This window comes from Homalodisca vitripennis, chromosome 3, assembly GCF_021130785.1.
Source record: "Homalodisca vitripennis isolate AUS2020 chromosome 3, UT_GWSS_2.1, whole genome shotgun sequence".
Taxonomy (NCBI): Eukaryota; Metazoa; Arthropoda; class Insecta; order Hemiptera; family Cicadellidae; genus Homalodisca; species Homalodisca vitripennis.
In genome coordinates this window covers 166,581,737-166,653,825 of record NC_060209.1, presented here as the reverse complement: position 1 = coordinate 166,653,825, position 72,089 = coordinate 166,581,737, and the positions used below count along the sequence as shown (strand labels likewise).

Genomic DNA, 72,089 nt, shown 5'->3' with positions numbered 1-72,089 from the left:
AATACCTGCTCTTAAATAATTACTCGTAACCATCTGCAGTAAGAAACTAGATTATAATTTTTTATCTTATGCACTATTAGGCGTACCGTGAATCATCTGCACAATGGAACAGCTCCATAGACTTAACACTACACAAAAGTCCGTATAATGGTACTCACAAAAATATCTCAATGTTACGCCCATAAGTATAACTATTGCTTACGTGTAAAATATGCTCTATAGAATCATGCCTAACTATTTTTCATAATTAAAGGAATATATAGAAATATCAAATACACAATATCCCTTCCGGCTGAGTCGGAAGAAAGGTATATTTCACATGAGGCTACAACTTTAAGATACATTATTAGTTTAAGAACTTAACACCGTGATAAAAAAACTTATGGATGAGGCATTGGTAGCTAAGGATGAAGTATATTAATCCGCAAAGGTTTCTTCCTAACTAGTTAATGTAAAAAAATGTTTGGTCGACTTCTCTCCATCTTACCTCTAGCAGATATATTCCTCTGCTAAAGGATTATACCCTCGATTATATTACTTTTTCTAACGGTATCGATGATAATTAGTGCCATATTACGAGAATGAATAATAGAATTCATATTGGGACTTTCATATTAAGTGATATCAACTATTACATGTAAAAATATTCTCACATATATGTTTTGTTGGTCCTTTTCTGAGTAACCCTATTTTCAAATGTGGATGATCATAAGTCTTTGATTACCTACAGTACTATAGGAAAGGAGGGATCGTGATTTGTAATTACTTTAGAACATCAGTTCAAAAAATCATGGAATGTCGCATTGAAATTAAAATTGGAATATTTTCCAATGACCATAATTTATTTCATCAGTAGTATGCCATATTTTAAAGACATGAAGGAGATGTCTATGACGTACCAGTTATTCTACAATAATTCCGTACGAAGGGGCGGGTATCAGGTAGTAAACATATAAAAAACTTGAAACTCCTTATTTTTGCCTTAACATCGTTGCTATTTATATATCGGCCGTCTACCAAATATGAAATATACAGAGTGAAATCAACCTGCAAATATCCATTGTAGGACTGTAGGTCCACATATACGAGTAAATTTAACGAAGCTGATGAAACCCATCCGTGCACTACCGACCCTACTGTTCAGAACTGATGTGGCCGTATCGAGTGGTCGAGTAATAATATCGATGTTATTCTCAGTTGTTATTCCTATATCAATACAGAACTTACTATGTATAGTGAATTTGTTTGATGAAATTTCGTAAAAAGTAGAAGAAGAAATCAAACAATGATTGAGTGTATATGCCCAAGGTGTGGCATATTATACTCTCTAGGTAACGGATACTTTTACACGAGTAAAGAGAAAAGATAAACTAGAACACGGTAATGATGTATGGATTAAAACTGAAAATCATCGCCTTTTTGTATGCAGTTAAAGAATATTTAACTATTGTGGTTACATTAGTCAGACGTGCACTTCTAACCCCATGTATCTGGAAGTGTCAAACTTAAGGATGAACATTCTTACAATATTGTAAAAAGAAGAGTGAAATCTCAGTGAAGTCTTTAATAAAGCGTCTATAAAAAGGTAAAATTTAAAATTACACTTCAGCTTAGCTGTACTTATATTTTAAGGCTATTTACATCGGAAAGTGTAATGAATTTTGTTACACTCTAATTTTCAATTCGTTGTAGTTTTTATAACTGAATTGTAAACTAGGTAGTAAACAGATGTATAGAAGCAAAAATATTACTTCATTAATAATAAAAAAAATACTATACAAATATACATAATATTTCATTTTGTATACAGTAAACTTTTATGTTTTTTAATGTTTTATTTTCCGGGTAGAACAAAATCTTCAAACCTCGGTTAGAACAAACTTAACAACGCAACAAATAGCAATCTTTACTGGTACATTTAAGCATTTACGTTTACCACCGTAATTAATAGCATATCTACAAACTCCGTATAAATGTACAAGCCAGAAGTAGGTCTGAGGTCTTCCATTTAAAAACAAAATATTAAATAGACATATAATAACTATAAAGACATTTTTAATTTTTGGTCTAGGTAATCAACATGTATTAGAGTGTTTTTTCTGACGTCTCAATCAAAAGAAACTTTGTTTAGAAATAATTAAGGATATTATGACCACAGTTCAGCAATGTAATGTTAAAATCACCTGATTAGAGCAGCTAAAATCAAAACAGCTGATTGTTGCAGCCTACATTCAGTGCTGTCATATAATAAAGGCGGATATTATTTGGTATTGGTTTTAAAAAAACAGTAATTGGTTTAAAAAAAAAAACAAACTATCTCCCTTATTTCACAACCAATTTTTAAAACTTAGTATCGTTGGTTTTTTTATTAAATTGTGTAATAATTGAGACCTTTTTTACCATATATCGCTTTTAAGATATTTACGCTTAAAGATCTTTTAGAAATCACTATTTTGAAAATAAAGCTCGTAAGAAATTTAAATTTTTTTATGTAATTATTCCCTAAGGTTATAAAGATATATACAAAATTTTAACCTAAACAATCCATCAAATATAAATAGTAAAGTACAAAAGACAAAAACAAAACAAAATTGTAGCTATTTGAGTAATTCTTGAGTTTTAGAAAGGTGAGTATGATTGTTTTTGCCTTTAGTCCATGAATAATGTCTGAAAATATTGGTAGAGGTTGTGGAACACTCTGTATAATAATTGTATACACAGAGTGTCCTGTAATTCTTAGGACAAGTCTATATACCGCAACTGCTCAGGTCATGGCAAACGCATTTCAGAATATGGAAATAGATCTTTGGTGCTTAGTTTCCTATCCGTCAGTCTGTATGTGTTTTTTATATACAAATTCGCTTTAATATCTTAAAACGAATGAACAAATCCTACCTAATTTGGAACAAATATTTGTGGTAATAAGGCCAGTTATAAAAAATATTCATTAATACTTTCGAAATGGCGGCCATTAAATCTGATTAACTTTGAATGTCTTCAAATCCAGCAGGTAAACAAGAATAAATCTGATCGTGGATTGTATCACAAATCTAATTACTCAAATACTATTTCAAACTAATAATAAATCACTCATTAAGAGCATCTTTACTGTAAAAAAACATGGTTCGTGAAAATAAATTAACATCAGCTTTAAAGTACCCTATCCCTATTTTTTTTTTTTTTTTTTTTTGTAATTTATTATGCAAAACATTTGAAATACATGTTTCAGGCCTATCTAAGGATAGAAGGGAATCATATATTTGATGTTTATTGAATTTATTTAAATACCTGTTGTTTTAGGACATATTTATTTACGAAAATTTAGTCAAGCGACAATCAGATGTATTTCCAATAAAACCGCTTATCTTTGATTTTGTCATCTATAAAAGCATTATTGTCTGAATATTACTGTACGATTTTTCTTGTTGTTTATTATTCTTAATATACAGGGTGTCAATTAAGTCTGGAACCTCTTTTTTAATTTTTAAACCACAATATAAAAAAATACCAAAGTTCACACGTTTGCTTACTGGTGATAGTAACGCACATATCTGCCCAATTACCGACCAGATAATCCCTTTGGGGGACGGTCTACAAGGAGTCGGACAAAATTCTTAAATAGCAGCATAGGTCAAGTTTTGGTATCAAATTAAAGGTCTTACTTAGCAGAGTACAATGCCGCAAACCGGACTTCAAAAGGTGGATTCATTCAGTAGTTATAGCTATGTGAATTTTTAAAACAATTGAACAATGTAAATTATTAAGTATTACAAGTAAACACCAATTTTTAAGTAGCCCTACCTGTGATCAAAGTAAGTGTTCAAAATGTTCCCCTACCATCGTCTGGAATGTCCTAGGCGGTTGTAAAAGCCATCCACTGCATTTTGAAGGTAGTCACGAGGAATATCTTGAGCTTCTTGGACTATGAGATTTCTTAGGTGCGCCAAATCTCAAGGCTTAGTACGATAAACTTTATCTTTGAGGAATCCCCAAAGAAAAAAATCCAGCGGAGATAAATCAGGGGAACGAGCAGGCCACTCTACTGCACCACGTCTTCCAATCCATCTGTGAAGGAATATTGTATCCAAGTATTCTCTAACAAGGAGAGCAAAGTGTGGTGGCGCGCCATCTTGTTGGAAATAAATTCTTTGAAATTGTCGACCAAGAGCAGCTTGTAGTGCAGGAATTATCTCATTTTGGAGCATTGCTAGATACGAGTCACCATTTAAAATACCATTGATAAATAATGGGCCCATAATTTGATTTCCTATAATACCTGCCCAAACGTTAAGTTTCTGTGGATGCTGTGTATGACTCAATCTGCCACTTTTCACATTCTAACAGTAGTTGTGTTATTGGTAATAATTATTGATTCCTGGGCTTCGATTACTACATTGTCAGATGATGGGAGGAGAACATTTTGAACACTTACTTTGATCACAGGTACTTAAAAATTGGTGTTTACTTGTAATACTTAATAATTTACATTGTTCAATTGTTTTAAAAATTCACATAGCTATAAACTACTGAATGAATCCACCTTTTGAAGTCCGGTTTTTGCGGCATTGTACTCTGCTAAGTAAGACCTTTAATTTGATACCAAATTTGACCTATGCTGCTATTTAAGAATTTTGTCCGAACTCCTTGTGGACCATCCCCCAAAGGGATTATCCGGTCGGTAATTGGGCAGATGTGTGCGTTACTATCACCAGTAAGCACGTGTGAACTTTGGTATTTCTTTCTATTATGGTTCAAAAATTAAAAAAGAGGTTCCATACTTAATTGACACCCTGTATAACAGATAACCTAGTCACTTTATTTAGTTTGTTTCACATATATTGTGAATAAATTTAAGCTTTATGATAAATACAACAGTTTATTATTGTTAATTAAGACATTTGTTTTTGTCCTTCATTGTTCGTAAAGGCGTTCATTGTTGATACATTTGCAATATCTCTAGTAGTTTTTAATTTATTAGAAAAAAAGTTTGCTTGGCAACAGATATTAATGTATTTCCTGTACTTTAAATGAAGGGACTAAGATGTGAGCACGATTGGCATAAGATATTCTGGAGCTGCCGTTTAGTCGATTTTTGTATTGTGACCTACTCGTTGAGAACCTCGTAGGTTTTCCTTTTAGATTTTCCAAGATATTCCATTTTTAACAACAACAAAAACGCACACTAACCGACAGAGGGGAAATTAAGCAATATTTAAATAGTATAATTCAGTTTATGATGCGTCCTTAACAATAATTGGCTATTAGCCGTCGCAAAATTACAATTTCACGGTTCTAAATTTTCTCGCTTTTGATTGGTATTCGAAAAATTAAAATAAATAAATAATTGTTTTTAAAGTGGTTAATAGGTTGATATAATCTCTGACCATGTATATTTATTACACATGCCGGATTTACGCAATATCAGTTCCTCTGCGTTGTTCGTACCATGATTTCAAATTAATTTTACTTTAAAATAAACATGTATTTGAATGCCTAGAACCTAGTTTTTTACTTAAGTATATTTGATGCATAGTATTTTTACAATTGGTAATGAACTGTTTGTTTTTGAAATATTAAGTAAACCACAGCAATGCAGTAAATATACTCATTGCAATATATATATATATATATATATATATATATATATATATATAAAATAATATATAATTATATATTATTTTATATGATTTTATTTTATTGAAAAATAAATCGCAATATGGTTAAACGTTTATTATTATATTCCGTTGGGGTAATTATTCATCTCATCAATAAGGCGCTGATTTAGCAGCCCCCAGATTCGAAGGGGGTGCTAAATCAGCACATGAAAACGGTCGAGGCGCTGAATTAGGACCCACTTATTCGAAAGGGGTGCTTATTCAGGGCCTGGACACGGCCACTGTGCTGATTTAGCACCCCCTTTCGTGACGTAAAAAATGACGTCAGTAGCGAGGGGGTGCTATGTCCAGGGGGTGCTAAATTCAGGCGCACCGGCAGCTGACCCGCATGCACGTATAAAGGTAATCGCAGCAGGCACAACTTGGGGGCACACTAGTTACCTGTTGGCCGTGGATCTGATTCCTTATCTGATTGAGGCTATAGCTATAATTTAAAGCTATGTTACAAAAATGAATTCGTCTTACATCCATATAGAGTTTACTATACAAAATAGTGTCACTAGTCATAGCCAAATCAAATCATTTTTATTTTGCCAGAACATTACAAAAAATGTATAGCAATAGTCATTTTTCTATAATTTGGAACAATCACTCCACATTGAGACCAGTCAAACATACAGAAATTTCAGTCGCTCCACATTCACTCATGCCAATTTTCCCATTTTCCAACGCCGCGGCGCCGGCTGTCAGTGTTCCAATTGTGCGGTCACCCAGTCGAATGCCATAAACTCGTCAGCACTATAACATGCTTGAGACGCTAAAAAGCGTTTTAAACGAGCTTTTAACGTCTTGGGCGTTGGGGCAATTCTGATTGAATTTTTCAACTTGTTGAGAAAACGAACACCTGCCTGCGAAGGCAAGTGTTCGTAAACCCTCGTCCTGTGAGTTCCAGTTCGGTAGGTATCTCTGCCTCTTGTCCCATACGAATGTATGTCTCGACCACGTGTCATGGCACATTTAGACATACAAAAAAAGATTGTCTCTAGGATGTAGAGACACGGCAGAGTCAACAGTTGCAGTTTTTTAAAAGCTTCCTTGCATGTTTCTCTGAACCTTAACTGTGCGATTATGCGAATCGCTTGCTTCTGCAATTTGAATGCTCTGAATGCAGTGCTGCAATGCTGTCAAATTTTAAAAAATACTATTATTCATTATTACTTATGGCTTTTTATTTTATTCTCTAAAAACTTTTCGACAATTGTTGGATACCTACACACTACTATCAGGCGTGCAAATATGTTAAATAAATGTTAATTAAAAATATAAATATCAAGTTATTGTCAAATTTCTGTCGCTGTACTTGTTGTCTGGTGGTTATATAATTATTGTTTACGTATTTCACGGTTGTTTGTAAGTAATTGAAAGAATATTATAAATATATTATCTGAGACCAAATTATCGTTTAGTATATTTAAAACGTTCGATACCATCATATTTTGAACTTCACCAAAATTAGAGCGGCAGACAATTTATTTGTTTCTTAGGAATACTCCCCAGTGAATTTCAAGGAAAACCAGGTAGTGTGCTTATAGAGTGAATACACAACATTTCATGTCTGTTACCTTTCATGGGTTTTTGCTGAGCATTGGCAAAAGTTTACGGAAGGGAAATTCGGTAAGCAAGCAAGCTTCAATAATACTGGTTTGTTTTAAAAATTAGTTCACATAAGAAACAGGCGTTTATTTCTTAATAAACATATAATGGGAATAAATAGAATTTGTTGTACTTAGTTCATAAGATAAAACAGATAGAATGCTATTTAATTTTTTAGACTGATAAAGGTTGTAATAGTTGCATGGCAGAGAAAACTATTATATATATATATATATATATATATATATATATATATATATATATCTTATATATATAAAAATCTTGAGTCACGATGTATGTTGCCAATAAACTCCAAAACGAGCTGAACCAATTTCAATCAAATTTCACATGTATCCGTAATTTAGTCTAACTTAGAAGATAGGATAGTTATTATCTGAATTATTCGCTTATGTCGTGAATATAAAACGAATAAAATGAAGAAAAGTTTTCAAAGCGCCTGCACATTATAACCTGCAATTACGAGATAGATACGTATATTTATACAGTGAAACACTATTTGAAGGCGCTAAGTTATGATGTATAATTGTCTAAACTAAATTTTTGGTTGAACTTAAAGGTTTGAGTGGTAGACCACTTTGTAATAAAATACATTATGCATGTACAATACATTTTTGACATATTTTCTTGATCGTGACATCAAGGTAAAATCTACATCGGGGTTGGAAATATAATTTACTTCAACCAGAAATGCTCATACGCGGGCAAAAACTTACGGAAAAGCGTGCGAAGCCGCGGGAAAACAGGCTAGTATATTATATAATTGAAGATATATTAACAGTATTATGCATCACTAGACCAAGTGCCATTTCTTAAAATTTGAGGTAGAGGCGCATTCTGGTGGGGGAAAATTTACTCTACTGTACAAAAAATACTCACTCATTTCCTAGCAACAGTGTTCATAATAAATAAAAATAGACCACGAGCCAAACCTTAAATACAGCATTACGCATTTTGCATTACTAGACCAAAAGTAAAAACTCAATAGATAATTTGCATCAGTAGACCAAGCGCCAGGTGAGTTTGGTCTTGTTATGCAAAACTCACCTGAGTCATTGTTGTCGCTTGGTCAGTTAGATGCTTGTGATTGTTGGTAACAAAAACATACGGCTGTTTTTCCTTAAGGTAGTTATTTCTCCTATTATTTGTAATTATAGAGTTTCTAAGTGAAATTATGCCATTCCTTTTGCAATCTTTTAGAATTTCAAGCTGTAAAATAAAACACATTTTTAAAGGCACTTAAACGACCGAGGGGGTACGAGATTTGCGTTTGTTATTACAGGAGGACACAAGAAAATTGAAGAATGTCCAGTTCAGGAAGTCATTGAACATATAACGAAATTTCCCAAGTACAAATCTCCACTACAGTAGAAGTTGTACAGAGCGTGAGTTTTTCAATCCAGACAAGCCGCTTGTAAAAATGTATGAGCTTTATAAGGCAGAAGAGGTAGAAAATCCAATATCACTTTCTTTTTACAGACATATTTTTTCTTACTAAATTTAATTTAAAGCGTAAAAACGCTGAAAAAGGACACTTCCAGTACATTGTGACCGCGCCTGGATGTTTTTTTAAAACAACTGCGTTGTTGATGAGAATAACCGTAATCATAAAAAAAAGAAAAAGATGTTCATTGAGAATCGTCAGAAGGTGTCCCAACAGCAAAGGAAAACAGATATGATTTAAAAATCCTTAATGAAGTTCATTCCTAATGATGCAAGACCTGTTTACAGAATTCTCTTTGCAAACACTGCAGTTGAAGATGACACCGAAGGCTTCAACGGTCCTTTAGACTTAGAAATCGAAGAATAAGAATATAAATTTTTGGTGGTTACTGTTACATTGTTCTACTATTTTCTATTTAAATTATTAGAAACTGAACATAATTTTTCAGGGTGATTTCATTTACACTACAAACATACAGCATTTGTTATTTTGGTGTAAAATATATTATATAAAGCTAAAAATCTTATTTTATTTGCCTTTCCATAAAGGAAACGTTAGTTGGTTTAGATTTGTAAAACTGCATTAAGACAGAAATCGGTTAAGCAAAACTAGACCAAGCGCCATTTTTATTTATTTACTTGATTATTAATATAATAAACAGATAATAATAATAATATAATAAAACCTGTACCTAATAAAACCTAATGTCTATTTACTGAAAAAATTACAAATCATGTAAGTGGCATCCTTGATTTATGAGAATAGTTTAATACTTAAGCATTGATTTCTGAAATGTTGGGTTTTGGCGCTTGGTCTAGTGATGCATAATTCAACGTTTATTGAAATTAAATAAGGCTATTGCCATTTATACAATTTGATGTAAATAAAAAAAAGTCGTTTGACAGGTGTTTAGTCTTCCGGTCATATGTTAGTTTGCTTATTTAAACGCATATGTGACAGATACGGCCAAATAACAAAATAATTGAATCGGAAAAAGTAAGCGCTCTGTGGTGTAATGGTAGCACATTCACCCGGCAAGTGAGAGATCCGGGTTCGACTCCCGCCGGAGCAAGTACTTTTTTCGATTCAATGTTTATTGAAATTATATATATATATATATAATTTCAATAAATTAATAAATTTATATATATATATAGGCTATATATATATAAAATTTATTTTAAGGAAGAAGATGAATCACAAATTAGTTACTAAAAAAAGTACTATGCGATTAGTATATGAAATCTTTCAGTAAGTCAAACACACATGTCTATTTAAGTTATATTGATGGATTGGTTGGTTTTACATCGTAACTTGGAAACATTTCATATCTTAATCGGACCCCAATCTGCGATATTCGTTATACTTTTGCGATTAGTAATTTCCATTGACTTTGTATGTATATATATATATGACGTGTCGATATTTTAAACTTACTGTAACTTTGTGAACAATATTATAGACTTGAATTTTGAACAGGATGATGTGTAATGACTAGTATAAAATGGGGGTGGGGGGGGGGGGGGGTGGGGGGGGGGGGGGGTGGGGGGGGGGGGGGGTGGGGGGGGGGGGGGGTGGGGGGGGGGGGGGGTGGGGGGGGGGGGGAAGGGTTGTAGAAAATCGGTCGCCTGCGAAGACAACCAGTCTTTAACCCCATTGCGGATCACTGACGAGCTGGGCTCGTCACGCAGCGGCCGGGCCCTGGATGACGAGCTCAGGTCGCAAAAGCAGTCTGCTTTTAAATTTCCCTCCAAATATTTCTTTTAATGTCTGATAGATCAGGCGATCATCTTCACTTGTCAACTAAGGGTATTTGAACACTTGAATACACTTGCTGCCGTGGTTGCCTTTACCAGGGAGGCGACAGATGGAGGGCATTGGTCCTTTTCTATTTAAAGGCTCACCCGTTGAGCTGAAGCCTGAGGTCAAGTACCTGGGCGTGATCCTAGATAGGGTTCTAAACTGGGACCTCATCTAGAAAGGGTCATTGGCCAGGGGTAAGTGGTCTCTAATGCAATGCAGACGTGTGATAGGTGGGCCCTGGGGACTGAAGCCGAGGCTCTTGTACTGGCTTTATGTTTCCGTGGTCAGACACCTGCACTAATGTACGGAGCTGTCGTCGTATGGTGGCCAAAAAATGGAAGCCAAAACGGTCGGTAGCACGTTTGGCAGGTATCCAAAAGGATGGCCTGCCTCGCTATCACAGGGGCCTTTCCTAGTGCGCCAGGCGCGGCTCTGGACTGTTGTCTTAATCTCGCCCCCCTGGACATTGTCATTCGAGCTATGGCCAGGAAGAGTGCCTACTGTCTGCAGCAGACGGGATTCTGGTCGTGGGCTGCAGCGGTGGGCACTGCAGAATTAGCACTCTGATACAGGAGGATGTTTTGCATATGATCTCTGATCAGATGCCACAAAAGTTTTCCTTTGACAAACCCTTTAGGATTATTTTGCCCTCAAGGGATGATTGGTCAGAGGGGAAGCAACCTCTTCCACCAGCGGAGCTCGAATGGTACACAGACGGCTCTAAAACAAAAAAAGCGGCATAGGTGCTGGAATTCTGGGAGTGAGACCATGTAGGGAGCTGGTGGTTCCTATGGGTCCGTATCCGACAGTCTTTTCAAGCGGAGGTCGCAGCCATTATGGAATGTGCTCGTGAGAATCTTCGTCTGCGATATAGGGGCAAGACGATTAACATTTTCACGGACAGTCAGGCAGCGCTGATGGCGCTGGATTCTTGCGCAATCAAATCCAAACTGGTTTGGGATTGCTATCAGACCCGTTTCCTCCCTTGCCAGAATCAACAATGTAACCGTTTGTTGGGTTCCTGGTCATAAGGGGATTTCTGGGAACGAAAGAGCTGATGCCCTGGCCAACCAGGGCTCAGCAACAATTATGACGGGCCCTCAACCATTCTGCGGAGTTCCAAGGTGTGAATCCTCTAAGGGTTGTCTCGAAATGGATTCGCGCGGAGAGCATGGGAGAAGGTGGAGGTTGCAATCCGGGTTTGAGAGTGAGTAGAATGGTATTACAGTCACCTTCCTCCAAGGTGGCCTCGGACCTTCTCTCATTAAACAGATCAATGTCTTCCAAGGTCATTGGTCTCATTACGGGGCATGGTCACCTGAAGAAGCATTCTACACAGAGTTGGTATCCTTCAGGAGGATCCGCTCTGTGGAAGGTGTACAATGAGCAGGAGGAGACTGCTTGAGCACCTGCTCTTTGATTGCCCAGCAATAGCAAGAGAGCGGTAATTGCCATCTTTGGTAGCTTGAACAGGGGTGGCGAGTTTTTCCCAGGAGGACTTGATAGGTTGTTTTCGGCGGTTTGTTGAACTGCTGAAGTTGTAGATTGGTAGTCCTCATGGTGTTTTCGGGGCTGTGCGCAAAAGGCCCTTGAGGCTTAAGTGCATGGCAGTAGGCCGCCCCAAGGAAGAAAAAAAAAAAAAAAAAAAAAAAAAAAAAGGGTATTTAACAACGGTCTACGTTTAGAGTTTTAAAAAGTTTTATAAATATCCTACAGATCGCAGTTGTATGTCGAAGTTGAAAAATCATTCATATGAGTTTTACTCTCTGCTTTTTAGCGCTTCTGATTGGGTGTTTTCTTCAGTTGTTATTATAATACTTTTGAGGTTAGTGACACAACGAAAAGACGCAGACGTATATGTTGGCGGGTTTAGTTTAGACAATGGCCCGGATGTTGTAATCGCTTCGCCCGAGCCGCTTTAGACTATGATTCAGACATCATCCCTGTCACCCCCGAACCTTGCTCGCGTGTTATCGTTACTACATCACGGATACCCCAGCAGGCCCATGTTCCATCTGAACGAATACCTTCACAGCCGAATTTTCTAGTGTACGATAGCGAGCGATACTGTGGCGCACCATTGCAGGTCGTGCGGCCGCTGACTGTAAATTAATTCGTGCCCGCGCGCCAAAACAATACGATCCCCAATGGGTTAACTGCTTCTTTCACTTCATCATCATCTGTGTTGAAGCGCTTGCTGCCAAGAAACTCCTTTAGGTAGTGGTACAAATGGAAATCACTTGGCGCTAAGTCCGGATTATACGGTGGAGGGTCCATCTATTCCCATCCAAATTTCTTGATTAGATTTTGGGCTTCTTTCGCAATATGGGGTTCGACATTGTCGTGCAACAGCACCACTCCAGACGACAAAAGACCACGTTGCTTATTCTGGATTGCACGTTGAAGTTTAGTCAGGGTATCGTAGTAGGCGGCTTTATTGATTGTTGTCCCTCTTTCCATAAAGTCAACTAACAATACTCCATGACTATCCGAAAACACGGTCGCCATAACCTTGCGTATTGACATTGTCTGCTTTGCCTTAACCTTGACTGGTGATGCCATTTCATTGACTGACATTTAGACTCAGGGGTTATGTAAGATATCCATGCCTCGTCCCCTGCAACAGTATAGTTTAACCCTTTCCACTCAGATTTTTTTCACTAGTCTGCCCCCTCAGCTCGTATTTATTTTAGCATATTTTCAGTAAAAAACCCATTTTTAGCAAACTGGAAGTCAATAAAGTATATACATTATTATATTGTATAATAATTTTATTTTATTTCTAATTTATATTATAGAGATATAAAATTTGATACTTACACTAATAAGTTTTATATTTTAGCATGGTATGGTATCGTTCAAAACACTCTGCAGGATGAAGACCAGGATTTTTTGAACAGGTTTTACAATAGTAAAGTGTTTCCTTTCTTCCTCCTGGCACCTTTCTATTGCTACAAACAGCACAGTCTTTAGTTTTTTTTTGTTGGATGAGCTGCAAGAAAGTGAGGTTGTTTGTTTAGCCTTTCTTCTTTTTCTACTGATGAAGGACGACCCCGCTTCAAACTCATAGGGTTACGGACATGGCCTACAAGTTCAGTGATAAGGATTTCTCTGAAATTCCTGTGTTGAATTGTTTTTTCTCCATGGTTTTGTTTATTCGTGTTGAACAAGAGAAAGCTATTGCCACTTCCAACATCCAGAAAAAATAGCTTTCTCCACTACTTCAGAGATTTACGGGAAAATTTTTAGGAAGCAATATAGTGGTCTGCTTGGTCCACGCCACCCATATATTTGTTATACTGACAGATAACTGTTGGCTTTTTTATGTTTATTTGATTATCCTTGCCTTAATTAAGTAATTCAGCAATAACTTCTGAATCAGAAAGAAAAGATGTACTTGGTAACGACATATCGAGTCACTAATGCGAACGCGTCTGAAAATTGGTTAGGAAACGTGACTACAATGACAAAGCAAAATAAATCAGCAGCCGACCAATCGTAGTTCAGCTGTAATTTATTAGTTCCTGAGAATGATGTGCGATCGCAGCACCAATCGGAAACATCGTAGGCCGGCTAAAAATAAAGTAAAGCTGACGTCACTGCAATGTCGGATGGCGTCCGACATACGAGCGGAACGGCAAAATAGCAATGTCGGACGATGTCCGACATACGAGTGGAAAGGGTTAAAAGACTCACTATGTCATTTATCACCTTCCTTATGATATCGCTCCAAAAAAAGAAAGAGCAGAAGCCATTCATTTCATACGTTGGGACTCATTAAGCAGCCTGGGAATCCAACGGGCATTAAATTTTCAAAAATTCAAGTGTTCAGACACTATTTTGTACAAAGTTGTTCTACCCACATTTGGAAATTACATTTCTAAATTTAAAATAGTGAATAGTCGATCTTCACAAATTTATCGTCAACCGCATTGACTAAATCATCTGAGATTACTGATGTTCGGCCAGAGCGTGGTTCATCATGGACATTTTCCCGTCCTTCATTAAAAGCTCACACCACTTATGCAAACTTCAGTAATCTGTTGATGAATTTCTGCTGCTGAAATGTTTCTTGCCGACAAAAACCGTATCACTACCCTTACTTCACTATCGGCAGACTGATCAATTATCTTAAGCATTGTGAACTGACGCTATAAACAGCACACAGCAACAGTAACAACGCCCATAGCGCTTGCCAGGAGTCAGCGCACATGAAGTGTTTTGTCCTTGGCAAGAAATTCAAATACTTACAGCGAAAAAAAATCTTTACTTTTGGAATAACCCTTGTAGATGAAGAAATCTCAGAAATACTGCAATGCTTATTATAGTTCTTCACGTCTTGTAAAATAAGTAAATTAACTATTAGTATTACTGGACTGCCGTTGACCATAAAACTATTGATTTTTAACATCAACATAGACTTACTTACTGCAATGAGGTAACATTAGACTTGTATCATCCCAATCGAAACATATATCTGTTGAATCTTCCTTCTGTTATCTATTGTTTGTTTTGTAAAAGGAGTTAGTGGTGGAAAACTCATCTGTGTTTATATGGAACATTAGATAAGTCTTTTATATTGGTAATTATTTTATAGTTGTTTCACACAAACTGTAAATAACTAATTTTATTCTTAAGCATCCTTGTTGACTTGTAATACCATGGAACAATGTTGGCCATCCTGCACTAAAATTGTTTTTTGAAGAAATCTTAAAGGGCTCAGGTAGACACATCCCCCAGGTGAAGAGATTAACAATTTAAACTCCTTTGATTCGATATCTGTACAGTAGTCAGTTGTTTGAAATAAAAATGTTTGGTTACAAATCTATAGATGTTTTTAAACTCTGTTTAAGTTAAAGCCACCTTTATTAGGGATAGTTTATACTCCAAACATTATCTAATTATAAAATAAAACCTTCCTAACTTAAAGGGTAAATATACTAAATGATTTTTAAATATACAAAATTATTTTCAGCCAGAGTACGTCTGTTGTTTAAAATTTCTACGAAGATAACTATACATTATTAGTTCTCTCTGGTAGGAGATAGTTACAGAATAGAAAGTATTTTGTTTATAGACATTACAAGTATTGGCCTTACTTTACGTATGAAAGTTTCCGCAATGTAGGATCTTTTGTATTTTAGTCCCTAGTAATCTTGATTAAATTTGTTAAGTGCCAGGGAAAATATGGTATTACAAATTCTTTTTTAAATTTTATTTAATTTGTTTCTGTGTAATTTTGTACTGTAGTATAATATGGTGAATAAAGAGTTATGTGCTTTAGCCTGAAAATTTAAATATTTAAGAGACTGTTGGATTAATACTTAAAATACACACAAGCAGAGTGCTGAAGTTATTTTTAATTTTTTAATTAAAGATTTGTTCTCATCTTTCATAAACTGAAGAATTTATTTTGAAAATTCTCGTGGTTTCATCAATTTATTCAGCTGATATTTCTTTAAGCAAAAATATTGTCATCTATAATTTTATTTCAAAGGCTTACACATATATTACAACTCACCTAACAATTTCCCCTGCATGTACAATCTCAACTGATTGCAATTTTGTTATTATAGTCTAATTTATAAAATTGAACTAAAAAAATTTAATTGGAGTGTATCATCAGAACTTAACCCCAACATGTGTATTACAAATTCACCCATACAGTATTTTTGTCGAACTTTGCGTAGAAAGCCTTGATACATGTTCAAGGAAGAATAATTTAAATCATGTCTCCACGATTCTTTTCTTTGTATTGGTTGTGTCTTTTAGATATGACATTCTGAAATTTTTGTTACATGAAAAGAAACATAATGTTTCTCTGAATCCATGTTCTATTCACATTGGTTAGTGTTTGACTTTTAAGTTAAAACACAGAATTGTAATTTGGCGTGGTCGTTTTACTTGTTAATTCTAATCCAGCACATATTTTCACTTATTTCAGGATAAACAGGTATAAAAATGTAACAAATTCTTCCAAAAGATTAATTTTCACTGTTTTAATATACATATATAACCCGTATAAATTCCTTCAAATTTGGTGGTTTCATACAATAATAAAAATGCATTTTCTTAGTAGTTTTCATCTGATCTAAAAGGAATCAAATTAAGAAGAGTAGCAAATCTTAAGTTATTTTGCATTTTGTTGTTTTCTTGTGAAATTGTTTAGCCTCTCAAAGTTCGAAGCATGATAGTAGCCTATTATTGCCCTGTCTAGTAGAAGTAGATGTTGTAACAGGCTCTTGGCATACTGATACAATAAGAAATTGGTATTTTAACAAGGAAATATTCCATATTTTGAAACTGTACTATGTTTTTGTTTATCCCTCTCAAATTTTTATAAAATAAACTCCATGCTGCTGTAACTTATAATAAGAGTTACATATTAATAATTACAAATCAAGCAATGTAACCAACTAATTGGGCCAGAAAAACTTCTTCCTCTTGTGTTTAGGCCTGGAGTAGAGTTATGAAACTTCTCGGTATAATTCAGTAATATAATACTCTATACTGTAATGTAAACACAGGGTGAAACTTTAAAATAACTTAAAATTCCAGCTTAAAATGAATTAAAATGCAAACGTCAACAAATTTTAAATTGTAGTAGTTATTATCTAAAACTTGAGTCTCCTTTAAAAAAAGTACTGATTTTAATAAATACCGAAATCCTTATATAATAAGGTATATGTTTGCAAATTGTTGTATGTATTGCTGTTGTTTTATATAAAAATTTCTCTTTACTTTGCATCTTTTAAAATTTATGTGATGTTTTCATTATGAAATAGAAAAATGAAACTTTTATTTTAACGTATATACATTTTTCCCTGTTCATTGTAATTTAAACAATATTGCTTTTAAATGTAGCTCAAATCATTAAGTGTGCTCAGAAAATAGAAAACATACTTTGGAAAATCCCACCATAATGGCTTTATGCATTATTTTGTTGTAGATTTTGCTGTATTATCTCACATTGGTTCAATTAGAATTTTAAAAATATTTATCAGACAACTTAAATGCTATGTAAGTTTTTTTGGCTTAAGTGTCTATCTAGAGACCAATAAGAGATTAATTAAAAAAATTCAAGTTTTAAGATAAGCCATTGTAAAATTGCTATTTGTAAATAGTATTGAATAAAAATAATACAGAAGTACAATATTAATAAAAATAAATATTTCCAGTCAGCACAATTCAATCAATAAAGTTTCAAACAATAGTAAAATTATAAATGGCCTCATGTAATTTGCTAGAGTTCTAACAAAAAAACTTCACTACAATTTCATTAAATCTCAGGTGTTTTCACTAAAATAAATCCAAACTTGACATTAGTTGTGAATAGGTTATAACTATGAGAGAAAAGTACAGATGTAATTGTTTCTGGAATTTAATTTATCTGTCTAACAAGGTTTTTTTTTTCAAAACGAATAGGTAACTGACTCAGACCGAGACAAGTACAAATTTGAAGATATACAGTCACTTTGGTGGGATATGTAATTTGTTGGTTTTTATACATCATATCATTCAGTCTTTACAAATTCCCTTGTGAGAAAACAGCAGATTTAAAACTAAATGAGGGTGAAGTGTAACCGAAGAAACTATTGCAGTGTGCTTGACGATATCGGACGATGAAGAGCTGCTCGGCCTCGCTCACGCTCACGCTCAACCACTGGAGGAAAACTTCCACTCCGATTCCAACAGTCAACTATCCTCTTGCGACAAAGAGCCGGTCATCACAGATGAGATGATTACAGAGCAGAAACAGTCTGTCAGTGGTGAGATCATAGTTACATCCCCTCAGAACAAAACGTAGTTTTGCCGGAAGTTTGGTTATAAACCAAAAATAGACATCTCCACAAGTTTTAAAAACCAAATCATTCACTTTTGAAGTTAAAAAAAGTGTTTCCAATCAAATTTTACAGGAAGAGCACTGAGGTTCTTTATGACGTCATTAATGAAAATTTATTTTGTAATAGCCTTTTCTTTTAATCTTTGAGTTCATCAGTCAATAGAAAGGGTGGTAGCCTTGAGCATGACTTTCATAAATTTTCCACAGTTAAATGTTTCACCATTTTTAACTGAAACTTCTTCATATTATGTAAATTTGGTATGCTTTTGTTTTACATATCTTTCAATCTTCCTGTCATTTTTATAGCCTTATTCTGTCTGTCTCCACGGTGATTGTTTATTTTGGTTAGGTAAATCCACATTAGTATAGTCCCATTTCTAAAATGAAGCTGGTGTCAACTTATTGATCTGCCAGCAGTGGAGGCATAACATATTTCATGATGTTGTTTACTTTCCAAATGAGTACTCATTGTTATGCATTATCAAATAATTGTGTTTTATTCTAATTCTTTCTGGTGTCCTTTTTTCCTTTGTGTTTTTTGTTTCATTAAATTTGTATAACGTCTGGACATTTTTGCTATAACATTATTGATAAACTGGATATTTTTCCTGATACTTTACACGCGGTAGCTTCCCTCTCAACCGACTATGGTAGGGACTGGTAAGTAAGATAACCTATAAGTCAGTGGAACCAAAAAAGCCTATAACACAAATTCAGAAAGGTAAAAACTACTGCAGTAATTTATTTGATCATGTAGAAATACATTATTAATTAATTGATAAAAAAATACAGTATAGTAATAGTAATTTTCTCACCCACTCTAGTTGTCACTCACTTTTAAAAGTACTGAAACTCGTAAAAGGTAGTAACAAAATACTAATTTGTTTCAAAACAAGAGGCGTGTGGTGTTTTCTGTTCTTATCAACAGTCCATCATCGTTGATGCTGCAGAAGTCAAGTCTGGTGAAATCTTCCTGGAAGTGGCCGGTTAATCAAACAGGTGGTTGATCCAAGGGGATTAAGAGGGAGCTTACTGTAGTTTTATGTCTTTGTTTTACTTTCTTTGATATTATAATTGATTATCAAGATTGTCTCGTTTTTTGCATTTTAAAAATATGACCCTTTAGGCATTTTTGTTTTATTACAATTTATAATTTCTGTATACATTTTCTTAAGAAACTTAATAGTTTTACATCTTACTTTTTTGTGAATATGCCAGTTTGTGAATATCAACGTCACTATGTTGTAAACTATAAATACATTTAGTATAAAAATCAATTATTCTCCCTCCTGAAATGGTTAACTAATTCCATAAATGAGTTGCCTATATTTCATCCACTAAACTATTGAAACACATAGTTAGTCTGAAAAACCCCACTTGTTCAAATAGGATTTGAGTTGTTACAGGCATTCCAACATTAACAATACATGATATAAAATGAGTCTGTTTAAGACATACCAGCCATGTAAGATTAGGTAAAACTCTCTCAACTCATGTACTCTCTCCCTTTAACCTTACTTTAAATGTGTTAACAGATTCTAAATGCTCCTGTTGAGAAAATTCTGCAAATATTAAAAAAGTGTAATACAATCTTTAACTTTACTTCTACATATCATATTTAAAAACATTGTACATTAACATACTCAGAAGAATGCAAAACCACATTATATAAATAACATTTTGGAGTTTGTTTGATTTTGGCCTTGGTTCATTTTCAGTATATTGATGATGTGTGTAGAAAAACATGAACCTATATATGTGAGCTTTTTATGAAATGTTATTTTACAGACTGAACATGTTATAAATGTAGAATTATCAGAGTTACCTACGCTTTTTTAGGATTCCACTACAAGTCATGGATGTAATTTATGTCTGTTTTGTTCTGTACAGAAAGATATACAATTTGGTCAACCATATTAAGAAATAAATTGATTACCTATAAAAATGTATATAATGTTCGTTGATATAAAAGAAGTAACTTTTATTTAATTTGTGGGTTTTCCAGATGTTTTAAGATTGGAATCATCAGCATATAAGCACAGTTTACCTTGTTCAGATCATCTACGTACTGTGGCATTTCTTTTATATCATATAGGAAAAGCAGAGGACCCAATATAGAACCTAGAACTTTGATTTATATATGTGCATTTCTATTAGCAAAAGTGAGCCATTGCAGTCTCATTACTGGTCACATATTACTCTTTCCATTTTCAGTGTTTTTTTTTAGCACATATCTATTAATTGAACGAGCTATTGGAGTTATTTATCAAACCATATATGCAATTTCACATTTTTTATGTGTTTTAAGTAAATTTTCATTGATAAGGGATGCAATCTGTCACCCTTATAATGTTACCCAAGCTTTAGTACCCTTACAATGTATTTTGAGTGTTTTTAAACTTCGTGATATGTGCATAGCTGTACTGTCAATACTTTTATCTAATTTTCTTTAGATTTTGTTTTTAAATTGACCGGTCAAAATGTACAAGGGAAATTTCAGTTAATTTTGTTCACAAAATATCATGTTTGGTTTTTGAATGAACAAACAAGCATGGTCAAAATAGAAAGTGCATGAAACTATTTAAGTCTAAACGTTAATGGCATGATCGCTGGATTTATGAAAAAGGAAGATTGTCTTATTGTGAATTTAAGGGAATACGTATAAAAGAAAAATCTTAAATGAGGTTTAATTTATAAAAGCCCATGACTATTACATGACGGGTTTTTAGCAACATTAACATCTATTTTTGAGTGTAGTGAACTACTTCTTGAAACCTGTGTCCAGAGCTTTGCAAGAGAGGTCTTAATAGCCTTAAAAAGTTTGCTTTTAGTCGTGTATATTGAAGCCCTGCTATGCAAACAATAATTATTAGTCCGTAAAAGTACAATGAGAGATTTTTGTACATTCTAAATATGAAATGTTTTAGGAGGTGGCGGTGATATGGAATTGGCACTAGACAATGCCAGTGCTGATGAGAAGACGTTCTTGCAGTGCCGTACAGTCAGGATAGGCTCCTACAAGGTTGTTCCCAAAGATAAGGTTCTTATTACTCCTCATGGCCTTAAAGTTACTGTACCAGTTTTAAATTCTGGTGAGTACATATTGATTAATATTTATTAATACAAGCATTATTTAATGTTTATATTCATATATAATAACTAATAAGTCTAAAATAAACATTTTCCTGACCCTGCATGGACTTCATGAGAAAGCCATTAATTGCACGTGCATTCTCATTAAAGACGAATTGAAACGTGTATGGATAAAGTAATTGTTTATGATAACAAGTTTATGTTCTTGTAACAAACACATTTGAGCTACTACTAATAATTGTTGTAACCAATAACCGTAATGTACACTGGCAACAAAAGTATATGCTAACTTAACAAGGAGATATTCATGAGTACACGTCTCCTGCTGTGTGGTGTCACCTAACTTTTTCTAAGTTCAGTACAGTACAACCCCGATAAGTCGGCCCCCGTTAATCCGGAAGTCCGGCTAACCCAGACCGATTTTCAATTAAAAAATAAAAAATCAGACAAACATTTCAATAATAAAAACGTAATATTTTTTAGTGGTATAGTATTCGTGAATCGATGTTGCATCAGTATTTGATGGGACTGTACAACAGTGAGTGTGTGACTCATGGCACACGGCGGCCGAGTGGCGGTCATTGTCTCGGATTCTCGGAAACAATGACAGACGCGTATTTCCCCAAATCCTCTCCCACGCTACTGCCACGCCTGGCCCCTCAGTACCATTCCTACCACCTCGCTCCGCTCGCTTGTGCCCGTGTTGTGTGTGTAGTGTACTGTATTGTTTGCTTCTGTTCTACAATCGTGCTTCAGATAGTGTGCTTCATTTGTGTTGTGCGTTTGTTTTTATCTACGCGATGGCAACAAAGCGTAAAAATGTTGTAGTGACAATGGAAAAGAGACTAGAGGCATTAGGTAGGATTGATAAAGGTGAATTGGAGCGTCTTATGGTGTCGGTACATCTACAGTATCGGATTGGAAAAAAATAGGACAAAAATCGAAGAATTTTGTTTCAAGATGATAACAAAAGACAGTTTGGGTAATCGGTGCAAAGCTAAGAAAGCTAAAAACGAGACTCTTGACAACACTTTATATGTTTGGTTTTGTGCGGAAAGGGAACGTGGTTTGCCAGTGTCTGGGCCTATCATTCAAGAAAAGGCAATCAAGCTAAATAAAGAGTTGCCTGATTGTGAACCAAATTTTACTGCGAGTCAAGGATGGTTGGATAGGTGAAAAAAGCGGCATGGTATTTGCCAACTATCTATCACAGGAGAAAGTCTATTTGGGAACAACAGCACTGCTGATGACTATAAAAACAAGTTTTTGGATTTTGTTAAAGAAGAAAATTTAACGGCAGATCAAATATATAACGCCGATGAGACGGGTCTGTTTTACAGAGTGTTGCCGAGCAAAACTTTGGCCTCAAAAACTGAAAAAGACTCAAAGGGATACAAAAAAAGCAAAGACCGATTGACAATAATGGCCTGTAGCAATGCTTCAGGGAAGCATAAATTTCCTCTACTCTTAATAGGAAAAGCAAAAAATCCGCGAGCACTGAAAAAACGTAAATCAGGATTCTCTACCAGTTGTCTACAAGTCTCAAAGAAGTGCATGGATGGACAGCAACACTTTTAAAAACTGGTTTTTTGATTGTTTTGTGCCAGATGTGACGAAATATTTAAAAGATTGTGGGTTGCCAATTAAAGCTGTCCTACTAATTGATAATGCTCCTTCACATCCGTCTGCAGATGTGCTGGTCAGTGGGGACATTACCGTCAAGTTTTTGCCGCCTAATGTAACAGCGCTATTACAGCCCATGGACCAGGGGGTTCTCGAGAAAATCAAGCACAATCATTGACAATGAAGGAGAACACGGTGTAGTTGAAATTCTCAAAACATTTAATGTACATGATTGCAGAATCTTGGGAATAAGTGACTAGAATCAGCTTAATTAAATCTTGGAAAAGACTGTGGAAGGGTGTATGCGACTTGCCCTAAAATATAATTCAACCAGTGGGGAACTGTAATATGGAAAATGACTCTCCAGACGATGTCCAGCCCCAAGAACTTTTGGATATGTTCCAAAGTATTGATGGCTGCTCTGAAGTCGATGAAAATGACATTGTGGTTAGGGGCAGACAGTAACGGAGGCTATGAGCCACTTACTGACGAGGAAGTGATCGCGTCGTTTTTACCTGATACTAATGAATCAGACGCTGAGGAGGCAGACGGGAACATTGAAGATCCAGTGATGAGTCATGGAGATGCAGTGACCAAACTAAACGAATTAATGATTTATTTCGAGCGGCAGGCAGAAACATCGCCGGCTGAATTGCTCATGTTGAAGAGACTGCGGGATCGCACAGCACGCAAGCGGCAGACGACATTGGCACAACCAAAGCTGACTGAGTTTTTTACCAGGAAATGAACAGTTATAAATGTACTGTAAGGATTAATAATAATTAAAAGTGCATATGTTTGATGTTTTTACAATTATAATGGAGTTTTTCTGTAAGTATACCGTATTTTATTAATTTTTACCTAATTCTCCAGCTAACCCAGATTTTCATTAACCCGGATCGGCCGCGGCCCCGATTAATCCGACTTATCGAGGTTCCACTGTAGTATTGTCTGGGTAAGTCGATTTTAATTAGAACAAGTTGTCTTGTCGTAGCTACTTTGCTTAGTCCCTATTTTTATTGCAAATTAAAATTAACAGCTCGTTGATATAAAATTTGTCTCTCGTTTGGAATTGACAGAAATAGAATCGACCATTAAATAACCAGAAGCAGTGAAATTACTTTCGAGAAATACTTTCTGTGATCAACATAACATTCTCAAGCAACTACATTGGACTGGAAAAAGTAGTTTGACACTTGTAAAATATTAACCGATAAGCTTAGTTTATTCAGCTTTAGAATATTTTTGTTATTTCTATATCAATTGTAACCTACTACTGGTATATGATTAATCACAAATTAAATTCACTGAAATCAATATAAAATAATAACTTAAAAACACAAGTAAATAAATGTGCAACAAATATAAAATATCTGTAAAAATTTTGAATTTGATCCAATAAATGATTGCGGAGGAAAGCAAAAAAATAAAAGAACCCTTAACTAAACATCATTTTAATGAGAAGTTTGATTTTTTCTTCCATGTGATTCTTTTTACAATCACACAATATTTATTTACTTTTTCTACAAGTATGGAATATGAAAATTCATTAAACTATCATCTGCAAGTCTGAGGGCCAAAAATAGAGTAAGAAACATACCGTTTTTGGATGGTCACCCTGAATATAAAATACGTATTTTGCAGAATACAAATATTGTCTTTTACTTATCATTTCTGGATGTAGATAAGCACATTATACTAATGGACTAATAGGAATGGCATAATGAGATTGAAATAAAGATAGAATAACAATGAATTGAAATGGAGCATGGATGAATCAATGCAGCATACCAAATGCCAGATTAACACGTTAGCTGCCACGTCGGGCCAAATGGACCGACGCTCTACATCTTTAAGAGATTGCACGTCGGGTAAAGTGGCCCGACAGCATAACAATGACGGTACCCGCCATTTTGATTACCTTCGTGCCTGTGCTGCACCTTGACGACTCAAACTGAAACTGATTGAACTATGAAGAGTTCTGCTACTAACAGAACGTTTGTTGTGTTTATTTTTGTTATTAGTGATATGAATGAGATTGCTACATTGGACATTTTTGTCGGGCCACATTGCCCGACGGGTATTTTTATCGGTGTTAGAATATAAAATAATAAGGTTTTAGCCTGATTATTGCTACCAGGAAGAATAAAATATATGATTTGTTATTTTACAGTAAAAAGAGATTTATTTCATAAGTTTCACAAAAAGTAAATGTAGTAAATAAAAAGTTGTATCTTATTTATTTTCATATTTTTTACTTTCCTTACTATTCAAATAATTCAATCTTATAAGTAAAGAAAAATAAGTAAATACAAAATTACCCTATAGAAAAGATGAATGAAGATATACTATTTGTGTATAATTTTGAAGCATGTTTCACACAAAAATGGTTTTTCTGGACATTCACTGCAAAACGTAGTTACTTGTGTCAAATTTTTTGCTACCTTACGTCCTTTTTCCTCTGATACATTTTTGTAGCACAACTTGCACACCTTTCTTTGTCGGCGTTTTTGTACTCCTCCACCAACAAAAGCAGATGACGTCAGGTAGTGGTGCCCTGTAGTGGTCACATTTGGAATGCGTGGCTCTTCCTGCACGTTCATCAAGGAATAGGCCAATTCCTCTCTAAACTTAGTGATAGAGACTAAGTTTTGTTTTTTTTTATTATGAGATGTAGTGTGGTTAAGAAAATTATTGTAGGCCAACCATCTATTTACCACTGCAGTTCCAAGAAGAAGTTCTTCAGCTAGTTTGTGGAACCAACGCATTGTCTTCCGTACTGCAGTGTTATATGATGACATTTGATCGGATACGTCTATCCCAACCTTCGCCTTATTGTAGTCAACGATGACTAATGGCTTCATTACATTTGGCCCTCCAACTTCTTTTGGTCAAGGACGACGTACTCCGGCCTATGGAATGTGGAAAGCATGTGTACCTCCCTTTTGTCTTTCCACTTGGTAACAACTACACCATCTTTATTTTCGGAGCAAACCATTTCACCTTTCCTAAGTTTTTGTTTTAAAAGGTTTTTTGGTAGGCCTTTACGACTTTTTCTCACCGTACCAGCAAGATGTGTTTTGTTTGACAACAAAGCATCAGCCAATTCTACTGATGTATAGTAGTTGTCCATATATAAATTGTGGCCTTTATTTAAAAAGTTTGTCATGAGTTCCAGTACCACTTTAGTCGCAACAGATCTGTCTTTTGTCACTTCTACAGTACCTTTCCCCATGTATACTTTTACTGCATAAGTATAACCCGTTTTATCACACAGCTTGAATATTTTTATCCCATACTTGTGGGCCTTTCCGGGAATATACTGCCGGAAACCTAGTCTACCACGAAACGGCACCATAGTTTCATCAATAACTAAATCTTGCTCTGCTACTTTCAAAGTGAAGAATAAATTGTTTAGTGCTAGAAGCAGAGGTTTTATTTTACCAATTCGCCCATCTCTTTTGAGGTTTTCATTACCGTTAAAATGCCAGAAACGTAAGAGTAACTGAAACCTGTTTCTACTCATTATTTTTCGGGCAACTGAGAATTTATACAAAGGATTTTTTGACCAATAATCACTGATTCTTGGAAGTCCTACTAAACCCATATATAAAAGAAGGCCAATAAATTGTTTCATTTCCCCATGATTGGTATTTTTCCAGTCTTTTAGCCTACTCTTACGACTTAGTCGCAGCTTTAAAATTACTTCATTTGCATTATGATTAGTTTCTACAACCATAAGTTCAACTACTTCATCTGTCAAGTAATGACGAAAAAAATCTATTGGTTTTCTGTTGTTCGGTAAACAAAAATTAAATTTTGTTGTCTGAGTGAACTGAAACGTTTTCTGCTTACCCTCAAACATTTCCCAGCCCAAATCATTGTCCTTGGCGTTTGTAGAAATCAAAGAAGTACCTGTGATATCTGTAACTGTTCCATTAGCATCAGTAGAATTAAGTTCCACGTTTGATTCTTGATTGTCATCAGAGTAATATTCTTAATCAGTACCAGGAATAAAGTCTAGGTCGCTATCAGTGTCATCCAGTATATCACTAACCACCATTGACTCCACACTGTCATCATCACTTATTTCTGCAAACAAATCACCTGGGGAAGACGGATTCTCAATCATACGTTCGATTTCATCCGTAAGAAGATTATCGCCACTCATTTTTACCGATCAATAGTATACACGCACACAACTATCGAAACATTACTTATAAAAAAACACAATGTAGGATTCCAGTAACAAAACACGTCAATTGGCACTCAGCTATGTGGAAAAGGCGGGTTAGAAATAAGCTGATGCAATTGCAGACAGAGAACTAAAGCGCGGGAATTATTCAGGCTGCACATCAACAAAACGGAATATCCCTGAATCAGGCGTCGGGCGTATAGGCCAGACGGCAAATGATTTATGTGATATATCGCCTTGTAAAAAGCTCTGTCGGGCCAATGTGCACGACGCTTTATAAACGTAATAAATATACATAAATCATAAAATCATGTTTATTAGTAACCAAAGAAGAGAAAAATAACAAAAGGTTACAACAATTTATCTTTTAAAAATTTGGCGCTTTAGCGCTAAAACGTATTTTTCGGGGTTGGCAGCTAACGTGTTAATTCTAGGTACATGGTTAATTATGATACTCATTATATAAATGGATATATGTAGATGAAACCCTTTCCAACAACAATCTTTACTATTCTTAACTTAGGGTCTCATGAACCTTAAGTATACAATTTTTGTTAATGAACAGTGGCCAGGTTGCAACATCATTTGAAGGTTTCTTTTAAGTACATGTTATGAAGACCATTACCATATAAACAGTGATATTTGTTTTGTTTTGATTACAGACCAGTCTGTAGAATTGAAGATTTTGTACAATGAAATAATCAAAGTGCTTATTCATTTTGGAAGACAAATGCCAGTACTGTTCTTCTACACCAGGCCTGCTGCTGCTGCCAAGATTAGAAAAGCTTTGAAAATGGATGATAAAAATGGTTTCTATTATGACAGTATGAGCTCAAGTAAGTTTTTATGCATGAATATACCTTTTGATACAACAAAAGATCAATTATCATTTTTCTAATTTTTACTTGGATATTATTACATTTATTTTAAATTCGAAGAATTCTCATTCTCTTTTTGATTAATCACTGTTGGTGTTTTGATTGTTTTTAGGGCCAGAATCAGAACCAGTAAGAAATGTTATTATTGTAATAAATACAAATAAATTAGTTAAGGGTGTATTTACAAGGACTTACTGCAAAGTAAATTAAAAATTAAATGTCATATCAAATCTTCAATTAAAACCACATATGTTTGTAATGCAGTAGACACTTTGGGATTAATGTATTAGCAATTATATTTAGAAATAATATATCATCACATCAGTTTTGTTTAGTTTTCTTACGGATAAAATGTTTCTTACAGATGAAACACATAGGAGAATCACATTCCTGCCAGACAAGATTGACGAGGATTGCAAACAAACTTTAAAAACTATTTTTAGTAATCCTGAAAATAATGTGTTTGCTGAATTATCTGGGAAAGAGGCTAATGACATTCTTGTGAAAGCTTCTCCCAAAGAGGTTAGTATGTACAAACGTCTTCCATAGCAAAAACAAACAGCAGTATTTATTATCTTGATTGTACTGGTTTATATGACTTAGTTTGTTATTTTGGGTAGTCTTTAAATGATATCATAAGGTTTATATTAAAAATTTGTTTGTATTTTCTATTATTTTGATTTATTTAAATGTAGTGCTTTAATTATGTGATTACTTTTTAGACTACATTTATTTTTGATAAACATATGATGTGAGATAACAAGTACTTTGTGTATCCAAAGACATTGCACTTTGTTGGTATGTTTAAACAACAATAATTATAATAAAATGTAAGAGGACAAGTTTTGCCACATCTTATTTGTAAAAAATGCATTTATTCTTTAGTAAGTGTGTTAAAAGTACAGTTCTTTATATCTAATAAAAAAGTTAAAACATTATAGACACTGAATCTTTAGCACCATAAATATTTCAAAGTCAACAAAATTTAAAAAATATATGAGCTTAGAACTACTCAAAAATTTGTGTATTTCATTCTTTAAATAATACATTTTTCCTTCAAGGTTCAAGCATTTATCTTAAAGAAACAACCCAACCAGCAGCAGCAACAACAGCAGCAGCAGCCCCAACCCTTTAATGGACAAAATATTCAAACGTAAGTTATCAAATCAAGTATTAAAATTCCCTCGCATTTTAATTCTTATTATTTGAAACACATCAGAAAAGTTGTATCCTTTAAAATGTATTTATGGTACATTAATGTTATTTCAATGTTTTCAGTTTGTGTCATGAAATATTTGATTTCATATAAGGTAAAAAATACTTAAATTTAAGATGAAGATAAAATATTAAAGGGTGAGAATAAACTATGCATACTATTTGTATAGTTTTAACACAATCACTGCGGCAAAAAGCATAATTAGGGTTACTAGATGCTGAACAATTTTTATGTAGAAAAAACTTACCTTGTACGGTGGAAAGGCAAGATTAAAGGTTTAACCCTTTCAGGGCCAGGACCAAATATGAGAAGCTGCAAAATTTTTTCACATCTCATATCCCCTTGTGACTAGTCAAAAGTGCCAGGCTAAAATTGGCGATTTTGCAGTATCTTAGATTAAAATTTATAATTTTTCATAAAAATTAGAGAATGACCTGAAAGTTGCACCAAATTACTTGTATAGATATATACTATCAACAAAAAAATATGTAGATGTAGTTTTAAGTAATTTAAAATTTAGAAAAATAATGTTTTAATAGATTACATAAAATATTTTTTTTTTTTTTGCAAATAACTATAAAAGGAAAAATAATTTTACTGTTGGAAGCTATTTTATTATATTGTACATTTAGAAAGGAACAACCATACACAATTTTGTGTTATTTCTCTCATAAATAAATGTTTTATGACACATTTTGTATAAATACGCATAACTGTACTTCGCAACATTTTATAAGTGTTAAAGCAACTGACTTTTACATTGCAAGAAACTTAAAATAAATATTCACATTATGGCTGTACCGGTAAACAGATGATTGTAGGATTCATAAGCATTTTCAATACAGTTAAAAAACACTATTTACCAAGAAATATTTACACAATTTTATTTTAAATTTATTTACACTTTTTCTATTTACAAATGTGCTATTTATAATTTCACTCCCATGAGATCGCAAATTGTCAGTCATTGTAACTACTACACACAATAGCTAAGCACGTAACAACTAACACTACTAATATTTACAACCACAAAATAAAATAATGAAGAAGAATCCAGCATACAATAGTACAATTACACTAAAGCATAAAGAATTAACAACAAAAGATCGAGTCAGCTGATAATGTCACGTGACAATTACGAAATAAAAATCCATAGACCTCCAAAATGAAAATGATATTCATATTAATTATCTACAAATATACCAGGGAATTAAAAAACATTAAACTTTAATCATTTGACGTCGTATTTATTTAAGAAAACTACGAATATCAAGGAGACTATATATTGCCGCCTGGCGCTTTTCAGACGCAATCTATGGCGGCAATATATTGCCGTCTGGCCCGGAAAGGGTTAAATGACGTTTCCGGTTGAGTTTCTTGGAACTGTGACGTCACAAGTTTCGGTCCCTACTGGGGTCGGGCGCATATTGTGCTGGTCCCATAGTGTCGAAAGCTGTTGTTACGAGTGCTCTGCTGCTGATATCACTTACTTGTTTCATTGAAAGTCCAGGATGATTGTCCAAATGATATTTCCGTTTGTTTTTCTTTGACCATTGACGTTACAAGCTCGGCCCCAATTTTGGCCTGCCGCAAATTATAGCCTTATCACAATTCTTATTAGTTATAAATATTATATACACCACCTCCACCTATCCAGTCTTTTACTGCAGAGTCATGGTAAGATTCAAAGCACTGACCCATGCACAGGCCAGGCTTTTCAGGGCATGTTACACAATGGAAAGCAATTTTCACATTTGGTTTGCCATTTTTCGTGCACTGCCTGCACTTGTTTCTTTTGGTACGGCTGCCTCTTGGCCTTGAATTTTGTCTAACTTGTCTCTTTTCTCATTCTTCTTTGACCTGGAGTTTCAACATTTACAGTAAGGGGAGCGGTAAAAGTCCTTTGATCACTTCCAATAAAAAATTATGTAGCGTCATTTTTTGGTTGTGCATGTTATGCAGTTGATGTGCATTCATCAAAATCATTTGTATTGTATGTACAAAGATTTTTTTTATACCACCTGATGGTTTTTCTTTCAAATGGGTGGTATGCCATCAACTGATCGGCACGATCAACACCACTCATATGAGCATTGTATTTTACTATTGGAAGGAGTTTAGGCTTAGTACGACCTCTTTTGTCCACAAAATCCACCATTTCATTTTCGTGTTCAGTTGAGATGTATAATACTGACCTTTTGTCTTTCCATTTCCCAATCATTACACTATTTGCACAGCGTGCAATTGTCTCACCCTGCTTCAGGGATTGATTGGTTACTTCTTGGGGTGTAAATTTTCGACCAATACGTAATGTCCCGTGCAATATGTTTTTACAGCTAATAAATTTCGAAGCAAGGGTGTAGCTGTTATAAAAATTGTCCATATACACTGAATGACCTTGCTCCAAATAATCCTTCAAAAGGTGTAGGACAACCTTCTCCGTATGCCCTAAACCACCTACGGTAGTATATGATTTGCCCGTGTACGTGAGGAATCTCAGAATAAATCCCTGATGCTCTGTCAAAGTGTACAATTTGACACCAAACTTGTGCCTTTTGCTCTTGATGTACTGATGGAAGTGTAATCTTCCTCTCCACAGTACCATAGCCTCATAGAGAGATAACTCTTTTTGAGGGTAATAAACACTTCTTATTTTGTCGTTGAAGTAACCTACAACAAACTGAATTTTTTCTATGAAATTTGCAGTACCGGGGTCAAGAGCATTGTCGTTTGTTTTGCAAAAATGCAAACAACGCAAAATGGACAAGAACCTGTCCCTCGACATAAAATTACTAAAACGCTTGAAATTGAATAAATAATCTGTTTTCCAATAGTCTTGGATTCAATTCATTTTTATTGTGCCTGTGTGCAATAAAACGCCTAAAAATGTCTTCAGCTCGGGTACAGTGATGTCTTTCCACGCATTGATTCTTGATTTCGGTTTCAAGGTTGATTTACTGTATACACAATTAAATGCATAAGCATTTGTAAATTTGAAAATATTTTCTAGGAAAACATTGTCAAGTAGGAGTGTGAAAAAATCTATTGGGGAACCAACCCCCGGGACTGATACTAACAAAGATTCGGTTCTGACGAATTCAATAGGTCTCATACCTGTTGTTGTAATACTCCAAGTTGAAACCTCAATAACAGTAGCCTCGTCGTCACTTTCAGAACAAGCAGATGAATTGTCTGAGGAAGAGTCGTCAACAACTCTTTGTATGAAATCCACAGAAACATCACTGTCGTAGTTTTGTTCATTGCTGGTGTGAAAGTTAGTCTGACCAGAGGTACCTGGCACTGCAGGATCCATTTTTATAAAAAAAAAACACTCAAATACTGTAGAGAAAGAATTACACAGTTGATATACACAAAAATAACACACTAAACACTCAAAGATTACAACGGGCTCCTATTGAAAAAGAACTGTAATGTGTAAACGCGAACGAAACCGATCACAATAAAGCGTTGGTCATAACCTAAAATACGACAGAGATCCAACGGTCTACAACGAATAACTGAATCACACTGAGGCTTTATGTGTAGAGCGGCAAGGCGGCCCCTTCTGAAAACGTCCGTACTGCGCGCGCAGGTCTGCCATCCTGTAGTGAGGCCGGCCGCACTGAATGGGTTATGCTAATCTTTTATGCAAATGAGTCTTACTTTGTCAATTTATTTGAGTAATCTATAAATATTGTTGCAGTATTATGGTTTACCCTCCTCCACCAGAAAAAGGTGGAATTCCTATCAACACTGAAGATTATGCCTGCCTCGGAGAAGATCAGTTCCTAAATGATGTCATTATTGACTTTTATCTCAAGTGAGTGATCAAGTTGTTAAATTCTATCTCAAGTTAGTTAGCTAGTTCTTAAGTTCTTTGACACGTTCCCTGCTGTGACTACTAATTGGCATCTGGTGCATAGGGTTTTCGTGCATAACGGGACACATATTAGTGTGCTTTATGGAAAGTTGTTTTATGATTTAACATGTAAACAAATTTATAGTCTTTGGTGGGGTCCACATTTCAGTTTTGTTATAGATTTTTATATACTGTAGTTCTAAAACTTTTAATGTAATAGGAAAGATTTATAAAATTTAAATTTTTATATATTGACATATTTTATGTATAAAATGTTTCAAAAATGTAAAAAAAAAAAAAAAAAAAAAAAAAACATTCACATGGAAATACTTGAGCGCGTCAGACATTCATAATGTATATGCGCTATGTCTTTCTGATAACCGAGCGATATTAATTTGACGAGTAATTAGTGGACGGTGGCCATAAAAAGGGATAGAAAAAAAGAAGAAAAGCAGTTATTCGAGCGTGTCAGATATTCAGAGGGAATGTTAAGTAAACTCAAAAAAGTATCCTATTTAAGTGACTGACGATTTGGACGTGATCGAAAGTCATGACAGATTTGTGAAAATGTAAAAAAAAAAAATCGTTAGATTATTGAAATCTACACTGTTTTACATGTACTTAATTTACCTTGTATTTATCTGACGCGTACGAGTTTTTCTGAGGATCGATTTTTTTACTAGTCTGACGGTCTGCCCTCAACGCAGACCCCTATATTAAAGGTTCATATGTGCTAGGGGTACATTACAGGGTATGACATTTCTCCCCATATAAGTTTCTGACGCGCTCTAGTAACGCGAAAAATCCCCGCTTGGGTTCCCCTAATATTAGGTTTTGTTACTTTAACACGTTCGCTACCAGGCGGCGCATATTTGCGCCCCCCGGGTCACCGTAACAGACCAACGTTACAAAATGTGGTTGTTCTTCACAGACAGAGAATAATTGGTGTGAGACTAACCACAGACCAAGTATAAAATATTGTTGAATTGAGCTATAATTCAACAAAATAACCTAAAATGTACGTCTGTACTGTTCTTATTTGATATATTGCTGATTTGCGTAATTTTTACGGCGGCGCATATGTGGGACGCTCGGTCTATAGCATCATAATCTTAGCATAGACCAAGCGTCCCATATATGGGCCACTATTTATTTGCTCAGTTACTGTAGGTTTTAGGGTAAGTTTCAATCAAACACGCATATCTTATTATGAGAGTATTTTAATTCATGGTACAAAAGCTCAAACAACAGAGTCATAAATACAAGTTCATTGAATGTATTATTATACATATCTTATTAGGCTATAGGCCTTCAAGAATTTTAATTTTAGAAATTAAAAAAGTAGAATATAAGAAAATAAAGTTTATTTTATTTCATTGTACAAAAAAACAAATGGGATTCTTTTTACTCTACAAGACATAATACTTACTTACTGCCGTGGCTCCTGGTACCCAAGGTGGTACTTTGCCTCGCCAACACACTGCCTCCAGATCTCTCTATCCATTGCCTCTTCTTCCCAGTTTTCTTACGTCTCTTCTGATCTGGTCTCGCCATCTCAACTTGGGCCTTCCTGGTGGTCTTCTGCCCTCCGGATTGTTTACAAGGACGTTCTTGACTAAGGAGTTGTCCTCCTTCCTTAGTAAATGGCCAGCCCATCTCATTCTCCTACTTCTCACCTCGGCCACTATGTCTGGGTCCATATATAGTTGCCTCAACTCCACATTATGCTTTATCCTCCACTCTCCATCTTCAAGGGTTGGCCCATAGATTTTTCTCAATAATTTGTTCTCAAATACTATCAAACGTTTTTCTGTTTTTTTACTTAACACCCAGTTTTCTGAGCCATATAACAAAACTGGTCTTATAATGGTTTTATATATACGGAGTTTGGTCTTGTGTGATAGTAGTCGAGAGCTTAATAGCTTGTGGCATGCTGATAAACTTCTGTGTGCCGCATTTATCCTTTGTTGTATTTCCATGTCTTCTTCATTATTATTCGTCAGCATTACTCCCAAATAAGTGAAGTTGTTTACTTTTTCAAATTTGTGCCCTTCTATTTCTATATTATTCTCATTGTTTATTTGGGTTGTTCTCCCACACTCCATTATTTTGGTTTTCTCTTCATTTATGCTTAAACCAACTGTTTGTGTATGGTTTAGGAGTTTTGCGACCAGCACTTCCAGCTCTTCTTTACTCTTCGCTATTAAAACGGACATAATACACGACTATTAACCCATATGTCATAACTATTTTACAAAATAAGTGAACATTTATATAAGTTATTAAATTTACACTTATATTCAGAATGTTCCACGTTACATTATATTTAAGTGCTCACATATTCATAGTCTAATTATTGTGCCACTGGTTATAACAAGTTGGCATGCATAGGCCAAACGGTTTGTTATTAGTGTCTCTGCAGATGGAGCAGGTATAAAATGTTTGCTTCCTCTTCTGGTTTCTCTCTCTGCAAACATGGCATCTCAGACGCTTTTCCAGCTTCACGGGAGTATGGGCAGACTGTGAAGAGTGGCTGGAGTGAGGATTCCTTGGCATGGGCTCTATCTGAATGTAATTTCTTATTACGATGTCCCTGAACTTCAGGTAGGTTGTTTTGGTGGCAAGCCTTGAGAAAATGTAGACACCATTCCACAGGGAGACGTCTAGCAGGTGGAAAAAAATTTTGACGTACCATTGCAGAGACTTTCTGGGAGTGGAATAATACGAGACCATTTGGTCACTGCGATCGATCCCACTCATGCCTTTATTGAAACGGACAACCATGCTGGGCTTCATTGTTTGTTCCCCTCTTTTGTTTGTTACCAACTCCATCTCAGGGCCATTCGATGTTGAAATAGTTAACACATTTCTTTTGTCACGCCACTTCATAACTGTAACATGTCCCTTTTGGCGACTGATAGACTCCCCTTTTCTCAACTTTGTTAGAACCACAACCTCCGGATTACCAGCTCTAGTTGACCTCAAAGTACCACTCATGTTGGTCTTGTTGTTCATGAGATACTCCGCTAACTCGATGCTATTGTAAAAGTTTTCAAGAAAAAGTATGTGGCCTTTGCAAATGTGGTCCTTCATTAACTTTTTGACCACTTCAAAGGAGTGGCCTTTATCTGTGTCCATCAGAGTCCCCTTTCCTTGATAAATTATAATATTTATAATGTATCCTTCTGATGTAGTCAGCTTGTAAAGTTTTATCCCATATTTTGTTGGGTGGTTCGGAAGTCACCTTTAAGCCGTTGGTCCCCAGGTTAAGTGTTAGAGAGGGCTTCTTAGCCCTAACTTCGCCTGGTAAAATAAGACATTCTTTACTTTTTTACTTTTACTTTTGTTGCTTTATTTTTTATATACTGCCGAAACGACAGTCTTCCTCTAAAGAGGACCATAGCTTCATCCAATGAAAGCGACTTACCAGGGCTGTAAACTCTAGCACAGTTTGCTAAGATATGGTTTACTACGTTTGCAATTTTATGCATTCTGTTGTTTGTGTTGTCGGTGTCTGGATCATAAAACCGTAAGCATCTTAAAATGCACTCAAAACGATTACGGGACATTGTCCGCCCAAAAGTAGGATGTTCGTATAGGCTATCTTTGGACCAATAGTGCTTTATTGACGGTAAGTTTACATTACCCATCAACATGCACAAACCCAAAAACTTTTTAAGTTCTTCTATATTGACATCCTCCCAAACGTTCAATGATACATGTTTAGGAAGAGGATTTCCTCGAATGATTGATGCTCTCTTATTTGTCCAAGTGACTATTTTTTTCTAGGAGTTGTCAAAAATAGCACCAAAATGTTCAACGGGATCTGTTGTTTGTAAGTGTATTTCTTTTTTACCTGAAAACTCGTGAACTAGTGGAACATTGTTTGTGTTGGTCCAACAAGCAACTGAACTAACGTAGGCATTGTGGACTTCATTTGTTACGAACTGCACGTTAGAGTCATCTGCCAAACTATTTTGAGACTGTTCAATTTCATCAGTGACAATGTTGGAGTTATTTACAATTTCATTAGCCTCAATGTCAAACAATTCATTTTGTTCTACTACACTACTATCATCACTACTATTAGAGCTCGGAACGTACTCACTCTGTCCATCCGATGAAAACAAAGAACTTGAGTCAGATTCACAGTCACTATTACTCAGCTCACGATCTATTTCACTGTCAGTACACACAAGCTTACGTTTCTTATTTCGTTCCATTTTGTTCTACAATAGTTTCTAAACACTAACAAAACATAACCTCAAACGTAGTTCAGAAGAAAGAAGCCCGTGGTGTGAGGTTTACAACAAGAACAGTGTAAGCGGCAATGAACAAGTTTACCAACTGTGCGGAACGTAATTTTTAAGATATCCAGAGACCAAGCATCCCACATGTGAGCCAGACATCCCCATAGACCAATACAAAAGTATCAAGCCTCTAAAATAGACCAGTGATTTTTCATGGCAATAATAGTGGCATGCAAACAGCGGCGCAAATATGGGACGTCAGTCTATTTGAGGTGCCCCGAGCGGCGCATATTTGGGACGCCGGTGCACAGGAAGAAACCGTGCGGCTCATATTTGAGCCGTCTGGTCTGTGGGTATACGACTTTTCTTAACATGGTGGTAGCGAACGTGTTAAAGTAGTTTTTATGTATGACGAGCAGCTTAAATCGTAACAAAGGTAAACAAGTTAAATTGGTCAAGAATTATAGGATGGGGTTGGCATCAAAAATTCTGATCCCCGTTTAATTCATCTGATTCCCACATGTGGGATAGGTGTGCAATACACAGGACACTGCAACTTTTCCTTGAGTGATCCGTAATAATAATAACCCAATAACTATCCAAGATCGCCACTCTTTGACAAACTGAGTAATTGTGATGGTGACAAGCCAATGTTACTCTGAGACAGAGTCAGTCTTAACCCATTGAGGTAGTAGTTGTACGAGCCTCTGCAGGCCTGGTAGCAGCAATTAATTGAGGTGAAAATGTAAGGGTTTAGTTATATTGTTATAGTTTTTTTTTATGATAGAGCAATGAAATTTGAAAAATCGATTTGTTATGTCAGCATACTCATTTGTTTTTGGGTACCATTTTAAAACCAATTATAAATATTTTTAACGTAGTCTTAATAAAAAGTAATTCTGATTTGTGCTCTTAATTTTACATTTATTTTTCTTGTTAAATATTATATATTTTCTAAAATTATTGTATGCATTTGACAAACTAGTATAAACATGGTTTTTATTATTGCATTGTTATTGTATTTTTGTTTTCACTTAAAACTAGATATGTGGTAGAGAAGACACTGTCACCTGAAGATCGTGCCAGGACACACGTGTTCAGTTCATTCTTCTACAAACGACTGACAACCAAACCACCTCCCAAACGGAAGTCAATGAATCCTGTTGAGAATGATCCTACGGCCAGCCCTGCAGCCAAACGCCACTCTAGAGTTAAAAGCTGGACTAAAAATGTCAATTTATTTACCAAAGACTTTATTGTGATACCTATTAATGAAAAGTGAGTATCCCATTTTATGAAAACGATTAATTTAACCTCTTGGTTTCTATGTAAAATCTCCATTGTGTTTTAATGGTACAAGTAAAATAACCACACACACACGTTTTTAATCATATAATTTTCTCAGTGGTTTATTTGTTTTGCTTTCTTTTACTCTTGAAATGGTATTAGTTTTTATTATGTTTTTACAGAATTTGTATATTTAAAATGGTCTCTTTAAAAATGTAAGAAATAACATTAATCTAAAGAAAATCTCTGACTTATGTCTACCAGTTACCAGAAACATTAGCCTAAACTCCTCAACACTATAAAATTTAAACAAGTATAAAAGAATTCTGTACTACCATCTTTACTTATCGAAGAAATTCAAGGAATATGTATAATGTATATTATTTGTTACTGGTTTTCATACAAGAGAGGTTTTTATAATGATGTCTGTAATTAATTAGGTAACAATGTAGTACTAGTAATCAGTTTTTGGCCTTAGGGCTTGGCGGCATGTAACCAGATACACACAATTAATCTGGAACAGAGCTTTCTGCCAATGTTACTGCTTTAGTAGAGTTTTGATAATCACTGTATATGATCTATACTAACTACCTGGCAGCTGACTTTGATATCCACCAGTTAGTTTCACTTGGATATAACATAAGTTACCTATCCTAGATACTTGAATTATATTACCTGAACTGTTTTCATTTATCAAATTCTGCCCGTGTAATTTAAATGCTTCAGAGAATTTCAGACATTATAAATTATGCATTTTTCATGCTGTATTCTTTTTTCGTGTGTGAAGGGACAGTAAACTGGGTAAGCTGTGAATAGAAAGAAGGAATATGAGGAATTGAATATTTTCTAAATGTTACATTGTTACCTATATCCTGAAGGATAAGTATTGGAACTTTGATATTGTTTATCCCAAATAAACAGTTCCTGACCAACTTTGATTTTAATTGTAAATTCATGGTACCTTAATTTTACTCATGTTTTTCAGTTCCCATTGGTTCCTAGCTATAATCTGCTTTCCTGGTCTGACGGGTCCAGTAAGGTTTAGTGATAACACTCCCATTGACTTACCTGGCAGGAAGAAAAAGAAACCTAATGGTATGTATTGATATTTTACTTTCCATAATATTTAATGTGATTTTCGACCGAGTAAACAATGTTCCTGCATATGACCTCCATTAGCATTACATTAATAAATATTAAATTTGTTTGTTTACTTTATCCTTATGTTTTACAAAATTTAATTTAAAGTTTTTGGTTTGTTCCAAAATCATGATTGGTAATATAGAAAAATCCAAATCTACAGCGGAGCATTTATATTTTTGTAAAAACAAATTAAAAAGTGTAAAATTTAAAGCAGTAACTCAGATTATTAAAATCTGAACTGCTGAGTGAAACATCTTGACTAATGGTGCAGTACACATGATAATGAAAACAAAACATTATGATTATAAAACAACATATAGCCCTGTAATGCAACATAAAAATGATCTGTTTAGGTAATTTTTTACAGTCCTATTTCTTTAATATCAAAACCTTTCTAATTTGACTGTATTATTAAGATGTAATAATAAAAAACAACCAATATTGGATGTATTTTCAATAGTTTAAAACATTAGACTAAGATTTGCAATTAACTAAATTTGCCACAGAGAAGTAACCAAAAATTACCATTTTTCTTTTACACAATCACAAGATACTAATATTCTAACATTGATTTAATTGGACAATACATTTAACTCAGATAATGTTATAAAGCAAATGTGGGTAAAAATATCCAAATATGTACAAAAATTAGATGCAAATGAGATGATGTGAAAGATTGAACCAACTTTAATACCAGCATGCCATCAATTGCTTACTACTTTTTAATCTATATCAAGGGCTTTATTCAGGCCAAACTCTACTAAATAAATTTAAACATAATACAGTGTGTTTATAAATAAATATTGGGGTTTTACCACTTTGTGTAGTTTTTAAAATATATAACTCAAAATTATAATTCTTACATCAAAAAAGCAGCTCAAACAGTTTTGTTTGTTGCCACCTGTGCACATGGGGACGCAATGCTTCCTCCGCATGCGTTAGAAAATTCTTGTAGAAAATAATGGCGACTCGTGAACAGAACACGACAGCAGCAGACGATGACCGAATCTGTAGTAACTGTGAAATGTGCGTTCCGTATAAAGTTCGGTTGTGATCCTCAAAGTGATAACATCCATAGATGGTGCATTAGTTTGAAGGTACTGGACTGCCTTTGCAAAGGGAAGAGAATGGGACAACCAACGGTTAGTGAAGAAAGTGTTGACCGAGTGAGAGAGGCTTACGCATAGCCCAGAATTCAGAAGGCTAGTTGTCAAATAACAATTCCAGTAACGACTGTTTGGAAAGTTGTACCAAAACACTTACAACTACGTCCTTATCATTTGCAGTTGTTACAGGCTCTAAAGCCTGCAGACTATGGTTTACATGCCAATTTTGAAAACAAAACGTTTTCTGGATCATATCGTTTTTAGTGATGAATCAACCTCAGTGGACATGTGAAGACACAATTTGTGTATCTGAGGCTCAGAAAACCCTGACAAGATGGTACAATTGTTGTGAGTTTCCCCTAAATTGAATGTTTCGTGTTCCCTATCTAGACGAAAAGTTTATCGGCCTTTCTTTTTTGGAAAAGGAACTGTAACTAGTATTTCTTATTTTGATGGCTATTTCCGGAATTGGAAGAAGATGAACTACAGAACTTCGTTTGGCAACAAGATTGTGCACCGCCTCACTGGTAACTCAATACGCGATTGGTTGAATGTCACTGAACCCGATCACTGGATTGGCCACAAGAGGTCTAATGACAGAGCTTACTTCACCCGACCTGACGCCTTGTGATTTCTAATTTTGGGGATTCATAAAGGATTGTGTGTATGTACCTTCACTACCAGCTGACCTACTCAACTTAAGGAACAGGATTGAAGCAGCTGTTGCAACAATCACGCTAGACACATTGATCAAAGTTTGGGAAGAACTGGGCTGTCATCTTGATGTGTGACATGTGACGAATGGAGCTCACATTGATCACTAGTAAGCTTTTATGTATAATTATTGGAATATTGCTCTTTAATTTCTGTGTTAATTATTTTAAGTTTTATATTATAAATACCACAAAATGATAAAACTCCTATATTCATTTATAAACACACAGTATATCAATGAAGTACATTATGTATGGTACAAAACTAATTAAACTCAGTAATTTTAAATCACATGTTAGCCCAATAAAAACACACTAGTGTGGAAGAAATTTATGTAAAAATCTTTTTTTAATAGGCATAAGTATGAATTTAAAAAAAAGTACAGTGCAAAATTTACCCAAACGAAAATCAAATATTTAGCTCTAACTTACATCTGACATAAAGATAAGTAAAGGTATTTTGGTGTCATTCTGAATATATTTCTTACGTATACTTTCTGTCTTACCACTAATGCAACTTATAATATACAAAATTGTTAGAAATAAGAGTTCTTTGTAATGATTTTTTGTATATGTTTTTATAATGTTTTATATTCTATAACAAATGTTTTGTAAACATCATATGTTGTATGGGTTTTGCTAAGGAGATAGTCCATTACTATGTATAAAAGTGTACATGAATGTATTATAAGAGCTAAACCAATTTCTCTGTTTTGTGCTGTCAGTTGCCACCATATGGTGGTTTTTGAGAACCTATCACAACATAATCTACTAATATACCATCAGTAATATCATTCTTGTTTACTATATATTTCTGTATTGTGCTGCTACCAAGGAGTATTATACAATATGCCAATTATCATTTCGTTTTACTTAACCCTTTGACTAGTAATTCCGCAATGCATTCGGAACCACTCTATGTGCTGCCTGCAGTAATCCCATTAGCTGTGCGGGAAGCGCTATGACACTAAACAGTCTTCATAATAATGTTTCGTAATCTCTTGCTTGAATACGAATGCGATCTAGCAGAATAAATAAGAAACCGTTTCAAGTAGTTTTTGTCATTCCTACTAGATCGCAGTTGTTCTTTTATTTATTTATTTAAGACCCAATTGACAATATTCAATTCATATGACGGTATTCAAACAGATGTTCCAAGTAATCAGCTGATTCTATTTCTGTGTGTGTAGTGAAAACAAGTTGTAACCTCACTTTTACTTTACTGGTTGCCTTGATTGCGAGCAATGGTGCCAGGACATGATGTGCCGGGATTGCGCCGTTCCGCTTTGTGTGTCCAACTTTTCGCGCCTTTCATATTATCAAAGATTACGTTTATGAGAAAATGCTGAATATTTTACTTTATTCTCATATTTTGTAAATATATGTAATAACTTTTGTGCATAGTTAAATTAATTTCTGTATAAATACAAAAAAAACTTCAAAAACGCTTAATTGAATATTTTTAATAACACATCTACTGTAGTATATCCAAATTACCTAAAAAAAAAACAAAATCTAAAATTTTAAATAAAACTCACTTTAGGGCACTCGTACTGAGCAAAAACCTACCAGTCAAAGGGTTAAAACTTGTAAAATTAATAATTTTTACATTGAAATTATATCTTGAGAACATACTAAGATTTTAAATGTGTGAAATGTAACAAATTTTTTCAGCTACAGTTTTTCATGTTAAAACAATAGGAATAAGTGCTCTTCCTTGGTAGAGTAGCTGATTTAATTCAACCAAGAATAGCATCGTGGCAATTAACTGGGAGAGGTTTAATAGAAAGAATGCTCTTGGTCTGTCTTAGGGATTGCATTTACACTTCTTTGTCCAAGACATGTACTGTTATTTCAATAGCAATATAAACAAACATTTCTTCTACAAATGCGTTTATTTTTTTAGTTGATCTTATATGCTTAATTTTTCAAAAACCACCTTATTTTAGAGACTTAGATCATCTTTACAACAATGTATAATACGTAACAGTTTAGTGTGAATAGAGATAGTAAAATAATAATAAAAGCGTGTCATGGTAATTTGACCAGGAGTGTTACATTGCCTTGGTGTGTCACATAGAATGAGTTGTATAGCACAAAATATGTGCGACAACTATGAAGCATTATAGGTTAGTATTAATAACAGAAAATGAGATCGTGTGGTTGTGTGCAGATAAGGCAGCAGTGGATGTGCTTTCAGGCAAGCACACTGTGACTATTGGGTCAACGACAATCACAGCAGTGTCGCCCTCAGCAACACTGGACGATGTAGAGGACAGGGACGAGGCAGATGGTGAGGATGAGGATATGGATGTCCCCGATGAGGATGAGGTAAATAAACACTCATTATCTCACTCTCCAATACAAGATAATGGCTAAATACTACTTTAACCTTCTGTTTACAGTTTTATTCAATTTAACTTTGAAGGTATTTATTTGATCTATTCAGGATGGAAGCCAGAAGCCAAGTGTTCCAGAAATTAAAGAAGAGCCTGTGGAGGACGAACAAGTCGCAAATCGAAAAAAGCAAAGAGAGCCAATTAAGCAGTAAGTTGGACTAATGCTTTTCTTGTATGATACAGCACTTATGATACTAACTAACCTTATAGATAAATGAAAGTAATAAATGATAAATTGTGTAAATTAGCTGATCGTTTTTGAAAAATTGCAAGGGATAAGAAGTAGATGTTTCAATTTTTATATTAATTAATCAGTAACCATAAAACATTTCTTTGGTAGCCCTATTTTTACATTTTAAATTTAAACAAAAGTTCAAAGTAAGCTTGTGTATAGGTTTATCTTAAATATTATAAATTTATTTTGTAATGACTTAAGTAAATTGTTTGGAAGACATTGATCAATTATACTTATTCAATATATGATAGAATATTTGGCATTACAATTTTTAATTAAAACTCAAATTGCAATCAGGATAAAAACGGGCTGGATAAAGAAGGAAACTGTTTTCATGTTAAAACAAGTAAATAAAAGCAGGCAGAGGTGTTTTCAAAATATCCGTGACTTTCATAAACTGCTGAAGAAAAAATATGTTAATTAAACTCATAAATATAGAATGAAATATTTAATATGTAACGAGAACATAAACTGCTTGAAAAGTTCAAACTGAAATTGCTAGATTGCTTGCATACAATTTGTAATGAACCGTGGTATTCACATGAAACTGCGGTGCACTCAACACTGCCAGTTTTTTGACCATAACTTTAGTGTGAAACCACATTAAAAGGTTAAATTATACTATCATTTGGAAAACCTGTTGAAATGAGTTTTGTGGACAGGCCCTGTATTCTGATATTTGACTCTCTGGCTGGGGCATCACGGTCGAGAGTGGTTGCAACACTGAGGGACTACCTGCGGGTCGAGTATGAGGTCAAGCATGGAGAGACCAGGGATTTCAGTGGTGATGTCATGAAAGGCACCAACCTACGCTGTCCACAGCAAACTAATTATACGGACTGTGGCCTCTATGTGCTACAGTATGTTGAGGCATTCTTCTTGGTGAGTTACAATATTATCTGGAGTGGGACAAGTTTAAAAACATTTGAAAGAAAGTTACAATAAAGTCTTTGTTAGTACTTCTACATAAACATTTACTATAGCACCCTACACACAAACATAGTCTGATCACATTTGCTTACATAATCATGTCGTGGTTTTGCCATATTACTGCTGACTATTAGCTGTTCCCCCTGATGCTGATACAGATGTTATTTTTCATATGCTTAAAACTGGCAACAGTTTTGGGAACAGAGTGCAGAGGGGGTATTGATATACAACTACCAACATGAGGACTATTTTGGTGCGGTCTACTCTATTAAATACTCCTAGCATTAAAATATCTATGTGTTTAATGATATTTAGTGCAATGCAATAGATAATAAAGTAGTGTCAATAATCCAGATTAATTTGGATTGGACTCTTTTCTGATTAACAAATTCTTCGGATGTTTTGAAATAAACCATAATAAAAGGCCAGTAGATGTATTCTACTAAAAACATCATTAACTTTGGCTGTAATTTAATATAATTGTTAACTGGAAGTGAAGCATATAAATGAATAGCACACCTAATCAAATAATAATTACAAATATGGTTTCCCTAATTTAATAAATAGCAAAATCCAAAAGCACAAAGTTGAGGAAATTCTTGAAAATAAAAATTAGTATATTTCAAACAGTAACGGGTAACACGGGTGCAACTATTTTCATTTTCTTTCATCATAAAATAATAAACAAAAAAAATCCTTTTTGAAAAAAGCTCTGCTGTGACTGCCAGTCACCGATTTATAATGTGCGATTAGAACGATTTAGGTGGTAAGAACATATCTGTTGTATGCCACGTTTTTAAGGGTTACAATCATTTTTTGGTCTCTTAAAATTTGGTACCCACAATAGATGTTTACAACCAACCAATTACTGGCCCCATTTCCATCACATTGTTGAAATCTGGGATCATACTGCAGATTCCTATCATCTTCTTGATCAATAGAAGTGGATTGCCTGCAGAATTTCTGTGACAATATGTGGGAGAAACTGCACTTCAAAATTCTTATTAATTTTGTTCAAACTTCGAACGACATACGTGTGGATGCAAAAATGTCTAAAACTTCTGGTTTTCATAACTATATTTTTTTAACATGAGTGATGAATTCACTTTAAAATCAATCCATAAGAATGTTTTGAGTTGATCCAAATTTCTTATGATAATTGTACGCAATAGGAAATGTTTTCAAATTGTAAAGAATCATGGATTTTTGCTTTTCCCATTGCTAAATGGTATACCTTGTCTTCTCCATTGGCATCGCACATGCCAATGCCATAATTCCCCCTTTGCTCACTTTCTTTCAATCCTGGAGTTGATTATTCACGCCATGATGTAATTGGGTTGTTTCTCATAGATCGCAGAAGCTAATGATTTGTCAAAGCCATATCTCGAGTCCACTGAATTTTCAAATAGGAATCAGATTCAACGATAAAACCTGACGAGATTTTCCACATTAACTGGAATATAGTCTGGTTTATTGTGTTATCTGCCTGTTATGGTCGATTAATACTGGTCATTATGAATGGAAATAGAAGTGCCCAAGACCAGTTCTATGTTGAATGAGAGTTTTTGTCATTTAGCTAATAGTGGTAGACGGAAAAATTGAAGGTCATTCCATACTAAAGAAATATGATTTTATGTACAATATTTTACTTGACATTCTTGTATTCTTTGTTTATGGTTTGGAGCATGTATGTGGGGTTATCTGATTAACAGTACGCAAATTAGTGATCATTAAAAATGTTTTTGTCGTAATTGGTATTTGAAAACCGTAGATGGGTAACTTATATAGCAAATTTTCTTAGTTTTTTTAAATACTATTTGCCTTGCAATTTATATTTTCTGTATTTATATACTTGCATTGCTGCGAGTCACCTACGTTTGTTCGCAAATGACGTGATTGGCAATATGCAAAGTGAAAATATATATGTATGTGTTTTGAAAACAACACTTTGTCTGTATGTAACTACAAAAATTAATTATGGTAACTTCATATTATTAGCAGCGTGTTATATATATTATTATGGAAATATTACAATTTTTTGATGTTAAAACGTGTTCTTTTTCTTGGAACTCAAAACCACAATGAACACAGAACATTAAAACTTTTAAAACAAAATAAACAAAAACACATGCACACATAATAGACTAATGCTAGAGATTACTAGCAGATGGGTGGGTTAGTGGCAGACTATGTGTACTGGACATTTCCACACCATCACTGTCTCTCCTGCCACTACCCAGCATGTAGTTCATGTTTAATTCATGCTAGTAGTGCTTGTGAAGTTAAATTAAGTAATACTGTTATTAATTTATTTAGCGAATAAAAGCTGTTAAAATGTTTTAATAAAAAAGATATTAGAAACAAAAATTTAATTTTTTAAATTTTTGAACAAAACAATTGTAATGTTATGGATCTTAATTGATATCTATGCATCATTTTTATTTTTCTGTATGTACATAGAGACAAACATACCAAATTTTAAAAAAGTACCTGTATAACTGAGTTAATTCTTTATGCTTGGTATTTGTGTAGTGTTCCACAAAATAATTAACAACTTTTTCAGAAATTAACTTAATGTGATGAGGGAAAAGTAGGATATGACTTATTTATTTAGTTGATAAAATGTTATAAGATTTTTAATTACAATTTTTTTTTATTTCAGCAAGTAATTTTTTAATTGTAACTTTTTCACTGTTCCTTACATAAGAAAGAACAAGTATAACTTACCAAGTTTCAAAAAAGTAAAAAGTAAATATTTGTAATACTGAGTGAATATGTTAGTGCAAAATATTAAAAATCTGCATAAAAGTTGTATCTCATATTTGGCTAATAGCTTTTACCAGCTGTAAAAAAATAAAATTAATATAGAAAATCTTATGTTTATTCGTATTATTATGTATAAATGAGACTAAGTACAATGCCATATGTCAACATTTAGTAACAGAATAATAAATATTTTGTTCTTTTGTATATTTCTTCTGTATTTTTAAGCTATATAACAAACAGAATAATAAATATTTCTTTCTTTTGTATATTTCCTTCTGTATTTTTAAGCTATATAACAAACAGAATAATAAATATTTCTTTCTTTTGTATATTTCTTCTGTATTTTTAAGCTATATAACAAACAGAATAATAAATATTTCTTTCTTTTGTATATTTCTTCTGTATTTTTAAGCTATATAACAAACAGAATAATAAATATTTCTTTCTTTTGTATATTTTTTCTGTATTTTTAAGCTATATAACAAACAGAATAATAAATATTTCTTTCTTTTGTATATTTCTTCTGTATTTTGAATCTATATAACAAACTATTTTTACTAGTCCAAGGGAAAACAAGGTGATAAGAACAGTTTTTTCTAAATTGCATTTTGAGAATTTAGTATGGTGAACTTGATATTATGTGTTTTATGATTTTGTGCATGTATGTGCACAACAGATCTGTGTACCTAACAGATTTACTAAACACTCTTAAAGAAAGGTTAACACATTTGATAAGAACCTAGCAATATTCACTTGAATGAAGAACTGGTAAAGTTACACATAATAATTTATATTTTACACATAATTGTGACATCATATGTAACTTTACCATTCATTCAAATAGGTTAGACTTGCTATTTTCATATCAGATTTGTATGTCAATATTTTGATGAAACTTATTACTGCATAATTTATTACAAGTTGAATGTAGTGCACAATTGTCTTGTTAGTTATTTATTTATATTTGATTTCAGTGGCCAGTAACAGACTACCACATCCCAATAAAACAACTACAAGACTGGTTTAAAGCAGATATTGTCAGTAGGAAGCGCTATGATATACAACAATTACTGCACAGATTGATGCAAGAACAAGGCATTGACATAGAGGCCCTCAATCTTCCATTGCTGAATCTGAGGCCAGAGGGTAAACACTTAGTAGAATACTCTGGTACGGAGGAAGATGAAGACGATGAAGAAGAAGAGGAAGAAATGGGCGATGAAGAAGAAGATGACATGATGGAGGATGATGGAGAATATAATGATGAAATGGAAAATGAACATGAAGAAATGGAAGAAGGTGAGATCGGACATCATGACGAAGATGATGAAGATCCAGATCAATTTTTAGACCCAAATATGGATCATGAAGATCAAGAAATAGATGAAGAAGATTATGTAATGGAAGATGAGGAGGAAGAACTGCAAGAAGAGGATGGGATGGTTGATAAAGAACTAGACGATTTAACTCTTGCACATATGGGTGGACCTTTGAAAAAGAAAGACTTGAAACATTATCGTATCCCAAGACTGGTAAAAAATGACATGATAAATAACTCATTTAAGGAAGATTAAATGGGAATTGTGTAAAACGCTTTCTAATTGTTCACATTATGTATGTGTTCTGTGCAGTGATCAGTCACATCTTGTAATCAGTCGTGACTAATATTGGGGTATAAATGAAAACATCTCTGTGATTATTCTAATTTTATTACAAATATGAGTATGCCTTTAATTAAATAAGTGAATCGTTTCAGATTTGAGAAAGGCTCCAATTCAGGAAGGTTAAAACAACTTGAGTAAACAGCAAGACTTATCTAAATGGAGCAAGAACAAGTGGAATGGAGTGTAAAGTCACAGTAAACATTGAATTTCACCAGTACTAATGGTTTCATTTCACCTACATTTTTTGTTAACTTTCAACCCTCCCACCTGCTCTAAGGAGCCAATAGTAACAGCAATACATCAATACTTATTGTGAGATCTTGTGTGTACTTTCCATTTCTCCGTTTAGGTAAGTCTTGCTGGTTTTCTACAAATTGTCTTAACTAAGTTGAGTTAAGACAATATTTATCTTACCATAACTTATTGTTTATTGTTAATTTGAAAATCATCACATAAAGTAGTTTTACTAATATTTTATGAATTTTTAAACAAAATTAAAAATGTTATTTGCAGAAAACTCTTTGCAAGCATGGTCCTGGTATTTACATTTGATAAAGTTAAATATGATCTATTCAGTGTGATGTGTATTGTTAGCTGAATCACATTGGTTGTGCTTAAAATTTATTGTTATCCATTGACGTTGTTGCTAACTGTTAATTAAATATACTATAAATTTCATCTTCAGTAATTAACAAGTGAACATTATTATACTTAATTATGGGTGCATTATAAGAAAACTGTTTGTTTTAATTTTTAAAGTCATTGTAATTTTCTGAAGTCTCATGGTTTTTTTAGTAGTTATAAAACTACACAGTTCTTTAACTTTATATAAATGAACTGTTAGATTAAAAATGTCGTGTTCTGAATAATAAATGTACAATTTTAATAATATTTTTAATGACATTTAGAGGTTGGTGGCTAGTAATAGAAATATCGTACAGAAAGTATGACATATCTAAATCTATAAAATAAAAGATTATAACATATTGATGTTTAGTTACAAAAAACATAAATACTTCTTATAGAGTCAACTGGAAGTAGTCGCATAAGGTTGATCAACTGTGTTGCAACCTGTAGTGGCTCAATAAATGAGAAAAATAATGAATATCTTAACAAATGTACTCATAACGTGAAAATGAGGTAAAAATTAGATCTCGATGTGATGCAAAGTCCTATAGACCATTACAGCACTTAAAATTCAAGTTCTCCTCTCTACTAACTAGAACTATCGTAATTATTATTTAAATTTCTACTACTAATTATTTGTTTACGGACTAGAGGTATTTCAGTACTTAACCCTAGAAGTGTGTCCATGTTACCAAAGATAAAACGTCAGTCCATTTTTGACGTGTTGCAAGGGTTTTTTAAAAAATTCGTAAAAAATAGTTAATATCAAGAAAACATATATTGTTATATATAGTTTTTCTTCTCAGAAGTTGTACTATTTGAAATAGGAATAAATCTTTTGATATTCTTTGGTTTAGTATATATTTTCATGAAAATATTGAGAAATTGCAAAAAGTTTTATATGAAAATTTCAAGTTTGGACCTCTGTAAGGTATTGAAATATTACAGTAAGGTCAAAATGTTAAATGTATAAAATGTAGAGAATTCTATGCCAAATTAGAAAATATATTAAAAATGTCTATTAAACGAAAATTGTAATTTTGCCATTTGTTTTTTACAAAAGCGAAAATTTACAAAAATGTACAAGGGTTTGGGCTTTTCATTTTTTTTACCTCCAAATGTGACTATGTATTTATATGAAACAGTTTTATATTGTAAATTATACATGCTATTTGAAAACACTAAAAGTAAACAACAACAAAATAAACTATTATTTTATTATAAGCTTACAAAAAAAAAATCTTTTGAAAAATGAAAATATTTTGTAACAAAATTCAGAAACAAGCTAAAAATGTTCACTTTACTTTATGTTTATGTAATTTTTGAATATACCCTTAGTATGTATGTTTGTTTAGCTAAAATAAAATATAACATATGTTCAAATACTTTGAGAAGGAACTGAGTTATGACATTTTTTGTTAACAGTCCCACGTTGAAGAATTTACTCATAAAAAATAATCTGGTTTGCAATGTAAAAAAAAATATGAAAACATTTTTTAAAAATTTTTTACTTGTTATATAATGTTAGCACATAATGTTTGAAAGAAATACACTCAATAATTTTTGAAATTGAGTAAAAAATAATTGTTGTGCGTCAAATATTGTAAAACCTTGCATTGTAAAATTTTTGACAATATATAAACAATAGATATTATAGTTCAAAATAACATTGTTTTATAATGTTTTTGTCATTTCATATGTATTTATGCAGTTGAGTATTTCAACCTGAAAAAAATAGAGACCGAAATTATGAAAATCGGTAACAAAATAAACTCGTGGTGAAATAAAATGGTCAACAATGGCCGACAGGGGTGGGTTGGGTTGGTCTTGATGCGAAGCCGTGATTCATCTCTTTTGTTTCGCACTGCCGGAAACCTACTGAACTAAATTTACCGTTGAAAGATTGTACCGGTAGATCGTTTCTTTCACTTTACACTGTTTTTTTTATTTTCTTTATTGACAATAAATAACTGTGTGAATTTTATTATACTAACCAGCATAAAATATGCTGGTTTACAACTTTAGAATTGTCCCTTTTTAGAATATTCATAGTAAATCAACTATTCGTTCTAATGACTTTCTGTTTGCACTGGAAGAAAGAATATTTCATTCCGCGTCTATTGACATATAGCAGCACTGTTTGCAGGCAATACGTAACTTGCTGTGATTGGTTTAAAATGACGTATTTCTTTGACCCGGCCACCCGCGAAATTTAACTCAAATGATGACTTCTTCAGAAAACATTTCACCACGACCGTAATATTGAAGTTAGAAAATAAAAGTTTATATGAAAATTGTAGAGTGGAATCTCACAATTTCAATGATACCAAAAACATGGTGATTGTTTGAAGATAAATAATTATTTTTAATGAAAAACTGAACCGACATACAATATGCTGGTTCCGCACAACACACATAAATTACAACCGACATAAAATATGCTGGTTCCACACTTCTAGGGTTAACTACGTTGTGAGTAATCAGTTGAGGTATTGTTTGCTCTTCTCATTGGTTTCCATGGATTTATTACCGACTTGCAAGATAAATGCCAGCTGCTTGTAATAGAAGTTGAAAAAAAATATTGGTATATAGTTTTTTCTTGATTTGAACAATGGTAGCCAAGCAATGACAAACTCATGATCTTGATTTTATGTAAGAAGCAGATAAGGAAAACAGTCTATTTAGATTAATAAGAGTAGTTAGACAAATAAAATTCAAATGCAACTAATTATAATTAGCTAGTTAAAAGATTGAAGGTCGATAGTAATGCCAAGGCCTTCACCCTTTTATTGCCATGGCATTTTACCAATTCTTGTGTGAAAAGTTGTGTGCCACATTGAGTATTGAGTTTTAAAGAAAATGTCACTGTATCTTTATTTTAAGTGTCTTACATCAACTTTAACTATGTTGTAAAGAATAAACGGGGATTTAAAAGAAGTATTATATGTATGTATATATTAATATAATAACTTCTTTACAAAATTTGAAATTTATAATCAATAAACAAAACCAAAACTACAGCTTTTTAACTAAAGTAATGTACCTATAAAATATTTTTATAATTTAAAGTATATTTACAGTAAAAAACAAAAATGTGTATACAAATAAATTTTATTTTCCTTTGTTGCACAAAAACGTTACATTTTGTTGGTTAGCTACATCAATATACAAGAGACAATTTTACTAGAGTTACATCTAATGATGTTGCTTCTGTGCTATAAATAAAATAGTAAACATCTAAAACTCTGTTTCTTTATAGTAAATAAACCATTTTTTTTAACATTCCAGTTCTCACTTATTATGAGGATTTTTTTGTCTAGTAAGCAAAGTAAAACTTTTTCAATTGCTTGAATGAATTTGCTGATATTCGTTTGTATATAGAACAAGAACAAAATATTTCTTGCAAAATAACAAACTATTTATGGCACAATTTTTGCACTGTGGTCAGTTAAAACAAATGTCACAAAAATGGAATTAGGAAAATCCAGTTGTGCCAACTAGCATAAGGGAAAGGATAAAAAATGCTAGACTTTAACATTTAGATTATAACCATAATAACTCTTAATAAAGATGAAAGAGAGTCTGTAGCAAGTTTGTGGTGTATGTCAGTAACTCTAGCAATTTTCGCACTAGTAAGGATCATCACTCACAACCTAGCCACAAAAGGGGTTAAGATATATAGATATCACATGTCAATATAAACTGAACAACTTTTCAATCAAATTTGTTTGATAGAAAGTGGGTTCTTAAACATTTTCCTCAGAACATTGTATCAGCTAATGAATGATGTTTTATCTCTAATTTTTAAATTGAAACTGTTTTTTTTTTTTAATAACTATATTACATTTTAATTTTTCTCCATATTTCCAAAATGCATTTTGAGAAAGTATATTGATCTTCTCCACAGCTAAGCAGCACTGTATGTGGCAACCTAAAAATTATAGTTTTAAAAAGTAAGTGTGTGCCGTATTTCTATGCACTTTCACTGTATCTTGGATCAGCTGTGGTTTTCAGCCCAGACATTAAAAGCTGTTTGTGTAAAGAAATTTATCAAACCGTTGCACAATGATCACAGTTTTCTTTCTTTACTGAATTACAACTTAGTTTCCTAATAATACTATTTTTATAATTAAACTCAATGTTTTTGTTGATATCCATTGTAGTATTTGTATATTGCTGAAGGAAAATAAAAAGTCTTGTATTCTTGTTAATAAACTATATTTTTCTGTATTCTATTTCAATACATTTGTCCTGCTTTGTTTAAACAACATTTCCTTTAATCCTGAAGAATAAATGATTAAAGAGTTTTTAATTTTATCTTTTGAATAGTTTTTTTGTAATCCCTCAAATTCGTCATACTGTTTGTTAGTGTTGTTACAATATTTTTATTACATTATCAGTTCAGATCTGCTTGTAATTTTTTTCTACAATTGTCTTAACTAAGCGATGTTTTCATTTTATTTTATTTAATACATTATAATGTGGAAGATGTGCTAAGTAGAAATGAAAAAGTTGTGATTCTATAAAAAAAATTAATAAGCATGTGAACCTGTGTATTCCTATGTGAAACCTCTTGTAAATATACTTTTTTACGACTTTTTTTATATGTGACAATATGAAGTGGTTTTTTATCATTTTTGTACATACTCATTAAAACAACCCAGCGGTTTATCTTGTCACAGGTTAAGTGGATTACTATATATGGATTAATGAATGTTGTAAATCGTACAATAGGACTGTCTCATGTATTATATTCAAGTACTGATATCGATCGGTGGTGATTTTGTAAATATGTGTTATTAATTTGTACTGCCCCTTCATAGATTAATTATTAATTTGAAATTCAGTTGTTACTGACAGAAGGTTAGCTCACTTTTAGATTAGTGTTTAATTTATGAATTGGGAAATGTGACGAATTTGTCTCCTACTGAGTGTTGTACAATTTCCAGTTACTTGATAAGTTAGAGCTATGTTTTTGTTTGTTAAAATAAAATTGCACTCAATAGGTACTTTGTTGTGGTATTAAATTCTATACTTTATGAAGGGAAACCATTTCTGTTTAGGTAAAAATATAAACACTTTTGTAACTATGTACCAATAGGTGTTAAAGACTGTATATATATACAACTTTGTCAGAGAAAATGAAGTATTTAATTTATTCCACCCTTTGAACATCTAGAACTAATACCAATATATGTAATACCATTTTTGGGTTTATTAGAATTTATATATATATAAATAAATATGTATATAAATACAAAATAATTGAATAGTAAAAAGTAAGGGCTCTGTGGTGTAATGGTAGCACATTCACCTGGCAAGTGAGAGATCCGGGTTTGAGTCCCGGCGGAGGAAGTACTTTTGTGATTCAAATGTTTATTGAAATTAACTTAGGCTATTGCCACTTATACAAATTTTGTGTGTGTGTGTGTGTGTGTGTGTGTGTGTGTGTGCGTGCGCGCGTGTGTGTGTGTGTGTGTGTGTGTAAAGAGCAGGGCTAAGATAGCTGAAATGAGAAAACCTATTTTATATGAAAAAACCCGATTTTAATTTTTTTCTCATTTCAGCTTTAAGAATCATGAAGATTTTATTGTCTTTAAACACAAACTGTGTAATTGACAAAGTCATAGGCTTATAATTGCTCTGTTCATACTTACTAACAATTACAGTTATATATTGATTAATATACAATATAATAACAAATGAACAATAAAATATTACAAAATAACAATGGCCTAATTAAAATATATTATAAACTTTGTTCTACAGACAATCATTTAGACAATACAAGTGATTTTTGATTAAAATACTAATACTAAAATAAAATTTAAAATAACAACATAGACATATAACAGCTATTGAAACAAACACATTTAGACAATACAAGTGATTTTTGATTAAAAATACTAATACTAAAATAAAATTTAAAATAATAACATAGACATATAACAGCTATTGAAACAAGACAAACACATAATTAAAAATTCAGACGGCAAAAACTTAATGTACCAATATCACAGGCAAAACATTTGTCAATGGAGTAAAAAATATTATCCTTCAACCATCTATCTATTACTTTTTTTAACTGTTTCAAGGGCACATCCCATGCATTTTTAGGCAGTGTATTAAATAATTTAATTTTCATACATATATGACTACTTCTGGTTTTTTCTAATCTAACTAATGCTAAGTCAAGAAGATGGTTTTTCCTAGTAAAATAATCTTGAGTCTATTTTCTTGTAGGAAGGGTATTTAAAGAATCCTTTACATCGATCAAGTAGCAATAAATATACAGATTTGGAAGAGTCATTATTTTAAATTCTTTGAAAATTGATAAACATGACTCTATCAGAAACATTCTTGATTGCTCTTAAAGCCTTTTTTTTGCTATGTGAAAGCATTTTGTGCACTACAACAGTTGCCCCATAGAGTTATTCCATATCTTATGTGGGAATGGGAAAATGCATAATAAGCAGTTAACAACTTATCTGCAGTAATACAGTTTCTTAGTTTCCTAAGAAGAAACACAACTCAGGACAATGTTTTACATAGTTGCTCCACATGGCAATCCCAACTCAACCTACTGTCTTGACACAGGTATACATCTATTACCTGTGTTGGGTCTTGATGTATACCTAATAACTTAACTGGTTTGATATCTTTGTAAATTGTATGGTTTAATGAAAATATTATTTTTTTCTGTTTTTTTTGTCATTTACTACAAAGAAATTTTTAGCAAACCATTCTAAGGCCCTTTCAAAAGCTTGGCTCTCTTCTCTTATTAATACATCCAGATGGTGATTACTGTTGAGAAGTGTAGTATCATATGCATATAGTATTGTTGTGCAAGGAAAGTTAGTACCCAAATCATTGACAGCAATTGTAAAAAATAGGGGGCCAAGGACAGATCCTTGTGGAACACCACTTTCTATCTTTTTTAAACTAGATCTGTCACTCCCCTGGACAACCATTTGCTCTCTATTAGTCAAGTAGGACTGCAGCAGCCTTAGCTCTCTGTCCCTGATACCATAAACAAACAATTTTTTAAACAAAAGCTTCTGACAAATACAATCAGAGGATTTTGTTAAATCAATTAATAATGCCGAGGATAACAATTTATTTTCAAAGTTTATTAGTATTTCATTTACCATATTTTCTACTGCTTTAATTGTATTTTTACCGGGCACAAATCCAAACTGTTCAGCACAAAAAAAAAATGATTTGCAATAAGAAATGTATTTAACTGTTCCTTAACACACGATTCAAATATTTTACTTACTATAGGGACTAACGAAATTAGTCGGTAGCTAGATTCATTTAATTTTTCACCTCTTGTAAACTGGAGTCACCTTTGTTACTTTAAGCGCTTTAGGATATATACCTTGTTCTAGCATCATATTAAAAAGAAATGTCAATGGTTCAACTATAACGTCAATAATTTCCTTCATGACTACACCATTAAATAAACCATAACAATCTTTACTGCAAGACATACTTAATAACATCAATAGGTTTAATTTTACGCCACTTAAAGACTTTACAGACCCTATTTTGACCCTGAGTAAAGTTATTTACTAATTCTATGGCTGGTTTATACGATACATCCTTAACAGTGGTTACATTTAAGTTACTCACGACGTTCACAAAATAGTTGTTAAAAACATTGGAATTAATTAATATTTCTTGATTTCTTTTTTTACAGTTAGACTCTGTTTTGATCAGGTTCCATGCAGCCTTACATTTATTAGAGGAATTTGTAATATATTCTTCATTTGCAAGCTTTTTAGTAGAGGCAATTTTATTTTTATATGCTTTTTTGCATCTAGATATTCTTTTTTATACATTATTTCATATGATGTACCCTTGCTATTCTTATACTTATCATAGAATGTTGTGACAAACTCTCTAAATTTCTTTAACTCTGGTGTATACCCTTTTATTTTTGGCCTTTTAAAAGTACTTACTTTTATCTCTTTAGATTTACAGCATTCATTGAATGAATTTGTCAGTAACAAATTGAAGTGGTCATAAGCTTGATCCACATTTGAACATTTATCCAGTTGATTCCAGTCAATTTGTGATAATCTATTTCTTAAGAGCGAATATGCTCTAGGATTTAAGTCTCTTATAGTTTTTGAAAAGTGTTTGTGCCTTTATTTTTTTAACATTAATTTCATGAAACTGTGCATATAATCCAGCATGATCAGAAAAATGCGGTTCTATTACACAAAACCTGATCCTATATCTATCGACATTTGTAATTATGTTGTCTAAACATGCCTGACCCCTAGTAGGCTCCTCATTCAAACAGTACATATCAAAAGATCATAATAAATTAAGGAATGATTCAGTATCTTGAGATTTCTGCATTATATTTACATTAAAATCAGCTGTTATCACATACCTTAACCCTACATATTTTTTACTTTAGAATATTAAAAAAGCTTCTAGTATGTTAAAAAATAGTTTTAAATAGCTTACCTCAGCTCTGCTCTTAATGCTATTAAACTTTGGATCCAGCAGTTGAAAAATCTGTAATGGGAGACATAACTTTGCTAATCTCTCAAATGTTTTATTAATTGCCAACTATTTAAGTAAAAGTAGTATACACTATATAATATATTTTTCTTGTTGAGTAAATTACAAGGAATATTTATATGCAAGGAGGTAGAGGTAGACCAATTTTGCCTTATGGATAGTGATCATACCAAATAACTATAACACTTTCTAAACCCCAAAATTTGACTCTAGGAACTCATTTATTTATTATTTGAAATTATTTGTAAAATTTTATAATGCTCGTAAATGGCCCAATTTGGGGATAGGGGTGATTTTTAATCCTGACATACTAAGATTAAAATGATGTTGATATTTGCTTTTTTTATTGGATGGAAATTATTTGAATTTTGTTATTATTTATTCACGTTTTAAATTATGTTTTGAGGCTGTCATATCTGAACAGTTAGAGAGAGGTATATAGAAACTATAAACCAAAAAAAGTTTCTTTTAAACCCTCTTAGAGGACCAGACGTGCATTTTTTGGCCGGCAGAATAATATTCTAAAAATATCAGATGGTCAATTTGTGGATTACCACTATTACGTGAATAAGACCAGCTATCACATGGTATTTTAAATTGTTGGTGCTGACGTTATATTAAATGTTATTACTAATATTTTAATTTACTAATATTGATTTTACATGTTCTCAGCCCAAATAGTCCTTATTTACGATTATTATAACCATGTAACAAAACAATAACTTAGTTGAGAGGCCAGTGGCAATAGCTGCCGTCTGCTGTTTCAGTACTGATTTACATGGTTTATTTAGTTGTGGCAGTGTGCTGTGTTATTTTATTTTTTGCCGTTATAGGTTAAACATTTTGTTAGTTTTTATTTTTAATGAGGCCTGTTTTATTATCTAAGTAACTATAATTGCCTACATTTCATAAAGGAGATTTATTGTTTTGTGAAAATATATACCATTACTTTATTTATTACCTAAATAACAATATTTTTTTTCTTACTCATGTAATGGGAAAGAAAATGTAGTGTTTTCCATAGTACAAATTTTTGTTTTATTGAGAAAAAAATGTTATTCAACATTTTTCTAAATATTTTGTGAGAACAAATTTTATTTTAGTAGAATACTTGTAGTTTTACATGCCTTCATTCCAAAAAACATAAAGGATATATTGAATACAAGTCCCTAATTGAGTACCATCCAATTATAGTAGAAAGTGTTTCAAAATTATGTAGTTATGGCTCATATTAGCTTTTGACTCTGGTCCTCAAAGGGTTAAGCAATCTTTCATAGGATGTATCATTTACTATACGTAGCTATTTAACCTTTTTATGAGTTTTAGTTTTTCTAGTATTTAGGTTTAAATTATTAAAGTTTTTCAAATTTTGGTAAACCCACTCCTACCACATTCATGATAAAATACCTTGGTAAATAAACTTTTAGAAATGTTAGTAACTAGAGTTTCTGTGTCACCGTCAAGATTCTCTGAGTTTGTAAACATTTCCTCAATCACATTTATTGCAAACATACCATGTGTCATCACAATTTTATTGATTAGATAAGTTCTATAGTAGTGACATGCAGGCCTAGTTTTAAAAACACAGGCTCAGACAAACTCTGCAAGCCACAAGATGGGCAAGTAGGTAAATGGCAGTGAAGAATCTGGAGGTTGGTAGAGCCTAGACGATCAGAGTGTACAGCGGTTAGTCACGAGCAGGAACAAGTTCTGCGGCAGGCGCCTGTGTTGACAACGGCACACACTACCTGCGCTGCAGACGGAATGTTCAAGATGAGCCCAGCTGTGTCTTCCACTACCCAGCGATTCCCATCTAATATTTGATAAAAAATGTACAGCTAAAATTAAATTAACAACAACACTACGCATTTGCTTCTTTATAAACTGAAAACTATTGTTAAAATTTTAGAACATTTAGAGCTAGGATTAACACATTAATTCAAAAGCACGGTCCAGCGAACTTTTATCTAGCATAGTTCTTGCTGACTGCTTCAAAGGGAGTCTTCGGTGTCAAATTCTGATCATCTTATGTTTCGGGGCATTTGTTAATACTTACCAAATCGCTGAAATCTAAAAAAACGGTGTAAAAATTATTTGTACTCACTATATATGTAAAACATTGAAAATAATAAACAATATTAACACAGAACAGTTGATTACATTAGAAATGCTCTTTTAATTAATATTTCATAACTTTAGAGACCAAGGAGTGATTCTGTCTCAAATTTAAAGACCAATGGGGTAGGTCAGGATGAATTTTCTAAATAAGAATATGCCTGTATTCATCCCAGGGGATGCTAAGAATGTCTATGTCAAATTTCAACGTAATCAGTTAAATAGTTTATGCATAAAAACAAAGCAAAACAAATAAACAAAGGTACTTTCATATTCATAATATTATTAGGATCAGGATATGTAGATGCAGTTTTGAATAATTGTAACAAAAATAAAATCATCTATTGCAACAGTTCTAATATGTAAGGTATGACAAAACATCAAGTTAATTTTATAAACAGAATAATTTAAGTAACATTAAATAAATACGAGGGTCTTCCAGAAAGTAAAGAACGATTGCGCATCCACGGGCGGCGCAGTTCCCCACCACCGCGGTAGATAGCTTGTTCGTTAACCACACCTTCTCCCTCAGTGTGAGCTGAGTAGCGGTACCGTGAGGTCACGTTTGCGTCTCCTGTGAAAGTTTAAAATGGCGGCGTTAATTGAAAATCCCGCCAAGTTAGAACTGCGTAGTGTGATACGGTTTTCTGAATGCACAGAATGTTCGACCTATTGAAATTTATAGGCAAATTAAGGCAGTTTACGGTGACAATGCGATGAACGAGTCATCAGTGAGAAAATGGTGCATTCAATTTAAGGAAGGTCGAAACTAATGTGCACGACGAGGAACGAAGTGGAAGGCGTCACTCGTTACTGACGAGTTGGCAGCGAAAGTTGATGGAAAAATTCAACAAAACCGTCGTTTCACTTTGAGTGGTCTAGTGGAATTTTTTCCACAAATTTCAAGGTCGCTTTTGCACGAAATAGTGACTGAACGTCTTGGTTATCAGAAAATGTGTGCTCGTTGGGTGCCTAAGATTCTTACTGATGTCCACAAGACTAAACGGATGGGAGCAGCTCTTGAGTTTTTGACTCAGTATGACGAAGAAGGTGATGCGTTTCTTAGACCGCATCGTAACGGGTGACGAAGCTTGGGTTTCCTATCGAACCCCGGAAACAAAGCTCCAGTCAATGGAATGGCATCACTCGAATTCACCAACAAAAAACAGGAAAGAAAAACCAAATTTGAACACCAGGAAATTGATGGCAACAGTTTTTTTTGGGACCGAAAAGGCCTAATCCATGTGGAGTATCATGCCGAGAGGCGAAACAATCAACTCAGAGGCCTACATCGAGACCTTGCATCGGCTTCGCCGCGCTATTCAGAACAAACGACGCGGAATGCTGTCGTCGAAGTGGTGCTGATCCACGACAATGCTCGGCCTCATTGCAGTGCACGAACCAAAGCAGAACTCAATTCTTTCAAATGGCAAATCTTCGGACAACCCTCCGTATAGTCCAGATCTGGCTCCGAGTGACTATCACTTGTTTCCAAAGTTTGAAAGTGTTTTTAGGCGGAAAAAACTTTTTGGGTGACGAAGACCTCAAAGAAGGAGTAAAAACGTGGCTTTCATTCCTTGGCAGCAGAACAGTATAACGTCGGTATAGAAAAACTGGTGCCCACGCTACAACAAGTGCCTTGACAGTTCCGGCGATTTTGTAGAAAAAATAGAGTAAGTTTATTAAGTATTTATATAAATAAATTTTCATGCTCTTATCTTTTGTTTTTATTGACTCTATAACAAAACGTTCTTTACTTTTCTGGAAGGACCTCGTAATTACGTCATGATGGTCATTGCTGCTCAAATTTTACAAATTGAATTATGGAGGATTTTAAATTTATGTTAGGCTGAGGCGTACTGCGAACAACAAAATTATAAATAGATGTATGGTAACACATACATGTACTTGATTATAAAGTGGTCTAACACTCAAGCTTTAAGTTCAACTAGAACTTTATTTTAAGGACAAATATACATCTTGACTTAGTCCCTTCAAATGTGTTTGGCTATTTAATATACGTAACTGTCTCGTAATTGTAGTTAATAATGTGCAAGCGCTTTGAACACTTTTATCTTCTAAATTTAATTTGTATATATAAACCATTCTCGGATTTACCTGAACACACACAAAAATCTCATTAAAATCAGTCCAGCCAAGGCCATTTAGGAGTTCCATGACATACATACGCACATAAGAAATATATGTGTGTGGTGTGCCCCATACAAAATTCGGTATATGTGGCTGTAGTAGTTCTAGAGATATTAATCTTTATACAAAATGGTGGCTAGTGGTTAAAATAGACATTTCTCGAACTATGTTTAAAGGACATTTTTTGTTTGGAATGATGAGTACCAGTACTATCAGCCACAGAAGTTGTAAAAAGGGGATGGAGAACACCCTTTTTTCAATATGTATATATAATTTCATTTTTGTTGTGTACAATTAAAATTATGGTGTTTTAAATAATATAATAAGAAAATATAGCAAAAAGACGAAACTGTAATCCTAAATTTCTTTTGCAATATGATAATATTTATTTAGAATACTAGTATGGTGATGTCCCAACACAGGAAAATAATGTTTGTCCAGCTGAAGATTACAATAAATAATTGTTTACAGTTGTTTCTCAGTTGGATGTGTCAGAATAACTTGTGTTATTTGTTTTTATAGGCTGTTCAAAATTAAACAAAACCTATTTTATAAATAGAACCTATTTACATTAGACAGTTATTGTGATCAGTGAAAATTGAAACATATGATAAACATGACCAGTAGTAATTTTTAGTAGGCAAATGTTATGAAATAACCAAAACTTGTGATGACTGCAAAAAGCATCCTTCTTGTTCTGGATCAGTATCAGAAATCTAGAAGTACATTCACGCAAACAGTAAATGAATTGGCATCTCGTCCTCAGAATGCTGAATATTTAGTAAAAGGAAACATTTTAGAACTGTTGTCACCTTTACTTTCGGATCCGGTTCCTAGCATACAAAACAATGCAGTGATGGCATTGGGGAGGCTAGCTAGCCACAATAGTGACATCGGGTTTACACTAGCACATCATGGAATTATTGCTAAAGTTATACTTTGCTTGGATAAAAAATCCAATTATTACAAGAAATCAGCCATGTTCTGTTTTGAAAAATATAGCAAAACATAATGCAGGAGTTAGCAGAGATAGTTACAAATGTCGGAGGTCTCGATGCAATGATCTACTGTCTAGAAAGCTTTGACAGTGGAATTAAAGAAGCAGCTGCTTGTGCCCTGGTCCAATATCGCATTGCCACAACGCAGATCTGGCAAGAACAGTAGATAAAGCTGGTGTAAGTGCCTTTGTTGGTGTTGTGTTTGCAAGAGCCAGAAAAATCTGTTTAAAGCAGTCTGCTTGTTTGGCATTGTGTGAGATCACAAACACTCAATTGACCTTGCCCAAAGTATTGTTTGATGCTCATGCAACTCAGCTTTTAGTAAAGCTGACCACAATGAACAATGCGAAGATAAAAGCTCAAGTTTACAAAAACATTGAGTCACATCAGTAAACACTCTGTAGAACTCTCAGAAGCAGTTTGTTGGGAGCGGAGGTGCTACCACAGGCGCTCTTAGACATGAGCCACCCTGACCAGACAGTCAAACGTAATGCAACTACTCTTATCCGTGACATAAGCCAAACATAACGTTCAATTTGCACAACTCATTGTTAGCTCAGGAGGAATAGCTGTTTTGACAGAAATTACTTTCAGAAAAAGATGTAAGAACAATCCTACCTGCCATTGTCACTTTAGGATACATCGCTGGACACTCTGACAAATTCGCTCTTGCACTAATAGCTTCAGGGTTAGTTTCCCACTCTCTCAAATCTGTTAAGTTGTGAAATGGAAGACCATGTCTTAGCAGCTACAGTGTGGGCTCTGGGACATCTAGGGAGACCACTCATCTGAACACGCCAGTCATTCTTGCCGAAGCCAATGTGTTCACACAGGCCTTGTCGAATTGATGGTAAGTGAAAAGTCCTCTGAGGATCTTAAAGGAAAATGTAAAGCTACCCTGAAGTTCACAATACAAAAATGTACTGAAGTTGCTGCTTTAGAACCTTTATTACATACAAGCTCCAACTGAAATTGTCAAATACGCTCTTGGCCAGTTTAGCAAGATTCTTCCAAATGACTCTAGAGCAAGAAGACAGTTCGCTGCAAGTGGTAGTCTTAAAAAGATACAGGAAATACAGCCCGAACCTGGAACCTCATTGATGGAATATATAACCACAATAAATGGTTGCTACCCTGAAGAAATTATAAGATACTACACACCCAACTATCCGGATTTACTTCTGGAACAACTTGATAATTATATGCCTCAAATTCCAAATATCATAACCCCAAGAAAGAGAACTCTTGATGAACTCGCAGAAATATCAGTGTCCTCTCTCGAAAAGAGTGACTGTGAATGTTAACCAAAGATTGCACTTAATAACAACATAACTTTTAGAACTGTACGGCATTTAAACAATATTTACTGTAATAAGATTAATATTTTAAAAATCACATCCTATACCTATTGTAATTTATAACTAAAAGAAAAAATGAGTATATTGTTGGGTTCTATTGCCCAACCTTGTTTAATTTCAATACTAAAATTATTAATAAGTAATCAATTACAAATAACACAAATGTTTCAAACTAAATCATTATAAACATTTTCTTTGGTGTAAGTCCTTGAATGATTCATCTCAGTATGAATACTGTCTATTTAACGTTAACATTTAAATGCAGATTTTATGGTTGTAATCCAAAAATAAAATAATATTGACTGCAAAATAGAATAGCAGGTGATATAACATGTTCTATGTGGCATTATTCACCATTCAAAGTACACTTTTAGTTGAGAGCCCTATAGGATTTCATGAAACCTAATATATTTAGCAAATTTTGTATTTTTAAACAGTTTTTTACAAATTTAATTCGGTATTGAAGTAGCAAGAAGTGTATTTTATTACAAATGTACTGTTATGATACGTATGGATCATGCTGCATATGACTTATTTTGTTTAAACATTTATTTCTCCAATTACTAAACCATATGCAGTTTTATCCCTTGTTAGTGCCTATTTCAGCTGGCAGTCACAATGTCATTGCATTTGCGCCTCCAAGTTACAAGATAAATCTTTACGTTTGTCATGGTTTGGAGGTTTACTCAAGAGTTCAATATTGATCTAATTGAATATAAAGTGTATGGCGTGTGTAAGTCACAGGAGACTCATCACAGTTAAAAGTAAATACTGTGCACTGTGTCACTCTCTAAAGGAACACAATCTGATAGTAACACCAGTTTCACCTAGAGCACCCTAGCGCTGACCTACACTAAATGTCTGGCCAAAGTAAGCTATAAGTCACTTGTTTAACCATATTGCACTGAAATAATACATCTCTATGAATCATTTTGTGACCCAAAGTCGCAATATGAGAAAGATTACCCTAATTTAACAATGGGGGGGGGGGGGGGTGGGGGGGGGGGGGGGTGGGGGGGGGGGGGGGTGGGGGGGGGGGGGGGTGGGGGGGGGGGGGGGTGGGGGGGGGGGGGGGTGGGAAAATAATTGCAATTTTTAAATATATTTTAGAACGCAAGCGCATTTCTCCTTATTTTGTGCTGCTCAACTTTTAAAAAGTTATATTTATCTGATCATGAGCAAATATTACTAGTATATATTTATTATATATTCAAATATATATTAGGATTTTTTTTCATAAAAATTATAATTTAAATTTTATTTATATAACGTGGTCCCTTAAGTGATAGTGAGATTTATTTTAAAGTATGAGATCTTTAAAATGTTTTTATAAATATTTTTCTAATAGAGTTATACATATTTTAAAAATATACCGAAAACATATATTTTTAAAGTTTTTATTGGGTATATCAATCCAAAATGAATTTTCTCCTCACATTGTATATATTTTTGATTGTAGTTTGGGAGAGATATTTCCTCGTCCTCACAAAGGCCCAGCCAGTTTTACGGAGGCCACGTGATCATGCTGGACCCTCAACGCTCCGTCACAGAGTTTACTGCTGATTGTTTTAACCCCTTGCAGTGTTTCTTTTTAAAAGAACCCTTGGCAAGATAATTTTACAGACGACTGCACAAGTTGCGACTGTAGTAAATGGACTGAATAATCACGAGTTCCTTTTAAAACATATACTTGGTGAATGACTGTTAAACGTTATATGCTGTAACATTTAATATGTTTTTGCATGAATTAAGTATGGTTTAATAACAGCACACTTATTCTTAAATTATTAGAAAATACTCATTTAACTCCTTTCAGTTTAATTTCCTGGACCTTGTTAGTTCCTCATGTTTGCATTTATATTTTTTGAAAATGCATGATTTTAAACAAAATATCGTAGTGAACTTACTAGCATTAACCCATAGCTTCGTACGCGATTTCGTAAGTTTTGTGTTTGTATGAGCACTTCGTTGCCTTGTTGTCATGATCTAGAAAATGTGTCAAGAGTGTATAGTTGTATATTATTAGTTGAATTTCCAGTTCCACAAAACTGTGCACTTTTAAGTTTTTTGTGGACGTTAAACTTTCGTGTTCGATTGAATTATATTTCTGGCGCTAATGTTGCGTTTGTCTTGTTGTCATGATCTAGAAAATGTGTAAAAAGTGTATAATTGTATATTATTAGTTGAATTTCCAGTTCCACAAAACTGTGCACTTTTAAGTTTTTTGTGGACGTTAAACTTTCGTGTTCGATTGAATTATATTTCTGGCGCTAATGTTGCGTTTGTCTTCTTGTCATGATCTAGAAAATGTGTCAAAATTGTATAGTTGTATATTATTAGTTGAATTTCCAGTTCCACAAAACTGTGCACTTTTAAGTTTTTTGTGGACGTTTAACTTTCGTGTTCGATTGAATTATATTTCTGGCGCTAATGTTGCGTTTGTCTTGTTGTCATGATCTAGAAAATGTGTCAAAAGTGTATAGTTGTATATTATTAGTTGAATTTCCAGTTCCACAAAACTATGCACTTTTATGTTTTTTATGGACGTTTAACTTTACGAATTAGGTGTTTTGACACCCGAGAAAGAGGTTAGATTTCAATCCTCGAAGCTTATGTTTGTAATATATAACGCTGCAAAATATACTAAAACCTATTATTCTTTCAAATCATCCATCATCAATAGCAAACTTTAAGTAGAGGACTTCTGATATGTTATCTCACCCAAGAATATACCACAACAGACACAACTATAAATTTTTGAAATAGGAATAACTGTATGTGTTAACCAGAGACCCTAAGAATTTCCAGGTAAAATTTCAGTACATTCGGTTCAGTAATGTTTACGTAGTTGAGTAAAACATACACACACATAGTAAGAGATATCATTAGATTTCTATATAATAGTATAGATTAGGACTACTTCATGTATTCTTCTCATAGTTTCTGTTTACCCATTATATTGTCCACACATTATTACTAGAAATTCATTTAACTACTAGTCTAATTTTTTAAATTTATATTTACTTACGTTTCTAGTACACTTAAAACAATTTTTTTAATGCACACCTTAGCAATTTTAACAGATTTGTTGACTTTTTTTATTTAAAAAATGATACCATAAACCTATTTATAAAAATATAACAAACGTATATGAGAAGCGATTTTATGGGACAATATAAGGATTATTCTGGCTTGTAGAAATGGCCAAAAATAGTCTTCTTAAAAGTAGTAATAATAATTTCAAATGAACTCACATTATCAAATCGACATATATCGCCCACTCTAATCGTCAACAAAAAACGTGACACGAAATCTCACAATAATAACAAACAAAATACTTCAGTGTACGTCAGCTGCTCACACTTAAATTAACTGCCGAAAAATACATTATTTTACTTTTTTCAAATATCAAATTTAAAACAGCTTTGTTTGGCGATGAATAACTAAATTGACACGTTAGCCGACAGCGGCGACATCTAAGAGGAATGGATTAAACCTTTTGTATTCGAACGGAAGAATTAAATAAATAATTGCTTAAGCATCCAGTAACCCGTCATTAAAAATCACAGATGAAATATTTCATTGAATCATAAAGAGCATTGACTGGGAAGGTTAGGGATACAAAATAACGACTGAGAATAAAAATAACGTAGTCGAATACCACTGTAACCGGAAGCTCTAAAAGTATCAATGGAAGACAGTTATGGCTCTTGGCACACACCTGCTGGTCTGCAGTAATGGGCTGCCCCTCTTTGATCAACTGATGATCGTTGACAGATAGAAGATTTCCTTTGATAATTATTTTTGGTTGCCTTTGAGCAGGATCTACGTCCGTTCTTTATACGGAAGGATAGTGTTAAGCTATTTATCTTGAAACTTCTCTTATATTAGACGACTATCACTAGTGAAGACATTTGTATACTATTCTTTATTGTGTTTGAGCAGGATCTACGTCCATTCTTTGTACGGAAGGATGGTGTAAATCTATGTGTCTTTAAACGTCTTTCATATCAGACGATTATCACTCACTACGTTTGTGTACTATTTTTTCTTGCCTTTGAGCAGTATTGTCGTTTTCCCTATTAAGCAATATAGATGGATGGTCTAAAATCTTGGAATGAACTTCATATCAGACGACGATATTTGTTTATTATATGTTGTCTTCGATCAGTGTCTACGTCTAGTTTTATATGGCTGGATGTTGTAAAAATCTTTTGAGACGTCTTCCTTACTAGCCCATTAGATTTTAACCTCTCAAAGAATGATATTGTTATATTGAAGAACGTCAATCCATTTTAGTTTAAGGTTTGGAATAAAAGTGTGTGATATGCATTCATGCACTACGTCTTCTATGTGCTTTAAGGAGACTGTAGTGTAAAACTTGGGAGCGTTCATGAATAAGGAGAAAGAAATACGAAGGTAACAAAATGCAGCAGCAGGCTCAGAACACATAACTTGGGGGACTGGCTCGGCACGGCAGGCGCTGCGCTGGAACTTGGTGTTAATTTCGGGATTAATTTTAGAGCGAATGTAGATCACAACTCTTTCGACTGAGTTATGCGGGGCAAAGTTCTTTTATGCCGTAAGTAACCAAACAAAGCCGAGGCGGAGGCAAATACATTCTGGTGTTTTTGCTAATACGTTTGCTCTATATTAAAAAATTGGTTGTAGCTACCACTGTAAAACATTAATAAATATGTAACATTATGACAATCTGTGTAGATTTCATTTTCAATTCTCGTATCAATTACTTTTAGAAATTTAATACATGTATTCCTTAGTTTTTAAAATCAATCTAAAGCGTTAGGAATATAATAATTCATAAACAGATGGCCTAGCTTCACTAACTATAAGTTACCATATGATTAACCTCCGGCAATTTTTAAATTGCTACAAACATATAAAATTGACAGAACGATGTGTCTGGTGTATACGAGTGTACTAATGTGGGTTTTGTTTATTGAAATAGATTAATTTCGGTTATTTCCATTTATACAAATTTAATTTATATTATATATATATATATATATATTTATGTATTTAAAATATTGTTGTGCATAGAAGCATCCTTCTGTGTAATGTGAATAAATTGTACAAGGAGTTACAAATAGAATATCAGGCACTCAGGGATGGTCCATGCGAACTCTCACGTGGTGTGCTTGTCACTTAACTCCTTCTGTACATGTAGATGTCAAACACTCTGAGAGACATTCCTACACGGAATGATTTTCACACATCTACTTAAGTCATATAGAGCTGCCAAACTCTCGGGAGTGTTTCAGATGCAATCATTCACGGTGTGTTTGTCACCAAACTTTTATCATGTACAAGTTGCCAGACTCTCAGGCGTGTTGTCAGACGTAAATACTCACGGTGTGCTTGTCACCAAACTAGTGCCATGTATAGGTGCCAGACTATCGGGAGTGTTTCAGACGCAATCGCTCATGGTGTGCTTGTTGTCATCAGACTAGTACCATGCATAGGTGCCGGCTTCTCTCGGATGTTGTAGTGTCAGCCATGTGCTTGTCACTTGTGTTGATTCTAATTCTATTTTACTCACTGGCGTACCGCTTTGGGGTGGATTAATCATACCATCGATTGACCCGTTCAGTTCGTCAAAGAGGTCAAATGTACGATACAACATATGTTAAATTTATTGTACTAACCAATCTTTAGCATTTTTAATTATTTTCGAGATATCAATTACATTTTTTTTGATTAACAGTGATTGCATTACACATTTTTATTACAAAAAAACAGGCAAAAGAAATTCTGAAACAAATTTAAAACTTGGTATACAGATTTTAACCAATAATAATGTTGGCCAGGTTGATATATTATATTATTTCAATATGTTTGTTATAAAAAAAAAACTTCACAACTCCGTTATTTAAGGACCTAGAGAAAAAAATAAAACGTTTGCCGGAATGCTTATAACATTTCTAAACTTCTTGTAATAAACCATTTTATTTGTCTTGGACTGTTTTTGAATTCATTAATTATATTACAGTAAACTTTTAAAATGTAAAGCAGCAGCAGGCTGAGAAGTGAGGAGCAGAGTGTGTATTTCACCACCGTAGGTCCCCGCCCCTACCTCGCCACCTCTGTTGCACTCCCCTTACAATTCCGCAGCCAGGCTAATCAAGTTATCGCGGTAATGCTTTTAGTCCGCTGTTAACAATAATATCACACAATATGGCTCATTCTGGTGATAATTTGACTCAACACTCTGTGTAGCCTTGGTCCTGGGGGTTGAACTTACAACAGTCGACTGTTCTCTACACCCTTCTCTAACTTGTCGTTTCGCAGGTTTCGTGGCTAGGGTTGGCGGTAACTTTCTGGTACAATCCCACACAACACTCTGTGTAGCCTTGATCCTGGGGGTTGAACTTACAACAGTCGACTGTTCTCTACACCCTTCTCTAACTTGTCGTTTCGCAGGTTTCGTGGCTAGGGTTGGCGGTAACTTTCTGGTACAATCCCACACAACACTCTGTGTAGCCTTGATCCTGGGGGTTGAACTTACAACAGTCGACTGTTCTCTACACCCTTCTCTAACTTGTCGTTTC

At 33.7% G+C, this 72,089-nt stretch overlaps 1 protein-coding gene and 1 pseudogene across 1 annotated transcript; both read left to right on the top strand.

Annotated features, from left to right (window-relative positions):
- The first annotated feature begins 14,066 nt into the window (after positions 1–14,066).
- Positions 14,067–50,719, top strand: LOC124358449 (sentrin-specific protease 6-like). The gene is made up of 13 exons (XM_046810744.1): positions 14,067–14,215; positions 18,112–18,302; positions 21,304–21,468; positions 27,950–28,123; positions 28,530–28,687; positions 29,227–29,318; positions 33,085–33,201; positions 38,535–38,768; positions 39,763–39,872; positions 43,913–44,070; positions 44,189–44,286; positions 45,036–45,255; positions 49,044–50,719. The coding sequence occupies exons 1-13, from the start codon at positions 14,067–14,069 to the stop codon at positions 49,641–49,643; spliced, it is 2,466 nt and encodes an 821-aa protein (XP_046666700.1). The 3' UTR covers positions 49,644–50,719.
- A 13,456-nt stretch (positions 50,720–64,175) lies between these two features.
- On the top strand, positions 64,176–65,697 carry LOC124358448 (annotated as a pseudogene).
- The last annotated feature ends 6,392 nt before the right edge of the window (positions 65,698–72,089 follow it).

What these genes read in the sequence shown, in the direction of transcription:
- LOC124358449 (XM_046810744.1), top strand. Translation starts at nt 14,067, where the DNA reads ATGTGCGATCGCAGCACCAATCGGAAACATCGTAGGCCGGCTAAAAAT. An exon ending in TGAAAGCTTCTCCCAAAGAG is followed by an intron (nt 28,688 to 29,226) that starts GTTAGTATGTAC and finishes TTTTCCTTCAAG; the next exon opens with GTTCAAGCATTTATCTTAAA. An exon ending in ATGTCCCCGATGAGGATGAG is followed by an intron (nt 44,071 to 44,188) that starts GTAAATAAACAC and finishes TGATCTATTCAG; the next exon opens with GATGGAAGCCAGAAGCCAAG.